Raw genomic sequence first — 60,948 nt, 5'->3', positions numbered from 1 at the left:
GTGACAATGAAACAACACTCCATCCAAGTCACAATGTGTAAAAAGTAAACCATTATAGGTCAAAATACAGCCTTCAATTCAACACAGAGCCTTGATTCACACGTAACATCAAGCTAAAAAGGGCCCAAATTGACTAGGAGCATCTGGTTAAAATAAGCGGTAATGGTAACATTTTTTCCTGTAGCTCAGTCCATATCGTAAACTTGGATAGCTCGTTAGTAAACTGTGACATTTTCACAAATGTGGTTAAATTTTCGGGGTACAAAGTGAGATTACTTTTTCCATAAATTAGCATACCCCGAACATTTTTTTGTGATGCGGCTCCTTGTGGTAAAATATCCACTTTTTAACACTATAAGTTCTTTGAAAATTTAATACTTTGAACACATTTAATAGCTCCATTATAGTTTTTACACATTTATTCTATGTTCCTCTACTTTCCTAATCACCACAAATGGTTAAGTTCAGTCATTTGTAAAAAATAGAAACATGTCCAATATCACTACACAGAGATTTTTTCTTTACACATGACTTTTGAGTTCCTCATTTCGAGGCGCATTAGGGATGTTGTCCCAGTTAATGTCCAGGGTTTGGTATTACGAAGCATTCCTAAGACCTGTCATAAGATATATCTTAGGACATGTCTTATGATCCTCTTATGACTATCTATGGACATATCTTCATTTGATGAATTATAATTGTGAGTGTCCACTTTGAAGTTAATAGTAAAATACTTTCATTCTAGTTGACACTAAAAGACATAAGAGGATAGCCAGGATAGATGTGTTTACAAATAAAATTGGGAATTGAAATGGGGTATGTGTCTAAAAAAAACCAACCTGCTCATGGAGCAGACAACATCTAAAGGCCACAAATACATGCTTTCAAAGTAGAGGATATATATTTAAAACATATCAAAATGACATTCGCCTCATGCAATGATCTTATAGTTTATAAACAAAAATTGAGTTATAAATTTACATACATGTAAGTCATGTTGTAGGCCAAAAATGTTGAAGAGTAGATCCAAAGATATTGATAATGAAGCGTGGTCCAATGAAAACTATTTCAGCTCTCTCTTACTTTTACAGAGTAAGCATATAAAACATTGTTTTAGTCTTTGCATGCTATAAAATCGAGAGGGAGAAGTATAATAATTTCCCAAAATTATTAGGAATCGTTCTTAAATTTTTTGGAAGAATTTAGTTACTAGTATCTAATGTAATTGTCATTGAGGAATGCAAGCTTTTAGTAAATAGTTTCACACTTATTTAAGCCATGATGGACTGCATAAAACATACAATTACATGAAAACACATTTTGCCAACATAAGTCATGAAAAATATTTCTTAAACTTGTGATCATTGTCCTCTACAGAAAAAGACACGTTCTGGCCAATTTATTGTTGTTCTTTATGCATTGGTGAATTTAAATGTATATTTTACTTTATTTTAAATTTTGTACAAGTTAAAACCATTTTTAAGCAATATTTTGTACAGGTTATAACATGTATGAGGTACTTTTGTACATGTTATAACTTGTATTTTTGCATTATACAAGTTATAACATGTACAATATTTTTGTACATGTTATAACCTGTACAAAATCGCAACTTGTACACGACATATATATGTGGAAAATGTATAGCCAGTTCCTGGGTAAATGTTCCAGTTCATCCCAAAAGGACAAGTCAGGATAAAGATTTCTAATTTGTTACTTTTTAACCAGGTTTTTGTAACAAAAATGTCGGTTATTGATTTGGGAATGTACGGCGGTCGGCAACCAAATGTTGTTGGTGCATTTACACATGAACTGTTCAACCAAAGCTTCCCAAATTTTAATATGTTGTTACTGATGACAATATGGAGGTCAAGTTCAATAATGATTATTTTGACTTTTACCGTTCAGAAGTTATGGTTCTTGAAAGATTGAAAAATGGCTTTTCGCTTTTTCAGTCGTGTCCGTGCATTTACACATGAACTGTTCAACCAAAGCTTCCCAAATTTTAATATGTTGTTACTGATGACAAAATGGAGGTCAAGTTCAATAATGACGATTTTGACTTTTACCGTTCAGGAGTTATGGTTCTTGAAAGATTGAAAAAGGCTTTTCCAGTCGTGTCCGTGCATTTACTCATGAACCATTCAACCTAAGCTTTTAAAATTTTAATATGTTGATACTGATGACAAAATGGAGGTCAAATTTGATATTGACGATTTTCAATTTCACCGTTCATCAGTTATGGTTCTTGTGATATTGGCAGGATACAAATAAATGTTAATAAATCCGGTTTGCTGTCATTGTGACAGCCTCTTGTTTATATGTTTATTTGGTTTTTTGTTGGTGTTAAATGACACTTTCAGCGACCTTGGCTATAATGATATTATAATGGGCATCTGTTTTTATTGTTGATGAATCTGTAGTTCCTAGCGAGAACCATAACCTTGGTCAGGAAACCTATATCCTTGTCAATAGAGATCAGCCTACATGACAAACTCATAGTTGACAGGCAAGTGAACCCTCTAGATAATCTCTTTAGGCCACTCTGACCTCTGTACTTTTTTGTTAAAACAGGCAATGAAAACAAACAAATTATCAAAACAACAATTTTATTAAAAAAATAAATACACAGTACAATTTGAAATATGTTACATATTCGACATAATTTTTATACTCTTTTTTACATTGAATAATGTATTAACGTGTATACAAAAATTTGTACTCACTATAAAAGACAGTTTTCAAGTAAAGAACTGTTAAGACTCAGGCATACCTTTGATCGTTTTTTAAATCCAAAACATGTCTTGGTTTTGATATTGCTTGCCGATGTTACTTTTTTAATAGAAAAAAAAAATCCATCCCACTTTTGATTATTTATGGAAAATTTTGGCCTTCACCATATATAAGTTACAACTGACAATTAAGTAACATGGGTGCAGTCATTGAAATGAAGATAAATCGTTATATTCAAAATTAAGTGTTTGAATAATCCCAATTGGTAGTTATATGTACCCAATTATTTATTATTATATAACACCTTGTGGACTAATCCATATACCAAAGGCAGAAAAATATAATTTATTTTTCCTCAAATGGACTGAGAAGTCTTTCTGAACTCTGGAAAGACATGTAAATTGTGTATTTTTAAGCGCGGATTGATAGGCAAGGGAAATAAGTAATACAAATGTAAGAAAGTAACAGAAACCTATACTTTTGGGTCTAAAAAATACAGGCCAAATAATTTTTTCTTGAATTCAAACAAGAATTTGTTTAAGAATGTTCTTTGAAAAATATAACAATTTTTGCCTACAGGGTAATAATTGTATTTTGCAATCTACAATACTCTAGTAAAATCATGAATTATCTCCCTTAAATCATTGTATATATTTTATGAAAAGTTATTACAGAGTCTAATGGTAAAACAAAAATTGTGGTTTTTACTACAAAGTTAATACTCCATTATCTGAAACAAATGTTATACTAGATTAAAAAAACTGATTTGATGAGTATGATTATCATGGAACATGATGTGGAGTGAAGATTTGAAGTTGTATGTATGAATATAATGTGCTCTCTAAAACATATAATATAAAGCTTTCAAAGTATTGAATCCTTTCACATTATCACTTATTGCTGTAGCCAACATTTAAATGTTATAAATATTTTATTTTCTTACATGTATTCAAATTACTCTCTGAAATTGTGTTAGATCAGTTATTGCAGTTATTGTTAATCTGTCTGACAACTTGACAAGCAAATATTCTGACAGAATAAAAAGAACATTCAATACATTATTTATGTATAAAGCTGTTTCATCCTAATTTTAACAACTGTTCTTAATAGTAAGGCACCCAGTTACTGCCATCATTAGGTAATAGAATTCCGTTAACTAATAATACAATGTCCACTATCCACCATACACCTAATCCTCCAAGTGTTAACAGTTTACCTACAGCTGTACCTGAAATCATGGAAATATTGCATTTTATTATTTTATTATCAAAAATGTTTACAGTGTATTTTTTAATGCATTTGATAATTTTGTGTGTTCAATTAAGCCAAAATGAAATAATATCTGTATCTAGGTAGTTACTGCATCTTAGTACCAAAAAAAAGAATGACAATACTAGTACTACTAATGGAATCTATATAAGACATTCCCAAAGTTCACTTCAAAAGTATAATCAAAGATCAGATTGCTCTGAGGGATACGATTGCCATTGTTTTCATTGACACATGTATATGTTCTGGACCATATGAGTATTTGGACCATACGTGTATGTTTATGACCATATGGGTATATACTCATATGGTCGGGGTAGTTCACACTCTGTTACAGTTAACTTTTAATACTTCGAAACTCTTCATTTGATATGGCCGTTCATTCAAAACACGCCATCATATATATAAGTAATTTTATTATTATATTACAATAAAAAGATAAGTTATATTATAATAAAAAGATAAGCTTTATTAAAATAAGAAGTTTCAGATAGTTAATTTTACTTAATTGTCAAATTTATAGTAAACACATTTTATACCGATGATTATTACCAATGGTCATTACCGATTTGTTATACGAGTGAATGGCAGGCAATATGTCGACTAAAAAAATTCCAAAAAATTCTTAATGAACGGTTACACATGAAGTGACTAGAAAGTAACATAGTTTATTTAAGTTGTCTGGTGAATATGGTGTATTGCAGTCATTTTGCGATATTTGAGATTTTCTTAAAAACATTGTCATCGTAGACATCAGAATGGCCAAAGACCTTGGTATCACTGTACGCAGCTGCAAAAAGGGCTAGCTTTCCACTCGCAAACAAAAGGGTTGCTAAAAAGGATTGTGCACAAATTTCTTGCAAATGCAAAAAAGCTATGATACCGTTTGGAAGTGAATGTCACACCAACCCTACATGCATCATTTATAACCATCACTGTTTTTTTAAGATAACATGTTTGTATTATTGAAACGTTAATAATGTAATTTGAAAAAAAAAAAAAAAACCTATATGGTCCAAATACTCATATGGTCAGGACGGTTAATAACCAAACGAGTATTATACTCATATGGTCCGACCATACGCGGACGGTCATGACTATATGCGTATGGTCTAAATACTCATATGGTCGGGAACATATACATGTAGCTGGATAATATTATTTTCAAAACTAATTCAACTGCACATGTAAAATGTAAATTACGTAATCTGAATAGTTACAAAATAGCCAATCCCGAATACAAGTGTATGAATAATGTACTTATTGTGTTTTATTTTTGTACTATCAATTCCAAGTTAACTTTCCACAGCAGTCACTGAGACTCAGAGTGAGAGAAGGTATTTCACTTCGTATCTTATCACCTATTTTCCTACGTTAATTCTAGGAGGAACCCCATTCCTAACTCTTTAAATATATAATTTCCTTTGGATCAGTGGTCATGACTCCTTTTCGTCCACATTCCTCGGTTTAAATTGCGATTGTTTTTAATATAATACGGCGTTTATCGACAAAACTAGTTAATTTTTCTCGAAGTGTTGTATTGTATTTTGATTCAGAATTGATGGAAGTTACTTCCGGAAGGAAGACAACTTGAATCGATAATATGGAAGACTCCATTTCGCCTGAAGGGGTGTTGTAGTTATGCATGGGCATAATTACCTAAACAAACCCTGGAGCAAGAACATATATTAAATGTTATTTAAACGACCTAGATGGTTCTCTATTTCTTTATGGAAGTACAATATCAAATATCAGTTTCATAATGGTGACATATAAGAAAAACTCCACTTCAGTTCTTATATGACAGAAATAGATAAATCGGAATTCAGAGAACTCTCGCATTTTTATCAAAACTGGGGAATTCCCTCCGACGTGTTTCTTAACTTTGTTTGTTTTTACCTTTTAAAGCAAGACAATCATAAGAATCTGAGATGTTCCTTAATGTTCAGAATAAAACGGTTGACGTGAGGGCATGGCCCTGAGCCAATGGTATAAGTCTACAGTTTGCATTAAAGCAATCGTATCCCAAAACCCTTATTCTGTTGATATCAGTTTCTTTTGTATTAGAAATAATAATGTGTTAGGGGCAATAACCACTATGAAAAGCAACTTCAACAATGTTGTCAAGTAAACTTCTGTGTCATTTGGTCTCTTGTTGTCTTATTAGCAATCATTCCCCATCTTCTTATTATACCCCCGCTTTAAAAAAGGGGGGGTATACTGTTTTACCTCTGTCTGTCCGTCCATCAGTCCGTCAGTCAGTCCGTCCCATGAAACTTTCATCACATTTTTCTCAGGAACTACACATCCACCCTTTCTGTAATTTGGTATCAACATTTATATATGTCAGCCATACCGTGTGATGCGCTTTCAGATTCATCACTTGACAACTTTCTGTTTACCAAACACTTGTCTGATTTTACACATGATAGCCAAGTTGAAAATTTTCGTCACATTTTTCTCAGGAACTACAATACAAGGATTTCTGAAATTTGGTTTCAGGATTTATATAAGTCAGCTATACCGTGTGATGCGTTTTCAGATTCATCACTCGACAACTTCCTGTTTACCGAACACTTGTATGATTTTACACATGATAACCAAGTTGAAAATTTTCGTCACATTTTTCTCAGGAACTACAATACAAGGATTTCTGAAATTTGGTTTCAGGATTTATATAAGTCAGCTATACTGTGTGATGCGTTTTCAGATTCATCACTCGACAACTTCCTGTTTACCGAACACTTGTATGATTTTACACATGATAACCAAGTTAAAAATTTTCGTCACATCTTTCTCAGGAACTACAATACAAGGATTTCTGAAATTTGGTTTCAGGATTTATATAAGTCAGCTATACCGTGTGATGCGTTTTCAGATTCATCACTCGACAACTTCCTGTTTACCGAACACTTGCATATTTTTACACTATTAATATTATCCACTTGCGGCGGGGGTATCATCAGTGAGCAGTAGCTCGCAGTTTCACTTGTTTTTATATTATTACTAGTTTTTCTCTGAAGTCAGTACCTCATGCATGTATTTCATATCAAAATTATATCATGTACTTTTTTCTAGACAATAGTAATGTTATCCCACCTGAAAAAGCCTAACAAAAATCATAAGAAGTTTTGCACATTTTGCAGCTTAAAACCTACACTTTTTATCATAATTTTAGAAAAATGTGGTAATACCTTAGTCATAAAGTATATATTGTAAAGAATAAAGAAACAATCCTTACATACTTGTGTCTAATCAATCATTATATACGGGTACTGTAATCTTTTGTATAGTTTTATATGTCATGATTTAATTCTTATGTACCTGTTTGTCCTAAACAAAATCTGTCCATTCCCAAAAAACCAAGAAGTACAGAATATATTAAAGTTGTTAGGAAATAATGACCTGTGTATCTGTAAAAAAAGAAAAACAATAAACTAATATTATAATAAAAATTAAGCTGAAAAAAGTAGAAAATATTCATGCTCTGAGTATTGCATGTATTGTCAATACTTTCAATAGTGAAATCTCAAATACCTTTTTAAGTGACTAAAAAAACAAATTAGAAAGTTTTGCAGACATTAATAATTTGTTTGCATCAACTGCAAGTATATATACAAATATAACTATGGAATTGAGATGCACTTTATCTATAATAAACTAGGTAAAACTAGAAGTTTAAAGTAAACTTGTTTTCTAATGGAAAAACATACAGATAATAATATCTAGTGTCATAAGTATCCCAGGCCATGGGTAGCAAATGATTAATCAAAAAACAAATGTTTGTTCATTTTGTAAATGTATAACTTTCTCAAAACAATTGAAGTATTTTACATCTGATGTAAAGCCCTGTAGTTTAAAATTCTGCTATTGCATTCTACTACTTTAATTCATATATAAAACATTCCCTTAATTCAAAGAACACCATTTAAAGACAAGCTAAAATTGTCAGATACAATTAACAAGGTTAAAAATCTTACTTGATACATGGAAAACCATCTTTGAGGAAATATCTGTCACCAAAACATTCTATCCCTGGTAAAACAGAACAGTTCACTTTGGTCTTCTGGACATCTTCATATCTTCTCCCACCATACTATAATTTAAAATGGACTTTGGCCATATAAACTTAAATTTTTTTAATTCATCTTTATACTATTCTTTCTGTACATCATTTACATGTATTTTTGATTAAAAATTCTTTAACAAGAATTGTCAAATTAAATATAAACTTTAAGTAAAGTAAAGCAAGAATAATCAGAATTTTTCAGACCAACAATTCTTATGAATTGTACAAGCAGGTAAAAAAATCAATAAAAGTCAAAAGTTCCTGCCAGTACTAAATATAACATGAGAAAATGAGAAAGATACAATGTGACATCTTTTCAGACCTAGCAATTTTGTAATCATACTGACCTTTGTACAACCATATCCTAATTCTTGACGTCTTGTTGCATTACCATTTAAATCTAATGGATCACTACAGTTCAGAAACTCTAATGGTCTGTAAAAAATATAAGTCATGAAAATAACCATTGTTAAATAGTAGGAAAAAAACCCAATAAAAATAGTAAACAAGAGAGAACATGGTGAAATGTGTCACCTTATTTGCTAATCATTGATATATTATGTTCATAGTCTCAAATTGACCTAATTGCTTATAGTATTAGAAAAACTAGAACACACCCGCGAAATCGCGGGCATTTAGAGCGTATTTGAAAGGATGTAAAGTGTTGTAGGAAGAATTTTGTAAAAGATTTAATAACTTGAAAATTTCAGGAAAAGTATCAAAAGTCATAGGTACTTGGGGACAGGAAAATGTTTTTTTTTTAACCCTCCTCCTTTATTTCCAAAATTCACATTTTTTGTTTTCTATTAATTTCATTATGAACATACATTTAGTGTACATGTATTATGAACATTCCAGTCAGGAGCCTGTAATTCAGTGGTTCTGTGATATTTGTTTTTCGTTCATTTTTTGTACATAAATAAGGCTGTTAGTTTTCTCATTTGAATTGTTTTACATTGTCATTTCGGGGCCTTTTATATCAGACTATGCAGTATCGGCTTTTGCTTATTGTTGAAGGCCGTTAGGTGACCTTTAAATGTTAATTTCGGTGTCATTTTGGTCTCTTGTGGAGAACTGTCTCATTGGCATTCATACCACATCTTCTTTTTTTTGTAAAACATTTAGTGACTTGAGTATTTCAGAAAAGGTATCAAAAGTCATAGGTAATTTGGGACAGGATAATTGTTTTTCTAGCCCGGCTCCTCCTTTTTCCACAAAAAAAAATCCTTTTTTTTGTTTGTTCTCTATTAATTTTAATGACACATGAATAATTTTAGCGCTTATCTGTATATTATGAACATTCATTAAAGGGGGGTCGGGGCAGAGGCGGATTTAGGGGCGCCCCCCCCCCCCCTTTTCTGGAAAATAATTGGTTGCTTATATAGGGAATCACTGAAGCATGACCGGAGCGGGCCCCTCTTAGGCAGTCAACGGGCCTCTGCGTATGAAAATTTCTGGATCCGCCACTGCGTAGGGGCCCTGATCCCAATATCCCGGGCTTGAAAACATGAAATCCCGGGGTTATGAATTTATTATACAAATTAAATATCTCGACATCCCGAAATTCGAAAAAAGAAATCCCGGATCCCGAAATGGTCAATCCTGAAATTTCGATCTTAAAAACACCCGTTCCAGACGTCCCGAAAGTATATTTTCTTTTTACAGTCAATTCTCATTGTAATAATTGATCCACAGCGGTCATTGATATATTATTCAGACCCTCTCTATTAAATAAACCCTGTGATTGCCGTGGATAGTAAACTTGAAAATGATATCAGACAGAAAATACACTTTATTCGTAGTATATGTATTTGTTTCAAAGTAAAAAGAAAAATGCAAACCGGAGGTCTAATCTGACTTAAATTTCGTCCAATGACGGATATAAGACAGAAAATACACTGTATTCGTAGTATTAATGTATGTTCAAAGTATACAGAAAAACGCAAACCGGAAGTCTAATCTGACTTAAAATTACGCCCAATGACGGAAACATATCCGGACGTCTTTTTTCTTGTTTTTCACCCAAAATAACTCAATCTGAATAATCATATGAATGGATGACAAATACGATTATGCACTGTACTCATAGGACACAGAGGCATGATGATTAATTTATTGTGGAAAGAAGAGAAGCGACACCCAAAATGAGGTCTTCTCGTTTAATAGTATAGAAGACCAAAACTCAAAAACTTAACTTAAACCACTAAAACCATGAAAATGAGGTCAAGGTGAGATGACACCTGGCAGTTGGACATGTACACCTTACAGTCCTTCCATACACAGAATATACTAGACCAGTAACCTATTGCATTTAGTATCTGAGATATGCACTCAACCACCAAAACATAACATTGTTCACTTATCCATGAAATGAGGTTGAGGTCAACTGAAAACTATCTGACAGGCATAAGGACCTTGCAAGGTACGCACATACATGTACCAAATATAGTTATTCTATTACTCATAATACATGTAAGAGAACTTAACATTACAAAAAATCTTAACTTTTTTTTTCAAGTATTCACAGAACCATGAAAATGAGGTCAAGGACAATGGACATGTGACAGAAGGAAACTTCTTACCATGAGGCATCTATATACAAAGTACAAAGCATCTACAATGTAGGACTTCCACCTTCTAAAATATAAAGCTTTTAAGAATTTGGCTAAGGGTGCCGTTGCCAGGTCACAATCCCAATGTGGAGCTTCATGCGACAAAATTTGCAGGCTCAACAAAAAAAAAGATATGTATATATTTTAAAGTTAGTGCAGCATTTGAAAACAAAAGGATGCCAAAAGAAAAATTTCCATCAAAATACTATAAGGACACAAATAATTTAGTTTATTTTCTGACAATACAATTATATACAAAACATGCTTATACATGTTATACAACATTGTAAAAGTAAACAAGTAGAGGGTTAAGTTTATAAGTAATAAAATTGAGAATGGAATTCTTAATATAGTTTGTCCTTATCCAATTTTCTGTCATGAATCCATTCAAGGTCTAGGTACAAATTATATTGTTTAGATATGGATACATGTACCTCTTCTTGCTTACATTTTTTTTTTTAGACATTTGAGATGACAGATTTGCAAGTATATATAACATGTATAATAATGCAAAGCAATCACAAACAATAATCAAGAACATGCAAGGAAATCATTGATTGATTGCCTTTATTGTACACTTGTTGGCTTTCAATCCTGGTGGAAGTTCATGCTATTCATTAAAAATATCCATATATAAATATAGTTGAGTTTCTGAAAGACATTATCAAATGTCTTTTGTCTGAATGATGTCCACACTAATGAAAAGTAACCTTCAAGACATTAAAGCTACTGAGCACACTTGGCCTTACATTGACAGAACTGGCATATTTGATACTTTAGTCCCAATGTTAACCAGCGCATACCCTTTTAAAGCACAGAAAAGATAAAACATTGAGCAAAACACACGGTTGAGAAAACCTGCACATTGAGATAATTTTTCCCAACAGGCCTTAAGATTGAGGATTGACCTCCCAAGTATGTTGTACGTCAACCACAATACACATGTTGGACCAATCATTTGGATCATATTTCAGGAAAAGAATATCTCAAAATCTCTAGGGATAATATACACCTTATGCATGTTATGGCTATTACTGGCTGACCTGAGGATCGGTGCCACTTGAACTATTGACGTCATACATGTACAACAATCACTTTTCAATTGTGGTGTAACGGTAGTCACTTTGTTTTCTTGTTTATTCTATTTACTTGGGGAATTGGTTAATATTAGTATTACTTATAGTTCCGTAACTCTTTCTCCCGAGACTGGCAATGTAATTATTCTTGTCAGGACTTCCTGCTTCTTGCACGTGCCTGACATTGGGCCCTGCCGGGCTTGTTGTCCCTAGGAACTATAAGTATGACGTCACTCACCAGGTTTGTGGCAGTCTACACTTAGGATTTGAAATGAGCAGAAGCTCATACCGTTTGGCTTTCAAATATGAAACTTTAAACATGTTTTAACATGGTTAATAGGACAAGTAGACTAGCCACCACCGTATATTTTAGTATTTCTTGTATGTAACTTATAATTCAATCATAATGTATGTCTTTAAATAAACATCTTGTTTATATTAACGTGTTTTACATACTTTGTCCAATGTCCCTGGAGCAATTTGCGTCCGTCTTCACAAAAGGAACAACTCAAACACTACCCAAAACAAACATCAGGGTAAAAGACTCCATACATCAAATTACCATTGGATCAGAAGGAGTAAAAAAGCTGCTACAGAAAGTCAACCCATCCAAAGCATCAGGGCCTGACAACATACCAAACAGAGTACTAAAACAATGCGCCGAACATCTGGCACCAATAATAACACTCATATTCCAGCTCTCACTATACAGTGGTACACTACCAGAGGATTGGAGAAATGCAAACATCTTTAGCATATTCAAGAAAGGAGACCGACATGCGGCCGAAAACTACAGGCCAGTCTCATTGACATCAGTACCATGTAAACTACTCGAGCACATCATATGCCGTCATATACTTAAACATCTGGAAAAGCATAATGTATTAACATCACTAAACCACGGCTTTAGATCTGGATACTCCTGTGAGACCCAACTTGCCATTACAATCCATGATATGCTACAATCCTACGATAAAGGAAACCAAGTAGATATTGCGATTCTGGATTTTTCAAAAGCGATTGACACAGTACCTCATGATAGACTCTTGCACAAAATAAACCAATATGGAATTAGAGGAAATATCCACAAATGGCTAACTTCATTCCTAACCGAAAGAAAAATGTGAGTCCAACTTGATGGAGAAAACTCAAGAAATGCTTCAGTTGAATCCGGAGTCCCCCAAGGAACGGTACTAGGACCCATCCTCTTCCTGTGTCACATAAATGATCTCCCAGAGGCAGTAAACTCATCAGTCCGACTATTTGCAGACGACTGTCTGCTGTACCGGGAAATCAAAAACCAAAATGACCATAACAAACTACAAGAGGATCTGAAATCACTAGAAAAATGGGCCGACGACTGGGGTATGCGCTTCAACGCCAAAAAATGTTATATACATTGTATGCTTAGTCTGAAAAGTAAAAGTCAGCGATTTTACAACCTTAACAACCACACGCTTGAACAAGTGTCATCCAACCCATACCTAGGACTCCAAATACAAGAAGATCTTAAATGGAAAGAACAAATAACAAATACATGTAACAAAGCCAGTTCTACCCTAGGCTTCCTTAGAAGGAACCTACAACACTGTCCTATGGAATGCTGTAAAACAGCATATATAGCTCTCATACGATCAATTATGGAGTATGGATCAATTATTTGGGACCCATATACCCAAAAAGACATTGACAAACTAGAATCCATACAAAAGAGAGGTGCTAGATTCATTACCAAAGACTACAAATCAAGAGAGGAAGGATGTATGACAAAAATGCTAAAAGAACTTCAGCTCCCGTCATTACAATCAAGACGCCAACAACAACGACTGATCTTCTTTTTCAAAGTGGTTGAGGGGAAGATACCAGCCCTTCCTCCCGACGATTTAATCAAATTTTACAGACCAAAGAGACAAATCAAAGCAACAACGTACAATAACTTTGTAACAAAAAACATTATAGACCACCAAGTCCGTAACAACAAACGTGCGGTAATAGTTCCAACCAGTAAGACAGAACAATTCAAGAACTCTATTTTTGTGCGCACTGCAATAAACTGGAACCATCTGGAAGACTCAGTAGTGTGCGCCACTACTACCGAGGAGTTTAAATCAGCACTCCTCAGCAAGCGCGACTAATTGTGCGCAGACCAACCCGTCACATAATAGCCAAAAGGAATCTGTGACGTACCCATCCTAATTTTGTAAGTGGGAAATACAGATACAGATCCCAGCAGAACTTGGGTAGACAACAGGAAGACAGCGAAGCCAGTGGAAACTCCACCCCCGTTTCAGTGGCGTCAGATAATTTGTATTATGACGTCGAAATTTTACAGGAACCTGTGTGATTTCCAGTAATAGAAGTAGCAATAAGGTATATTTAATTAAGGGATGTTCCGATTATTAATTTTAAAACCACTTACAAATTTGTACAAAAAACAAGTGGTGCATGAGGGACGTAAAGCTCGTCACATTTGTCTTCATAACATTCTTCTATGTCAATACTTGAAACAGCACAGAGTAAAACTATAAAATGAAGGCAAATGTCCGTCTTAATCATTTTGGTTGCTAAACTTCTACATTTTCATTTTTTGTTTTTCTTCATAAATATTATTTCAAAGTCATTTATGTTCTTTTTAATCAAATTCAAATCGGTACTTATTTCAAACGCAAAATCGACATAGATGCACAAAATCTGAAGACCAAAATGTTGCTATAAGTTGCCAATATATTTTTATTTTATTTTCAATCATTGTAATAAGTATCTTGCATAAATAAGATAGTTAATGAGATATTTTTTGCTGTAAGTGGCCACACAATTCACGTCATACTACCCAGTAATAATCAAGTAAAAATAAAAATAAAAATAAGTTCGTCGTTGTTGACAGATGAATCTGTGAACCGAAAAGTGCCAAGTTGGAAGCATATGTAACCTGTCACACATATTGTTTACCTTTTTCTCATTTCAACACAATGTCAGATGTTACTAATTTATTTAAAGCGACAGTCAAAACTATAAAAAGTAGAAATAAGATTTCAAAGGAAAATGGAAAGAAAGAATTTACTAATATTTTCCCTGCCACAAAACAGAGGAGTGATTTTGAAAACACAGCAAAAGGACTGGTAAGTATAAGGGGTTTCACTACTTATTGGTGACAAGAAGGCTAATTAAGTGTAGAAATGACAAAACAGATTTAATGTAAAACAAATAAAATTTTAATTATTTCAAATAAATAAATATAAACAGACAGTGCATTATAATTACAGCTCTCCAACATCTTCAATAGGTGCTATATAGCTATCTCTCGTCAAGTTAAAGCGAGAATTGGTAACTTTGTCGTAACCATACAGATATCACTGCAAGATGTTTAAAAAGACAATATACTGCTGATTTTTTAACGTTATTTATAAAAGCTTGTTTTGTTAAGGTTCATCATAACAAATCTATAGACAAATTTGACTGTTTTTTCACATCAAAAACTACTCTGTGTACAGACTTACCTGTGCTGTTTGGAAAGTTTTAAGGCCTAGCATTCACATGTATATAAAAGTTAAATGCATTTAGTGTTTAAGAGAGATAAAATCTTTCTTGGTTTTTGATGGGCATTTTTTTTCCTTTCTGTGAAAAAGTTAAATTTTTCAATATCTTGATTTTTGATGTCAATTTTCACTGAACTAGTACACCAGTTGAGAACCACCTCTGGTTGCAGAATTTTCTTGTTGCGTTGAAGACCCATTGGTGGCTTGTCTGCTCTTTGGTCAAGTTGTTGTCTCTTTGACATATTCCTCATCATGCCCATTTCCATTCTCAATTTTATTTTGACTCTTATTGTTTAAAAAAAAGCAAATCTTTATCAATTTGTACTTTTAACATTTTAATGGTATTTCAAGATTGTGTAAAATAATTCTGATATTACCTGAAATGTTTTGATTTATAACCCACATTGAACAGTTATTTTATAGTTTCAATATTCTTCTTAGGTATCAACCATTACACAGTTGAAAGATTTTCTACTAAAGCACAGAAAGGATTATGTAAATGCAGGCAGGTAATTAGATATGGCAAAATTATTTACCGCTACACATATACATTTGTAGAATTATGGAGATGTGGTCGGATTGCCAATGAGACGACTTTGCACCAAAGGTAAAAAAAAAATGGATGTGAGCAATTATAGGCAACCATACTTATTTTAACAATGATGTCAAAAGGGATTGAAAAGTTTGCCAAGAGTGATCTATGAATTATCTTAAAAACATAGGCACACATACATAGAGATACACCATGTACACATACAATAGTTAAAATAAACAGAATACAATAATTTTTAGAATTAAGTAACACCAGTCTAAATTTGAACATAAATCTTTCCCATGGCTTTGAGAAATCATTGCACATTTGTTCCAGTAAACCATTTGTCTTAACTGGACCAGACTCTTTTTTTTTATAAGTCTTTTACACACATGAATCAAAACTACGGTAAACATTGGAAATTGTGTTGTTGTATGAACATTTCTTCAAATGAAATAGACAAAATGCCGACTGACCAATTATATATATTTGAATTAATTAATGTGGATGATCATTAATGACCCATTCGATAAACAGATCTGTAACTACAGATTATGACACCTGTTGTAACTGTTGATTAACATGGGGTTGTAAACAAAGTCATAAACTTGTCGCCAGGTAAAATTTTGTAGAATTTTTTTTTTTTTTTTTTTTAACTTTTACCAATTAAAATGAAGATCAATATTGTCAAAAGAAATGAAAATTTTTACATGTTTTAAATGTTGGGGCCAGAAATATCGCCAGCAGCTGTTTTTGTCGCCCGATGAAATAAAACATCACAAATTGCGACATTGACGACGCACAGCGCAGTCCCTGCATGATTAGGTCAAAACTTAAATTTTACTTGCTATTTGGTTCAGTAATGCATATCTCTTTACTGGATCAGACTCATTTTTACTAAACTCTGCAATCTTGGGAATGACTGCTATGTGTTAGTTAGATTGTGGTTCATATTCATATCACATTTACATGTTATGATCTTGAATGTAATCAACAGATTACTAACAGAACATTAAACATCAGTCAATTCAAAAATAAGCATCTTGCTATATTTTAAACATTAAATACAGTTTGACATTCATAATCTCAATGTTGAGCAGACTGATAAAATATTTTGAGATAACCGTGAAAACATAATGTAAATCTGGCAAGTGTGTAAGACATTTTCTTTGAAATAACAGAAAGGAGTATGTTCAGTAAGACCCCTTTTTGGCCCCAAAATATAGCAGTTTTAGAAAATTGTGAAAATGTAATCCATAAGCTTTATTTTGGAAAGTAAAATGCTTCTGCTACATAAATATGAGCTGTTTTTGACAATACAATGCACAAATATTGCGTACTGGTATCATTAAGTCATGCTAAATTACTGGAATCTTCCAAATTTTAGAATTTTGGTTAATTCATTGTAATTTTTAGACGGTTTCCGTCTAAAATGAAAGTGGCCGCATTCGTGTTCATTCATAATATTGAAATGTAAGTTGTATTTGATGATAATACAAATCATATATAAAGGTTGAGGATGAACACGGATGCAGCCACTTTCATTTTTGACAAAAAACATCTGAAAAGTGACGTTTTTTTGGCATATTTTATAGATTTTTCATATATATAAGCTTGAATCAGAGCGTTTTTAATGATTAAATCAGTTAAAATCTTTCACACAAACTAATTGAATCAATTGAAATAGACACTTACCTGTTTAAAAAGTGTCCAAAAGCTTTCGTTAGTTGAACCTGAAATTTAAGTCAAAATCGGCCCTTACCGGACCTACTCCTTTTGAGTTGAGGGAAGTTAACTTTAACTGTGTAAAAAACATAGTCATGGTTGTATACCCAAATATATATCCATTTATTTGCATTCTCTCAAATATGATGAATGTAACAAAACTTTTTGCTTTTAAATATATGAAACAAATAATTGTTTACTTTTCAGTTTCTTGTCGTCAGATGTATCATCACTTACAGACACAGAAAGAGATCAGATTGATACAGAAGCTCAAACTGTCATCAAGAAATGTCAACAGACCATTGTTATGTTTAAAAAAGATGGTAATAGAAGGAAATTATTGTCATAAATAATACATTTGTAATTGAAATGTACATGTACAACGTTATAAAGATATAACTGAAACATACTTTTTTTTGGCAAATTTGAAAAGGTCAAAATAGATTCAATTCCATTTTTTTTTTAAATTTCTGAATAACTCTTTCTTCTGTTACCTATTCCAACATTGGACTCTGACTTCCTTTTAACTGAGTTTTACTGTGCTTATTGATGTGTGTTTGTCTACATTGGTTAGAGGTATTGGGTAGTGTTGAGATCTCACAAAACATGTTCAACCCTTATTTCTGTTCGTTGGTCAGGTTAATGTCTCTTTGACACATTCCCCGTTTCCATTCTCAATTTTATTAATTGTTATTAGTCCCCTACTGACAAAATCAAAGGGGACTCTAGGTTTGGCATCCATCCATCTGTCTGTCTGTTCATCTGTCAGTCTGGCAAATCATTTTTTTTTCATGCTTGAAGATATTAATTTAATATATTGTTTTATCATAACAAGTTCCAGATCGAGTTTGACTTTTGTTCCAGTCTGATAATTTTTTGCGGAGTTGTGGTCTTTTGACTTAGGAAATTCACTCAAATAATCAGTTTTCAGCACTTTTTTTGTTATTCTTGAAGATATTGATTTGATAATTTGTATATAGTTTTATCATGAGAAGTTACAGATCAAGTTCAAATTTTGTTCCAGTCTAATGATTTTGTGCAGAGTCATGGTCCTTGGACTTCAAACATTCACTTAAATGATCAATTTCAACACTTGTTTGCGTCATGATTGAAGATATTGATTTGACATTTGTAAAGTTTACACAAGTTATATATCAAGTTAGAATTTTGTTCCAATACAATGAATTTTTAACAAGTAAGGGACTATGTATTGCCATGCAATATTCACAGAATGCTTGTTTATTTACATGTACAAACAGCCCATCATCAGATTGTTCATCCTCAAGTGAAGGAACACAGAGATCATGTCATTAGAATTATAGAAGATTATCTTAAAGGTAAGCATTATTTATTTAATAAAAAAATGAGTGTTTAAATTGTTATTCCGCTACTTCTATCAGCATATAGAGAGTGTCTTGCCTTGTACATGTTTTAAGAATAAGGATATGTGGTATCGATGCTAATGAGAAAACTATCTACAAGAGGCAGATATCAAGTAATGTGGATGTAAACAACAAGAAGTCACTGTATAATTGCATATTTTTTTTTATTTATGCCCACTTAGGGACATTATATTTTTTGGTCTGTGTGTTTGTTTGTTTGTCCGTTCATTCATCTGTTTGTTCGTCTGTCCATTTGTTTTTTTCATCTGTCCCTCCCACTTCAGGTTAGAGCTTTTGGTCAAGGTAGTTTTTGATGAAATTGAAGTACAATCAACTTGAAACTTAGTACACATAGAGTTTTTACATGTGGGGCATCCATGTTCTATGGACACATTCTTGTTTATTTCTATTTAAACATAGTAAATTGAAAGGTTGTAGTAGAATATCACAGTAAACATTACAACATCACTTTGTTTGCATCAGATTTATTGCTAAACCAGTAAAGAATATGACATTTGAATTCATTATGCTAACAAAAACCAGGGTGAAAGAATAATTTCTTTGCTTAATACTGGTTTCTGATAACTCAAAAGATATGGTCAATTAAAAAAATTGGAAAGCACCAAGAAAATGCATTATATTTTAATACGGATAATAAAAATAATAGATTTCATGTACATGTACCTTTTCAATGTATGACATAATAGTAAACTTTTTCAGTTGTATGCAAGGTATACAGTGAGCAAAGAGCTGTGAGAGTGAAAAGAGTTGTTGATAAAAAACGAATGTAAGTATATTTTTTTCAACACTAATTTTTTAAGTCATACCTGTCCATTTGAAATAGTGAAAAAAATCAGGTAATGATGACTTACCAAAATTATTTAAATTTTTTTTTTACAAATAAAGGTAATGTATCTTAGATTTAATTTGTTATAAAAATGTTTATACAGCTACTTCAGCATGAACATAAAACAAAATGAAATTAAGTACATCGTCTAAAAACAGTAACATCCATAGAACCAATTATTTAAAGGTTTGAAAAACGGATGTTACTATTAATAGAAAGAATGATATATTAATTTTATTCCTCTTGTAATTTTCACTTCATTACAAATTTAATAGATGTTGTTTATTTTATTTTATTTATTTTTGCAGATCTAAATTAGCACCAGAAAGAAAAGCAAAACAAAGAAAAATTAATACAAAAGCTGATTTAGAAGAGGGTGACAAATCTAATTCTTCTATAGGTGAACACATATGTTTTTCATCAAAAAATGAAATAAAGCTGTTAAATTCAACAAGTTCATAAGTTAATAAAAAGCTATTTAAAAAGGACATTATACTCAAGGTTATGAATATTATGATGTTTGCTTTTTTGTTTATGTTTGAGAAAACACAGTTTTGATAAAGATTGTCTGTATTCATGGTATTATTTCAAGTTTGAACCACAACCACGTGCTTTAAACATGCTGAAGATGATAGTCTATAGTTTCTTCCTTTGTTGTCCAAGTGGCTTTTTGTTGTTATTGGCACGTACTTCAATGAATATATTGATGCAAACAACACATAGTATATGTATGTAAAATTGAGAATGGAAGTGGGGAATGTGTCAAAGAGACAACAACCCGACCATAGAACAGACAACAGCAGAAGGTCACCAACAGGTCTTCAATGCAGCGAGAAATTCCTCACCCGTAGGAGTCCTTCAGCTGGCCCCAAAACAAATATATAAACTATTTCATTGCATATAAGAAAATAACTATCACTGGAAAGTTAACCAATCAATGTTACCAATACTTTTAGCATCAAATTCAATAGTTTACAGCAGAAGATGATGTTAAGGTATAATACCACCAAATCATGGTACGTCACATCCGGTTGTATACGAAAATAGGTCCAAAAAATATATTCCCTTGAATTTGATAGTTGTAGGTAATTAATCCTACATTTTATTGCAGTAAAACATTTCTGTGTCATAAACATATGTCTTGGGTATTTCAAAGCACCATTAATTTTCTATTTGGGATTTCTATAGAATATTTTGTAATCTTGAGGTTACATGGTGACTAAACCTTGTACACAGATAAAATAAGGGGGGGGGGGATTTGATTGGTTAACTTCCAGTGATGGTTATTATCTTATATGCAATGAAATGTTATGTGAAATTTTTTCTTTAGTACTGGACAGGATAAAACTTTACTCATGCCAAGTATTTCTTTATTTGAAACAAAGATGAATTCTTCACATTTTTTTGAAAAGTGCAAATTTAACAAAGACTGATAAGGGAAAATCAATGGTGGTATAACACCTTAAGCTTTCTCTGAAAAGCAGAATTTGTCATGTTTGTACTAATGTATTGAATAAAGTGACTCAAAATTTGATACTTGATTTTTACAGATGCTGTTACGGCCCGACCATCTAATATTGATATAGATCACACACCACCAGTCAAAGATGACAGCTTTTCACCTGAGGAAGCTCAAATGGTAGCATTTACTATTTTATTTATTTTTATGTGCAGCCTAGATATAGAAGGCATTATTTTTATGCCCCACCTACGATAGTAGAGGGGCATTATGTTTTCTGGTATGTGCCTCCGTTCGTCTGTGCGTCCGTCCATTCGTCCCACCCACTTCAGGTTAAAGTTTTTGGTCAAGGTAGTTTTTGATGAAGCTGAAGTCCAATCAACTTGAAACTTAGTACACATGTTTCTTATGATATGATCTTTCATATTTTTAAACTAAATTAGACTTTTGACCCCATTTTCATGGTCCACTGAACATAGAAATTAAAAGTGTGCGTTTCAGGTTAAAGTTTTAGGTCAAGGTAGTTTTTGATGAAGTTAAACTCCAATCAACTTGAAACTTAGTACACATGTTCCTTATTAGTTGATCTTTTTAATTTTAAGGCCAAATTAGATTTTTTGCCCAATTTCACGGTCCATTGAACATGGAAAATGATAATGCCAGTGGGGCATCCGTGTACTTTGGACACATTCTTGTTTTTTTTTGTGTGCCCTTTATCAATCTAAAGTTTTGGTTGAAGGTAGTTTATCATGAAATTGTAGTCACATAAACCTGAAAGTATGCACATTCATAAGTGGATTTGCTGGATTTATTTGAAATTTAGTATTAGAAGTAGGATTGGTATTGCAATCTCCATCAGTTCATCCATCAATCTTTTCTTCTGACAGTCTTACTTTTATTTTAACAAAATGACTTCATATTTGGGCAGCAGCTTGCCTGTCATGAGTTGTGAGGGCTGTCAGATGCCTGCTGCCTGTTTTATTATACCTTGATTTTTTAAAATATTTTTAATGAACCACAAAATTTCATCACAGGCAATACTAATGATTTGAATTTCTTAATATTTCAGTTGGTCAGCATGTCAATAGTGATTAGTTGTCATATGTGTGTACTTTTCTGATCAGACAAACACCTGCTTTCTGTTTTCCAATTTTTTGAATTATGAGTGTGATATCCTTAGCATAACAGCACATTCGTTCTTGTTGTCACTGCAACATCATCAACATTTCATTATTTGTTTTACTGAAAATGGGTTAGTTTTTGGTGAAATAAGAACAAGTTACAGCCTCACACAAAAAAGGTTTTTTTTGTATCAAAGGCTGAGCTTTTGTCATTTGATTAGGGATTTTCTGTTTTCAATTTGCATCAGGGTTTTGTATTAGTGTTATTTTACTTTTTAGTTGCATCAAAATATTTTGAAATTCTGTCTATATAACTTTTTGAGGCTGTTGCTCATATCTAAATGCCTTTTTTTTTATTGCGAATTTTTAAAATGAAGAAATAAAATGTATTCAGATAAATAAACAGCATAAAACAAGTATACAATCAAGTATGCATGAAGTTCTTACATTTCTGTTTTTCAGTTTGAGCAAGAAAATGCAGAGTTATTTAATGAATTGAACAGCTTGGTTAGTGAAGTAAGGTGAGTTGAAGCCAAGAGAACTACACTGTCTACACAATAGCAAGAAAAACTCTTTTGTTTTACTGGTTCTAGTTATGTCATATGTAAACACCTATGATCCAAAATGTGTATATCTTATGTTTATGGTACTTTCCTTAAAACAGTAGATCTAGCTTTATCAGGGACATAATTCTTAAAAATCCTTGATACATCTCTGATATATGATCTGTGACAACTATATTCAGTGTTCTCCCCAGGCCGTTTTAGCGTCCCGGTACCGCTACGCTTTATTTTTTCACCGTGATGCTATAATAATTCCCGCGACGCTATAATTATTTTGAAGATGCTATTTTACTTGTCCTCAATTTTAAACTTTCATCTATTATCGATTATGATCATAAAAATTATATCACCTTTAATTGTAACCCCTTTAAGTCGGACACTAAATGCAATTAAGAGATTAAAAAGCCAGGTTTTAATTGCCCTCAGGGTGATAACTGTTTGGATGCGAATATCCCAAGCTGACACTTGTGACATGACTTATACCACGTGTCTGCAATCACCAATTTCGACATGGAAAAATGCAATCACAAAAACAATTCGAAATCTATGTTTTGTATTACGAAATTTCGAAGATTAAAATGATTTTTTTTTTAAAAGGTCGTTTATTTGTACAACTCTCCATAAAATACTTTCTTTCTCTTCCTGTAATCCGAGAGTGAGAATTTTGGTTTTGAGCTAAAATAAATTTTATACTTCTTTAAAAAGTGATCATAATTGGCGTAAGTTTATGTTTAATTCATTTAATGCATTAAAAGCGTCTTATTCATTCACAATTTCTTGTCAAACAATGTTTAATCTCGGACTCATTTTCGTAAATTTTTCTACGGCCGCCATTGCACATTTTTGTGTAAACTACGGATCGGAACCGGACCAGATATGACAAAAATCCGCATTTTCACTATAATGACAACAGACAGACGGTAGACAGAAAAAATATACCAATAGAGAAAACTACGCATTAATAGACTATTTGTTAGATAACTTTGTTGAAAAAACGTATCATTTTGATGTAAAGATAAGAAACAACAGGGACTAATTCATTCAGTGCCATGAAACAATGAATTTCTTAAACATGATAATAAAAAGTTTTTAAATTGATATTTTTTTTTGCTACTTTTGCTACCATATCTTTACTTAATATAATATAAAAAAATAGTTAATTTTGTGAACTAGATATTTAGTTTTGTATACAGGTTGCACTATAATGAACCATTCATTCATTTGACTTATTGTTGGGTAACTGAAAGCACATATTTATTTTTATTTGGTACAAGAGGAAAAAAATAATTCTGTAACTATAAATGAATAAAGAAAACATAAACTGAAACAACTGTTTTTGTTGTTATAGTTTAACTGTATTCTCAGTTAAGAATTGAACAATATAAACTAAAACATATAAAGGAAATAGAGCAGCAACGCGTCGCGACAAATGACATTAAAAAAAAATACATTTTTTTTTTTACGCAAAATGTGATGCTATCCAAAATTTCTGGGAAGAACACTGTATATCTATTTTATCTCTGTACCAAACAAAAAAGATTATTTTACCTCTGTACCATACAAATGCTTAAAACGCATTGAGAAATCTGACTACTGTGTAATCTGAAAAATTTCCATGCAGGGGATATTTTTGCTTACAACACAATCTCATAAATGAAACAAAGTATACAGTTGAATAGTGTCAAAAGTTCTGTTATCTTGACCTGATTTTCAAATTGTTTTATAATTTTGTTAAACCAATATTTGAAAAATAATATTACTCCGGAATATTTATCAACCTTAGTTCCAAAATCCCATGCAACTATACATAATCATAATATGAGAAACTCGTCCCTAATCCCCCCTGTTCGAAACAAGAACAGCCCTGTATTCAAATTATTTTTTACCGGCAACTGTACGTTCATGGAATCTCCTCCCTGAGAATGCCAAGACCAGTACTTTGGTGGGGGCATTCAGGAATTGTGTCCAGTCTTGGGTGATTAAACCTCCAAATTATTTTTACATTGGTAAGTGATTAGGTCAAATTTATCACTCAAGACTTCGTATGCAATGCAGTTCTCTAAATCATCATCTTTTTGTTAAAAATATACCACTTTGTTTATGTGGTGCTATAGAAACGACAGTGGACTACTTGTTGCACTGCCCTGTTTTCACATTATGCGTGAACAGCATTTTTATAATATCAATATAATACATTTATTGTCGGAAGAAATCTTGCTACACGGTTCATAGGATTTCAGCTACGAACAAAACATTGAAATATTCTTGGCAGTTCAAACATTTATACTCAGTAGCAAACCATTTGTTATATGATAGCACACATCTTGTTCAACAAGTAATACTTATATCTTAAATAATTGTGTCCGTTCAGAAACATACACTTTATTATTGAATTTCCGATGTGTATTTTTTTTCTTCTTCCTTGTGTGTCACAACCTTATATGTTTTTTTTTCTTCTTTCCTTCTAGTGTAACATTGTTAATTTTTTAACATTCTTCTCCTTGAGTATTACAATATGAAATGTTCTTATAGGAAACGAATTAATATAAGCTAATAGCTTGTTTCTGGATCCTATTAATTATTTCACTTGTATTATTATGTAAATGCCTATTTGTGTACATTACTTTACCTGAATTTAATTAATAAAATATGTTTACACTAATATTTGTGAAACTGTCAAAATGACTGTGGTGTTTGCCATTAAAAGCATACAATTTTAAAGTAACCATAAGGCAGTGGGTTGAAGGAGTATATGGTTAACTAGGAAACAGATCTATTGTTTATACTTACAAATGACTTAAACTACCAAGGAAAAGATCCAATGACAAACAAAAATAACTTTGTTGGCCAAAGTAAACGTAGCCTAGGTAAGAAAATAAAAAGTATAACAGCTACTGGGCTGAGCATATAATGCTGTCCACATAACAACACTGTCAATTTACATGATACTAACACATAGTAACATGTTCTGTACTAAGTTCATTACTCCAAATCATGTTGACTACCATTAAATTGTTACTAGCAGCCACTTCACCATACATCATTTCTTATATTTTGTATTATGCCTATCTTTTTCAGCCAAATAGAAGGGAAAGTTTTAGAAATAGCTAAATTACAAGAAATATTTGCTGAAAAAGTATTAGAGCAGGTAAATAAATTGTAGTGATTTGAATATTCTTTAAAATGAACAAGTGGTTTGAATATTTTTTGAAAATAAACAAGTGGTTTGAATATTTTTTGAAAATGAACAATTTGTTTGAATATTTTTTGAAAATAAACAAGTGGTTTGAATATTTTTTGAAAATGAACAAGTGGTTTGAGTATTTTTTTGAAAATGAACGAGTGGTTTGAATATTTTTTGAAATGAACAAGTGGTTTGAATATTTTTTTGAAAATGAACAAGTGGTTTGAATATTTTTTTGAAATGAACAAGTGGTTTGAATATTTTTTAAAATGAACAAGTGGTTTGAATATTTTTTGAAAATGAACAAGTGGTGTGAATATTTTTTGAAATGAACAAGTGGTTTGAATATTTTTTGAAATGAACAAGTGGTTTGAATATTTTTTGAAAATAAACAAGTGGTTTGAATATTTTTTGAAAATGAACAAGTGGTTTGAATATTGTTTTGAAAATGAACAAGTGGTTTGAATATTTTTTGAAATGAACAAGTGGTTTGAATATTTTTTTGAAAATGAACAAGTGGTTTGAATATTTTTTTGAAATGAACAAGTGGTTTGAATATTTTTTGAAATGAACAAGTGGTTTGAATATTTTTTTGAAAATGAACGAGTGGTGTGAATATTTTTTGAAATGAACAAGTGGTTTGAATATTTTTTGAAATGAACAAGTGGTTTGAATATTTTTTTGAAAATGAACAAGTGGTTTGAATATTTTTTGAAATGAACAAGTGGTTTGAATATTTTTTTGAAAATGAACAAGTGGTTTGAATATTTTTCGAAAATGAACAAGTGGTTTGAATATTTTTTGAAAATGAACAAGTGGTTTGAATATTATTATGAAAATGAACAAAACGAGATGTTCAATAAATGTCATTGAAAAACATTATTACACCAAACACTCAAAATAAAAACTTTTTGAAGTCGATCTTTAGTCTCAAACAAAATATGTTTGAAAAAATAATTGGTATGTGGTAAATGTAAATAAGACAGTTTCTTTGACCTAAAACATGTTATATTTTATGTCATTATACATACATATAAATATCATTTGAAAGTAACACATTAGCTATAAAACTAATGTTAAACCATCTTAAATATTCTGTCTTGGTTGCAGTCTATGTGACTAATCACCAAAACATGGTGTCTGTCCTCTGTCATTCGGTAATTCAGGACATAAGTTTTTTTCTTTTTTTCATGGAAGGAAATTTTAATCTTCAAAATGAAGTTGCATATTGTATTAATTTGTTTTGGATTCTTGAACATTCTTTAAGACCAGAGCCCTGCTTGACATCGTCTAATACTATTTTATTTTAACGCAGATACTCCTCATCAAAAAATATCTATCCAAAATTGAAACTTAAAACTAATTGTAACACTGTACAATAAGTCAGCAGGAGGCTTTTCTACAGAAATACTTGATACTTTTAATATTTATTGATTGTTCTTCTGAATTGACAAACAACAGGTTTGAAAACTGCAACAAAGCTTGTAACAACGTATATATTCATATGATCATCAAGGTTTTATTATTTGTCAAGCAAAATCCTGTTCAACCATGTATTTTTGTCAGAAAAGTTATATGAGTAATATCATTTATATGGCAAGATATTTATGGAAAAACACTGGATTTATTTACCAAACTATACTGATATTGGTGAGTGTATGTATATAGACTTTATTGTAATATATTTATTCCTTGCCTCAAATATCCTAGTAAGGGAGAAAGGTGTTTCCAGTCTGTTTTTTTGTCCCCTTGTCTGTCACTTTTCAAGGGCTTCAGGAATTTTACAATCAAGCTGTCACTTCAACTTGAAAATTAATCATGTTAATACAGCAATTCATTTTGATGTGAAATATACTGTTGATTCATTTTTATATGTAAGATACCAATATTGGGAGATTACTTGCATATATGTGAACCAGGTATTTAAATGTTCAGCAAAATACACCAAATTTTATAGGTTTTAAAAATGTGGCAAAAGGACAAAAATCCTTAAAAATATTTATGAAAATGAAAATTTATATCTACAAAAGTAAACAAATCCACATTACAAAAGATTAGGACTTTGATCAAGATTGTGCAAGTCACTGGAACTGGAAATGTGATAGTGCTACTAAGGCAGGGTTTTTCTATGGAAGGATTTTTTAGTTTTAAAGTACTAGTGTGAATATGTGTTCTTACAGGAAACCGACATAGAAAGTATTGAACAGACTACAGTGGGTACAACAGAGAATATAACGAAAGGAAATGAAGAAATACGAGAGGTAAGATAAGACATAATATTATTATCAAATTGAGATGGAAATGGGGAATGCATCAAAGAGATAACAATCCGACCAAAAAGCAGATAATAGCTGAAGGCCACCAATGGGTCCTCAATGCAGTAAGAAAATTCCGCACCCTGAGGTGGGCCTCAGCGAAATAAAAATGTGTACTAGTTCAGTGAAAATAGACGTCATACTAAACTCCAAACAAGTAAATGAACTAAAATTAAAAGTTATACAAGACTACCAAAGGCCAGAGTCTCCTTATTTGGGATAGGTGCAAATATTTGGACGGGGTAAACATGTTTTGTGAGAACTCAACCCTTCCCCCATACCTCTAGCAAATGTCGAATAAAGAAACACACAGCAATACGCACATGATATTTTCTGAATTTGAATAGTCTTCTTACACTGAAAACTAAACTCTAACTAGTATAATAGAGTAAATGAATTCCATTGAATTTTTGATTTTGTAATCCAACTCCATATCCTATTTGAGCAAAATGTTTACTCATGAAGGAGTAATGTTGAAACAGTTTTAACAACAGATCTCAGTATTACAACTAAAATTATCAGTTATAAAAAGACTATACTTGAAAACATCAAATATACTAAGATATGCAACATGCCTTGAAATAAATATCTGAACTCTCAGTACAATATAATGCTATCAAAGTATGTTTTAATTGATTTGATTTCAGGTATAATCTCTTGTTTCCTTCTAAGTTCTATTCTAAATTAAATTTAATATATTTTTCAGGCAATAAAAAACAGTGCTGGCTTTAGAGTGTGGATTTTATTTTTCCTGATAACATGCACTTTGTCATTACTATTTTTAGACTGGTATAATACATGAGCTACATAGAGTATTTATATTAACATTGTTTTTTGTGCAATATTATTAATATTGGCTTTTAGTATGATTGATATAAAAGTTATTTGTTTGTTTGTTGAATGAAAGATATATTAAATGTTATGCCTATTATTTTTGATTTCTTAATATTGTTACGGCCAGAAATCGCCTTTAAATTGTAGCCAACAAAAGACACAAATCAATAGTAAAATTTAACAACATTTAATATACAAAAGTTTACAAAAAGTATTACACAAATATTACTGTTAACTTAACTGTCAAAATATGAGTCCAATCTGTTATCTTTATCTGTATCCGGAAATCTTTCGGAATCCAATTTGAATATTACGTTCACTACTAATTTCACAATCCAGTATGATGTTGTTTGTAGAATAAAAGTGTCAATCCAAATGCTGTGAATACTAATGTCTATCAATGTCTATGTCCAAGTTTAATTATGAGAGTTTAACTTTAGTGTCTGTATATATAGTGTTGTCATGGAAAATTCTGGAACACTCTATAATGGAACATTGTGGAAAATCCTGGAAAGTTACAATGGAAGTTTCTGGAATAACGTAGAAGTTTAAATTACGCATCTTTTATAAGGATCATTCTAGAAAGTTCCAATCATTCTGTGATTGTTCCAGTGATTCCTAAACTGCACAGTTATAAGATTATTTGGTAAACAACTATCAGGCCATACAACACAAATTAGGCCAACATAAATAAACATAATAATTACAATATCATAACACCTCCCCCCTTAAAAGAAGTTTTAGTGTAACAAAAACTTATCATGAATAATATGAACAAAAACACATAATATATACAAAGTGATTTAATAAGCTCTAGATAAAGCATCAGCTATTACATTATCTTTACCCTTAATATGTTTTACAATTACATCATATTCCTGTAACAATAAACTCCACCTAGTCAACCTCTGATTCTTGTTTCTCATTTTATGCATGAAGGTGAGAGGATTATGATCAGTATAAACAAGAATAGGATATACAGTGGGATTCAAATATACATCAAAATGTTGAAGTGCTGACAACATTGCAAAACACTCTTTTTCAATAGTTGAATAATTTTTCTGATGTTTATCCAATTTCTTAGAAAAATATGATATAGGTTTTTCAACATTATCATCTGTCTCTTGATATAAAACAGCTCCTATTCCTACATCGCTTGCATCAACGGCAAGTTTAAATTGTTTTTCAAAGTCCGGAGTAATCAGAACTGGACTATTAATTAAAAGTGATTTGCTATTTTCAAAAGCTTTTTGACAATTTTCACTCCAGATAAATTTAGAATCTTTTCGTAAAAGATGAGTCAATGGTTGAACAACAGTAGCAAAATTTGAACAGAATTTCCTGTAAAATCCTATCATGCCTAAATATCTCATCAGTTGTTTTCTATTTGTAGGAGGTGGAAATTTGGAAATAGCTTCCACTTTAGCCATAATAGGTTTTACTTGACCTTGGCCAACTGTATGCCCTAAATAATCAACAGTGGCCTGACAAAATTCACTTTTACCAAGATTAACAGTCAAATTTGAATGTGACAATCTATCAAAAGTATCATACAAATGTATTAAATGCTGTTCCCAGCTATCACTACATACAATAAGATCATCAATATAAGCATAACAACAGTCTAAATCTTTTATAACATTATTGATCATTCTTTGAAATGTAGCTGGAGCACTTTTCATGCCAAATGGCATTACAGTATATTGAAATAAGCCATCTGGTGTAACAAAAGCTGATATTTCACGAGCTCTCTGTGTCAATGGAACTTGCCAATAACCTTTCAATAAATCAAATTTGCTCACAAATTTTGCTTGACCAATATTGTCAATACAATCGTCTATCCTTGGAATCGGATAGGAATCAGATTTTGAGACTGAATTTACTTTTCTGAAATCAGTCACGAAACGAAAAGTTTTATCTGGTTTTGGCACAAGGAGACAAGGAGAGCTCCATTCACTGTTACTCGGCTCAATAATATCATTGTCAAGCATATATTTAATTTCTTTTCTCATAACTTCAAGTTTGAGTGGATTGAGCCTGTAAGGATGTTGCTTAATTGGAGAAGCATCTCCTACATCAACATCATGACAAACAGCAGTGGTTTTGTTTGGCACATCTGGAAAAAGATTTTTAAAAGAAAATACCAAAGTTTTTATTTCTTCTCTACGATCAAAAGACAGATGTGCAAGTTTTGAATCTAAATTTGACAAAATTTCTGAATTTTTCAATCTAACTGTCTCTTCCAAAGTTTTAGAACTAAAAGGTGGTTCAATTACATCTGGTTTGTCATGATTGTTCTCAAATTTAACAATGCCTAAAGTGGCAACTGGTTTACTATCACATAGAACATTAGTACGCTCAAAATATGGTTTTAACATATTAATATGACACACTCTATTTTGTTTGCGCCGACCTGGAGTTTTTACAATATAATTCAAATCATTAATTTTACTCTCTATTGTATAAGGACCACAATATTTAGCCTGTAAAGGATGTCCAGGGACAGGCAGAAATACAAGTACGCTATCACCAGGCTCAAAAACTCTGTCCCTGGCATCTTTATCATACCATATTTTCATCTTGTTCTGTACATTTTTTAAGTTTTTCTGAGCAATTTGACAAGCAGTATACAATTTTTCTTTAAATCTAGATACATAGTCTAAAAGATTCAAGTCAGTATGTTCAGTAAGCCACTTTTCCTTAATCAATTTTAACGGTCCCCTTACAGTATGACCAAATACCAACTCAAAGGGACTAAATCCAAGGGATTCTTGAACAGCCTCTCGAACGGCAAAAAGTAGAAAGTGAACTCCATCATCCCAGTCTCTGTCAAATTGAAGACAAAAAGTTCTAATCATGTTCTTCAATGTTTGATGAAAACGTTCCAAGGCACCTTGAGATTCTGGATGATAAGCACTTGATCTGTACTGAGCAATCCCTAACTGGTATACGACTTGCTGAAATAAACCTGACATAAAATTTGATCCCTGGTCGGACTGTATAGACTTAGGAAGTCCTACTAATGTGAAAAATTTGATCAAAGCTTTGACGATAGTAGGTGTCTTGATATTTCTGAGCGGAATAGCTTCAGGAAAGCGGGTAGATGTACACATGATTGTCAATAAATATGCATTTCCAGTTTTGGTCTTTGGTAAAGGTCCAACGCAGTCAATTAAAACTCTGCTGAAAGGTTCGTCAAAGGCTGGAATAGGCAGAAGTGGTGCTGGTGGTATTTTCTGGTTAGGCTTACCAACAACCTGGCATATATGGCATGATTTGCAGTATTCTGTGACATCATTTCGAAGTCTGGGCCAGTAGAAATGCTGCAAGATCTTAAGGCAAGTCTTCCTTATACCTAAGTGTCCAGCCAAGGGGGTGTCATGGGCAAGACCAATAATTTCTTGCCTATAAACTTTAGGCACCACCACTTGGTACACCACTCTCCATTCCTCCTCTGGGGTAGCATCAGGAGGCCTCCACTTCCTCATTAAAATGCCGTCCTGATGGTAAAAGCATTCGGCCACTTTGTCTGCTTCCTCCTGTGGTTGAGCCCGCTGGTTGAGCTGAAGAACCTCAGGGTCTTTATGTTGTTCTTCGAGTAAATTATTTCGGTCTAATGAATGGCTGTTTACATCTGGCCATGGCATAATAACATTTTTGTTAACACTAGGTGGTTTCATAATAGCCTTTTCTGAGTTACCAGGATCTTCAATATCAGCTATAAAAGTGTCAGAAAGGTCCATGTAATCAAACTTGTCTTCTTGCAAATTCTCATTTTGTTGTTTTCTAGCCATCGCCCTAGTAACAACACAAGCTGGATACAATTCAGCATCATCTTCAGGTGATTTAACATCCACCACCGGTTCACTGGTAACAATTGGTTCAGCAACCACTTTGTTCCTAGCTAGATCATTTCCTAGCAATAAGGTAACACCCTCAACAGGGAGATTAGGACGAACACCTACAACAACTGGTCCAGTTATTAAATCTGACTTCAGATAAATACGATGGAGAGGAACATCTATACAACCCAACTCTACACCTTGTAACAAAACGGAGGCACCAACAGAAGTCTTCTCGGACAAAGGCAACACACCTTCTAACAATAAAGACTGAGAAGCTCCAGTGTCCCGTAAAATTTTAATAGGCTGAAGAGTGGTATCATCAACAATAGCAACAAACCCATCAGACATAAAGGGTTTATATTCCTCCATATAATCACAAAAACTGGACTTAAAAGCCTGACTCGCAGGACATTCCAATGTACTGGTAACATAAGGTGTCGTACAAGCACTGGTCTTCGGCTTATTATCTCGTTCATTCTTCTTCTGGAGTCTAAAACAATCAGCCATCAGGTGACCAATCTTCTTACAATAAGCACAAGTCAGTGACTTCTTCTCAAAAGTATCAAATTTTGGACTAGACATATTATAACTGGACTGACTCTTATTCTGTGGAACAGGCTTACTATCAGTACGCTCAGTGCTTTGGTTTTTGTAATTTCCACTTGGAGTATTAACATTTTGACCCTTGAAACTTCTTTTATGTGAAAGGGTATAATTATCTGAAATTACAGCTGCATCATGTATTGTCCCAACAGTTTTGTCGTCTAAATGTGTTTTTAAGTCTAAATGAACACATTGTTTGAACTCTTCTAATAAAATCAATTGTCTTAGGTTATCAAAATTGTTATCTGTTTTCTTTGAAGTAAGCCATTTATCAAATAGATCTTCTTTTTCCCGAGCAAATTCCACATATGTTTGTGAATCAAACTTTTTATAAGATCTAAATTTCTGTCTATATGCTTCTGGTACTAGTTCATAAGCTTTCAAAACCTCCTGTTTTACCATATCATAATCAGAACTTTTTTCTGATGGAAGTGCGGAATAAATTTCAGCGGCCTTACCCTCAAAAACACTTTGCAGCATCGTAGTCCAATATGGTTTCGGCCATTTCAAATTATTTGCAATTTTCTCAAACTGTGGAAAATATTTATCAACTGTTTTTTCACAAAATTTCGGAACCAAACGTATATTTTTTGCTGCATCAAAATAATCTGATTTCGACTGGACTTTAGTGTTGCTTTCTTCCTTGACCATTTCAATTTTCATTTTCTCCATCTCTAGCCTTTCCTTCATTTCAAGTTCTTTTAACTTCATTTCAAGTTCTTTTAATTTAAATTCATCTTCTTTTTCCTTTTTATCCATTTCCAATCTTTCCTTCATTTCAAGTTCTTTTACTTTTATTTTCTCCATCTCCTTCATTTCCAGTTCTTTTAATTTAAGTTCATGTTCTAATTCAAGCTGTTTTAATTTAAAGGCATCTACATTTTCGACCTTAAGTTCAAGAGCCTCTTCACCTAAAATTTCTGCGTCAACTAATTTGTCTATAACCAAATTTTTTATAATTTGTTTTCTCATAGATACTTTAAAATTTAATTTCAGATGTTTAGCAAGCAACACTAATTCCTCTTTCTTTAAATTATCAAACCCCTCCAGGTCTGGCGTTTTCAAAAATTTACCGGCATCAAATGCCATTTTGTAGAATTTTGTTGGCTAATTATAATAAAAATTACTAAACAAATTTTGAATAAGACAATTCAGTCTCCCGGACGAGCCCCCAATTTCTGTTACGGCCAGAAATCGCCTTTAAATTGTAGCCAACAAAAGACACAAATCAATAGTAAAATTTAACAACATTTAATATACAAAAGTTTACAAAAAGTATTACACAAATATTACTGTTAACTTAACTGTCAAAATATGAGTCCAATCTGTTATCTTTATCTGTATCCGGAAATCTTTCGGAATCCAATTTGAATATTACGTTCACTACTAATTTCACAATCCAGTATGATGTTGTTTGTAGAATAAAAGTGTCAATCCAAATGCTGTGAATACTAATGTCTATCAATGTCTATGTCCAAGTTTAATTATGAGAGTTTAACTTTAGTGTCTGTATATATAGTGTTGTCATGGAAAATTCTGGAACACTCTATAATGGAACATTGTGGAAAATCCTGGAAAGTTACAATGGAAGTTTCTGGAATAACGTAGAAGTTTAAATTACGCATCTTTTATAAGGATCATTCTAGAAAGTTCCAATCATTCTGTGATTGTTCCAGTGATTCCTAAACTGCACAGTTATAAGATTATTTGGTAAACAACTATCAGGCCATACAACACAAATTAGGCCAACATAAATAAACATAATAATTACAATATCATAACAATATATTATTAGTAACATGGTGTGTTAGTGACCTAATACTAGATATATCTTGTATTAGGTCACTAGCACACTGTGTAACGAATTTATCTTACCGACTTTCTACACATGTGGTATTTTTACTAGCGACCTATCAAAGTGATTAAGTCAAGATCCTATACTTCCATCAGTCTATACGAAACTATAACAACTTTTTAGCTTTAGATTTATTATATGAATTTATTTCAATCGTGTATTACATGTATTTCTTTGTCTGTTGAATCCTTTCAGATTTCTTTTTTTGTTTTGTTTTGAAAGGGAAGTAACTCAATTATGCCAACAGTAACAACTTGTTAGCTTTAATTAAGTTTCATGAACTTATTTCAACCTTTGTTCATCGTCATTTTGTCGTCTGTTGAATCCTTTCAGATTTTTCCTCAACACGGTGTTGTTTTTATAAAGGGTTGTGGCATCTTTTTTTTTTTGAAAGGGAATTAACTCCTTACTTTCCCCATATGGTTGCTAACCCCATATGGTAACTAACCATGTGACACCCTTTATTAAATATACATAGTCACCAGGTGTAGTCCATTAACCAATTATATCCCTATAAATCTATTGGAGGTAAGATAAATATATATATATGCCAATAACGGAGAACTTATTGAGATACTTTCAGTAAAGTTTCTTCTTTTAAATATTTTTATACGACCGCAAAAAATATTGCTATCACGTTGGCGTCGTCGTCTGCGTCGTCTTCGTCTTCGTCGTCGTCCGAATACTTTTAGTTTTCGCACTCTAACTTTAGTAAAAGTGAATAGAAATCAATGAAATTTTAACACAAGGTTTATGACCACAAAAGGAAGGTTGGGATTGATTTTGGGAGTTTTGGTCCCAACATTTTAGGAATTAGGGGCCAAAAAGGGCCCAAATAAGCATTTTCTTGGTTTTCGCACTATAACTTTAGTTTAGGTGAATAGAAATCTATGAAATATTGACATAAGGTTTATGACCACAAAAGGACGGTTGGGATTGATTTTGGGAGTTTTGGTTCCAACAGTTTAGGAATTAAGGGCCAAAAAAGGGCCCAAATAAGCATTATTCTTGGTTTTCGCACAATAACTTTAGTATAAGTAAATAGAAATCAATGAAATTTAAACACAAGGTTTATGACCACAAAAGGAAGGTTGGGATTGATTTTTGGAGTTTTGGTCCTAACAGTTTATGAATTAGGGGCCAAAAAGGGGCCCAAATAAGCATTATTCTTGGTTTTTGCACCATAACTTTAGTATAAGTATATAGAAATCTATGAAATTTAAACACAAGGTTTATGACCATAAAAGGAAGGTTGGGTTTGATTTTGGGAGTTTTGGTCCCAACAGTTTAGGAAAAAGGGCCCCAAAGGGTCCAAAATTGAACTTTGTGTGATTTCATCAAAAATTGAATAATTGGGGTTCTTTGATATGAAGAATCTAACTATGTATGTAGATTCTTAAATTTTGGTCCCATTTTCAAATTGGTCTACATTAAGGTCCAAAGGGTCCAAAATTAAACTTAGTTTGATTTTAACAAAAATTGAATCCTTGGGGTAATATGCTGAATTTAAAAATGTACTTAGATTTTTAATTATTGGCCTAGTTTTCAAGTTGGTCCAAATGGGGGTCCAAAATTAAACTTTGTTTGATTTCATCAAAAATTGAATAAATGGGTTCTTTGATATGCCAAATCTAACTGTGTATGTAGATTCTTAATTTTTGGTCCAGTTTTCAAATTGGTCTACATTAAGGTCCAAAGGGTCCAAAATTAAACTAAGTTTGATTTTAACAAAAATTAAATTCTTGGGCTTATTTGATATGCTTTATCTAAACATGTACTTTGATTTTTGATTATGGGCCCAGTTTTCAAGTTGGTCCAAATCAGGATTCCATATCAAGTATTGTGCAATAGCAAGAAATTTTCAATTGCACAGTATTGCACAATAGCAAGAAATATCTAATTGCACAATATTGTGAAATAGCAATTAATTTTCAATTGGAGTTATCTTTCTTTGTATAGAATAGTAGTTGATAATATATGTTGGAAATTTGCCAGACATGACTATGATGTCATTTTCTATTTTTATTTCTATTTTTATTTGCCAATAACTTTATGTAAATAACTTCATTTGAAATTTGCCAATATAGAATGTTGCTGATGAAGTTTTTTTTATTGTTTTATACAATAAACAATGTATATTCACTTTTACTACCAACCAATCTTTACCATTCAGTGATAACAAGCACTTTACTTTACATTTTAATATTTTATGATGTATTTAAAAGAGTAGTTATTGTTGCAAACCATTAGAAATTTGAATTGATATTAGTTTTGGAAAAAGGGAAACGGGGATGTGGAAAAAAAAATGGGGGGGGTTAAATTTTTCTCATTTCAGATTTCATAAATAAAAAGAAATTTTTTCAAACATTTTTTTGAGAGGATTAATATTCAACAGCATAGTGAATTGCTTAAAGGCAAAAAAAAAATTTTAAGTTCATTAGACCACATTCATTCTGTGTCAGAAACCTATGCTGTGTCAACTATTTAATTTTAGATTTAAATAAGTTTGAAGAAGAAATCTTTAATTGATTTGTAAAATCTTGACATTTGTTTTGTGTAAAAAAAACATGTAATGTCAAAAATTTGATCACAATCCAAATTCAGAGCTGTATCACGCTTGAATGTTTTGTCCATACTTGCCCCAACTGTTCAGGGTTCGACCTCTGCCGTCATATAAAGCTGCACCCTGCGGAGCACCTGGTTTCCTTATGGTTATGCTCTATATGTATAGCAAATATCTTCATTTTACTTTGTGATGCATGGTTTAAATAAGGCCCAGTAAGGAGTAATCTACAAATTAAAAATATTTTAAAGCTGATTTTAATACAGTGTTTGTGGATGAGGCAAGTGATATATGTAATTTTTCTGGCTTGTGGTCAACACTTAAGGCCAATTGCAGGGGAGGTAATGACGTTGCTAACGTAAAATGTTATTTTCGCGACGTCAAATGTTGACAAATTGGGAAAAGATGCATTTTTGGACTGTTTTGTATGCTTTAAACTGATTTAACTTGAAAACAAGTACATGGACCCCTTTTTTTTTTAAATGGCATTATGTTTGATTATGTATGAAGATTATTTGTACCAATTTTAATTAAAAAGTTGAATATGGATTTTTTTTTAATTTGTTAAATATACCTAAAAAAATGCCGTTTATTTCCTAAAATCTGAAACTTTGTTAAAAATTAATTACTTCCATAGAATTATTGTACATATTAAGAGCAAATTCATGTCAAGATGATTTTCATATAAATGTTTTTACAAACATCCGCTTACTTTTATCTGTTGAAATAAAAAAGTAAGGTGTGTCTATCCAAGGATACATTACATTTTCTTATTGATTTAAGCCCCTTTCATACAGAATAATAAGTACAACTAATCAACAGTAAGGTTACGACTTTGAGGGAGCACGGTGAACAAGTGGTCTAAGTAGTTCATTTACTTTACACTAGCCTAGTAACACTTTAGGTTGTGAGTTGGAACCCTGCACAGTTTTTCCTCCCGAATTTTGTGGTGTTATCTAAATTTTAATCAATGAATGAAATTTCGAGAAGTTTCATTATATTTTTATTTTGTACATTTTTTTCTAGCTCTAATGCGTTATTTTTTTTGTGTTATTCATCAGAATATGAATAAAGGTTTTATAGTTTTTTTTTTCAATTGCAATTTTTAACACTGCCAAATTGTCATGATAAGATTCATGTGGATTTACGTGGGATGTATATGGTAACAGCCATTATATCTTTCGTCCCTCTTTTGTAACGTCCATTATAAGGTACATCTCTGAGTCTGCACTAGGTATTTGATTTATTGAGAATTTTATCAAGCTGTTATTTACAAAGCGATAGAAGCATGTCATATTAAAATTCAAACATGTTCCCACCGAATTAATCTGTTTCCATAACAGTACATCATCTACTTTCTTCTTTAACCATGACAATATTTACAATTTGTATGTGTTGATCAATGGTAATAGCTGAAACTACTTAACAGTCTTGCTGTGGAATATTCTCTTGATTTTAATTGATGTCGACGGCACGCCAGTACAAGGATAGGTAATGGACTTCCACTCACCTACAATTTTATAAGTCTCTATGTATCATATGCTATTGACATGCTGTTAACATCAGGACGTTGATAGACAAGATTTAATCCTATAACACTGACCCAGACTGTATCTCCTTTCTGCAAATTCAGATTAGCACTAACCGTCACAGACCTCTGCATGTGTTCTGAAAGAACTTCAGGGATACATTGGTTTTCAGTCCTGTCTCTGCTATTCAAAATACACACAGATACAGTGACTGGATCTTTATGGCGTCTGGTGTCCAAATTCAACATTACATCGATTGAAAAGAATCCAGGTAGCAGCACACAAGTCATTGTGCCATTCCCTCCTAAGGCAACGATTTTTGAGTCAATGGGTCGCCATGGAATTTTTCCGGATGTAATTTCAACACTATAGTTCAAAATAGAAAACCAACCCAATCTGTTCTGCAACAGTTTTTCGCTGTTTCCATAGCCTAATTGAATGTTCTGACAGCATTCTCTGTCGCCTCTCTGTTCGAAGCTGTTCACAGCGCGGATAGAATGTGTTTTCACTCAAAAAAGTTCAAGAATGTCTAAAATGCACTTGTTTGTCCGACACAATTTTAGTTAGTATTCCATGTGAAGAGAATAAACAGTGTAACGAGTTAAATGTCTTTTTTAATGTTGTACTCGACACGTCCATCTCGACATTTGGATACCGTCAATCCAGTTTGAGTTTGCGTATACTACTTTTAAATTTTTTTAGTCATAACTGGTCTTCAAAAGTCTATATGATTACGTTTACAAGGTTTTGACGGCTTACGTGTTCTTGCATGCAGTTATTTCACTGTCAGTATATACATTCGGCCACCACAGATGCATTATGGCTTACTCTTTCATGCTATCCGGAAATTTCTTCTGATCCTGATTCTTAATTGTCTCAATCTGGTTTCTACCGTTTCGCTTTAAATTTAGTGTTTTATATTTCTTGTTGACTTTGTGTTGATTTTTGCTTTTCGGAAACGGTTTCTGTATTTTCTACAAATATGCACAATTCTATGCAGGTGCATCATCTTAATTTTTCATAGAAACATTTCTGCAGCGGAATGGTGAAATAGATGCTTGTTTCGAATAGATATTATATAATACTTTAACCATGACATGATAAAATTTTGAAAAGGGTTTAAATTGCAAAAAAAAAAAAAAAATATTTACTGGCTGGAAATGAAATCACATAATACTTTTTTTACAATCGGAATAGATATTACATAATAATGTTCCATGCCATAATAACACTGGAAAAAGGATTTAATATTGCAAAAATAAATGATGAATAACATGATTCAAGAGAATACATTTGATTAAGGCATTGAAGATTAATTGTTTATACCATCACCCTCACCCACAAAGGATAAGGATACCGATGATGAACACATTAAAACTGACGAAGTGAATGAATACGGCCGTGTATGCAGACCAAAGAGAAAACTAAAGGATAGGAGAAATAGTATTTACGAATATTTTCCTGTTCTCAGTAAAACATCTTAATAAATAATCGGCATCAATTTCAGACTGAATTGTATTTATGTTAGTAAAGCAATTTCCCGTAATTTCTGATTACTTTCATTTTAATGAATAATACAATGTATATGTAAAATTTTCAAAATGTTACAAGTCAAAATGTTATACCAGTCATAAGATAAAATTTCCACCATAATATTTATTCCAAAAATCATTTATTATGTAATAAAACTTCCTATTGGAATTTAGTTTATGTGATATTAAATCCGAGGCATCGGTCTTTTTATTATGCTTATGGAATAAATATGGAATTTTTGTTAAATAATAAATTATCTTTGGAATAAAAAGTATGGCGGAACTTGTATTCTGTGACAACCTATGGGGAGGACGGAACCTGTTTTTTTTCAGGATTAATCGTGAATTAGGGAAAACTTGGATGTTAGTAGATATTATAAAGTGCATGTGTGCCACTATATGATTTTTTCATAAGTTATTTTTAATTTTTTGTTTTTATAGTACTGTAGATTTATCTTTTTTCCATTTATTTTCGTGGGTACCTATTTTCGTGAATTAGAGAAAACTTGGATATTTAATTTCGAGGTTTTGCCAGAGACTGCATCCACGCGTAAACACATTTTTTTTGTATGAACAGTTCCCACGAATTCACGAAAATTGATATTCAGCAAATAATAATGTTTCCCTTTTTTTTTTTTAGACATTTTGACCTATCATGTCTGTTTGTTTTGTTTATACATTGTTGTCAATATAATGGAATTTTATGCGATTAGCATACAAGTGAAAGACTAAAAAAGGGTTTAATTTACCATTTTTAACATACGAAAATGCCTGTACCAAGTCAGAAAAATGACAATCGTTTAGTGTGTATGAAATTTTGATTTTGCCATTTGACAAGGGAGTTTTCGTATTTAATCTTTCAATTTCAAAACTTGTTTGAACATATCATAATATTTACAACCTTTTGTGCAAAAATGCTATAATTTTTCGTCAATTCGCGCGTCTGGCGTACTAAAATATAATCCTGGTACCTTTGATAACTATATACTCAAATACTTCCTTAATCATTAGCCTGACTGATATGCTTTATTGTTGCCAATATTTCAGTTGTATGCAAGTAGCCTATAAATGTTCTTTACCGATGAAGTCTTGCAAATCTATTTACAACATTTGCGTTTGCACATCTTAAACATGTTATGTTTGGTTTCCCAGAACTGACTGATCCTTAGAGAATATGTCTATTGCTGAGGGAGCTAGTCTTATTAATTAAGAAATAATTCATGGGGGCTTGAATATATCGTGATTTTACCACGGGTTGACCTTTGATGCAAAATTTTACCACGGGTTGGCCCTTTATGCAAAATATTTTACCCCTGAGCGATAGCGAGGGGTAAAATATCGGCATAAAGGGACAACCCGTGGTAAAATCACGAAATATTCAAGCCCCCATGAATTATTTCGATTCTAATAGGACAAATACGTCAATTCTTTTGGATCGAAGCGCTCTAGGTGAAGGCATTATTTGCCGTTCCCATAAATAAATGCACTATTAAATTGACGTAAAAGAAGGAATAAAACTGAATAAGTGACATGCTTAAACTATTTACAATAACGTATTTAGATCAGTCAGGATCCTACTTCGTCAAAATTATCTCCCCATTACGCCAGTTCATTTTCACAATCGTAGAAACGGAAGCCATTGTAGGGATGACGCGCTACCATTTTTGCTCTTGGAAACCGATAAATTTATCCATATTGCACCATTACGATCCTTATATGTCAGTTGTATTTTTAAAGACAAATGTATCAACTAGCTAATGAGCATCAGTTAATAATCTTGTCTGCGTTGATTCAACTTAAAACTATTGTCTGATCGGTTGTCAGGTGGAATTTTCGAAAATTCATAAACATTTAAAAAAATTCTAAATAAATATTTCGTGGAAGGGCAGACTAGATTTTTTTAGTGTATGAAGACTATAAACTCTAGTTATCACACACAAAAAATTGGAATTTTTCGAAGATATGCATTTTCATCATCCAACTTGAAAGACTGTCGTCAAGTACTTTCAGTAAAAAAATAGCTATTCGAACACACCTTCTCTGTTTTTGTGACTCATTAGATAGGTATTTCACTTGACCTATATAATTCATCTTTTAGTACTGTGATTTTTTGTGTTATAACGTCAACCTGTAGCTTTAATGTATAAAAATTATAGAATTTGAAGCGAGACGATGTATGAAATATTCTTGCTTTGTACGATATCAAGACAAAATACTCAACTCAAACACGCCCTAACATAAAACGGTGCACTCGATTTTCTCTTTTCGATACAATTGTTACCCATTTTTGGAATTTTTTCTTCAGTCACATAATGGAAGGGCAGACACGAAAATTACTGAAGTAATAGATTTATATGGTTTCCGTCTGTGGTAATTTTTTCAAAAAAATCGGAGGTTATGCATTTTTGTCATCCAACTTAAAAGATACCCATGTCGTCGACTTGATATCTAATTGTTCTGCTTAACTATGAACTAAATAAATTGAAAACTTATGCAAATGGTGTTTTTAAAATAAAACACCTCGTAATTGAGAAGAAAATTGCAATTTTGTTTGTTTCTATTAACTTTTAAAAAATTTGTCACTATAGTAAACAATACAGTAAACATTTATCGCCTTCTCTAACAAAGAGCTTCGATTCTTTTGTTCTATTTCAACCTGGTTTCCGACTGAGATAGGTTTGGATGATTGTAAATGATAACTTGACTTATTTGTTTTATATGTTTACAAACAATGGCTTATATTAGTTTACCTTTCCTTGTTGTGATGATTTTCGGTTTCTTAAGCGTGTATTTTCCAGTAAAATGCTTATTTTCTGACGTCATCGTTTTATGACGTCGGTAAGCATATGAGGGAGTACGATCGGAACAGCCCAAGCAATATATTCATATTTTATCTCGGGTGTGTACTCAAAGCGTTTGACGAACGTCATGTTAGAATGATCAATTCACAACTACAATTATATCGTTCTACATTTTTCTGTTTTTAAAATATATTAATATAACCCTTCTCTCCACTAGTCTTATTTTCTAATAGTCATAAGAACGTTAATAGACAACATTTCCAACCATGACCCACATACTGTCGCCTTTTTTAAATGTTCAGATCAACTCTTCAATCACAGACCTTTGTATGCCTTTGTATAACTACAAGGGTGCACCATTTGTAAGCTCGGTTTAAACTCTTTTACAAATATATATCCACATGAATACAGAAATTGGGTCTTATTTCGTCTGTTAACAAAATTCAACGATACATCGATTGAATAGGATCCAGAAGAGAGCACAATGATATATACTAGTCAACAAAAGAAATGATACAAAGCAATGTATGTTCCATATATATAATGAAATTGGTTACACTGTAGAAAGGTAAATAATTGCCAATTGGTCAATTTTTACAGAGATTTGTTTTCTTATCGAAACCATTGTCTTAAGGCAAAAAAGCGATTTAGTTTTTAGGAATTTTTGTTTCACCCCAAAAAAATCAAAATCGATATTAGAACTTAAAATTCAAATCCTAAACATTGTCTGCTTAAAATTTTGAATGCATTTGCAGATATTTGAAAACCTAATTCTTATCTTCGAAATTAAGTGCCGGTTTTTGTCTTGATTTTCCGCAAAATATGTCTTAAATGGGAAATAATGTGGGGAGGAATGACAATGAAATATTACTGGACGTATTTTGGACACCGTTTATTACCAGATCACCGTAATAGAATAAAATGTATGAACTATTAGCAATTCTTATATGACGTGCTTCTTTCGCTTTGTGAATAAACCCATGTTCTAAATCCGATAAAATTTTATTGCACATGCGTATATTGACTACTGTATAAAAATAAATTTTATCAAATTGGCATGCATTTAATATATTTCATAAACTTAGTAGTTTTTAAGGTACAAGGATTATAATTTAATACGCCAGACGCGCGTTTCGTCGATCTACATAAGACTCATCAGTGACGCTCAGATCAAAATAGTTGTAAAGCCAAATAAGTACAAAGTTGAAGAGCATTGATACCCAAAATTCCAAAAAGGTGTTCAAAATACGGCCATTTCCATTCTCAATTTTAATTTTAAGATAATCAAATCCTGGGATAAGAAAATCATAAGTTTAGATAAATTCAAAGTTTTGTGACACATCCTAACTCTGAAATGTTGCACATGTTCGTGTATCATGACTTTAATGTGTTGTCATGCCAAATTGACATATTTGACCTAGATACGACAACCGTTCATGCTCGCTGTTCAAAACTCCTCCCTCTGAAAAATCACATTGCCAGTCGTTTGCATGTTTACACAAAAAATGGAGGTCAAGGAAGAGGCTTCACAAACGCTTTGCACTTATGCACATCGGACATAGAAATTACCTTAGTTGTCATAATCAGAATCGAAATAATTGTTAATTGTTAAAACTACTACAATCAAATATAGCTTGCATCAATTATTCCTTAATTCGATTGCATATGAATATACTTCGGTTTTTTTTTAAATTCAATCTTGAAATATATTGAGTTGGTTAACATGGACGGATTTCCTCAGTTATGGAGAGGGAGTACGCCCAACTGACTCCTGAACCTATTGTTAAACAGATCTAAAACCCCTTGGATATTTTTCTCTTCCCCGTGCAAAATCTCGGAACTGGTGATATTGTGCAACTTCTAACCATGGAATTATTATAATGACAATATAATACTTACTTAATTATACACTCTATATGGATATGTCTCTTTTAAAAACCAACCGCCTGAACATTACATCTAGAAATTGACAATGAGGGTCGGTTGAAAACAAAACTTTACGACAAAAGAGATGATTCCAGCTTTCCAATTGTGAACTTTCTATTTCTAAGTAGCAACATTCCAGCAGCACCTGCATACGGGGTATATATCTCCCAATTGATACGATATTCCCGTGCTTGCATTTCCTATCATGATTTTCTTGATAGAGGGTTGCTGCTTACAAGGAAGCTATTAAACCAAGAGTTCCAAATGGTGAAGTTGAAATCATCCCTTCGTAAATTTTACGGACGCCATCACGAGTTGGTTGACCGTTAAGGAATAACCGTTTCACAGATGATATCGGATGTGTTCCTTATGTCGTAACTACAATACCCTTCCCTTTTCATGAATGTGACATAACAAATGATATCGGATATGTTTCTTACGTCGTAACTACAATCCCCTTCCCTTTCATGAATGTGACCTACCGAATTGGACTATTTACTGGATTTGTTATCACATAAGCAACACGACGGGTGCCACATGTGGAGCAGGATCTGCTTACCCTTCCGGAGCACCTGAGATCACCCCTAGTTGTTGGTGGGGTTCGTGTTGTTTATTCTGTTTTGTCATGTGTACTATTTGTTGTCTGTTTGTCTTTTTCATTTTTGTGGCGTGGTCAGTTTATTTTAGATTTATGAGTTTGACTGTCCCTTTGGTATCTTTGGTATCTTTCGTCCCTCTTTTATAGAACATTTCATTTTTTGTCTTATTTTGTTCTATAATGTTCATGCTTCTATTAGAATAGCCATCTGGTGTGATAAAACCGGTGGAACATATTCCGTGCTATGACAAATTGACTGATGTGGCATGTAATGAAATGCAATTAAATAAATCCCAACACTTTAGATATACGCACTTTCCGAATGTATGAGGACCGTTTCAGTTTATATATATTTGAACGAATATAATAATAAAAGATGGGTAATGTCATTGTCATGAGCACGTAAATGAATGTAGAATAGTTGATCAGTAAAACGAAATAATATTGAGACTTGAATGACGTGATTTCCGCATTAGCGCTTAACACATAGACACATTACATTTTAGTTCGGACGCACATGATATAATTATATAGTGCATGACATTTACTATTTAAATGAAATTTTAAAAGTTAAAAGAACATAATTGTACTTAAAATAGTGATAAAACAAATAAAAGATATACAACTTACCAATTATACGAACGCCACATCAATAGGCCTAGTACATCCATGTCTGGCTAAAGTGTTGTTTCCAACAATGGTCTGAGATGAATTTATCATTCCTATCTGCAGGAAATAATCGCTGCCCAATGCATCAATTTATATTGAACGTAAGTATATACATGTGAAGTTCAAGACAGTGTAAAAACAAGGTGTTTCTCATCCAATGTTACTAATTCTTAACCGACTAATTTCCTCATGTATGTCAAAACTGTGGTGAGTCACTTCATGACCTCAGAGTAAGATAAGTTATCAGAACCTTATTAGTGGCAAGTGATTGATAAAAGCGACGAAGACATCAACTAATTTGGTATCATTCCACAGGGAGCAGAGAGGCAAACTGAAAAAGTCCAATTGATTGCCGAGATTTGCTTCAATGCATTGAAGGCAGCTGAAGAAATTATCAACACGCTTTTGAAGAGACGATTTTAATACAAAAAGTGTGTCAATAGATTAAAAGATTGAAACATACTCGAAAAAGGGTGTTCTTTCTTAAAAAAAAATAGTGAATTGCAAGAAGATAAAAAAGAGGATGTTGATATCCAAGATAGATTGAAGATTAAAGCAATGGAAAATCTGTATTACAAGCAAAGATTTACTAAGTAAATGAAGATGACTGTAAAAAGTATTCTTGATGACAATTTTAAACACAGCTGTACTCGTTTCTTATTTCAGTCATTGGATCATCGTTTACCTGTAAGAAACCATTATGTGATATAGATACAATGGATAAGCGTTGATTCTTGAAAAAGAAACCAGGAGCCCGCATTAGTGAACAGAAATCAGGATATTAGTCAATTCAAACTTAATGATATTAGGAACACAAAGGAAACAATAGAATATAATCTAGTGAGTCCATTTCAGCGACGGATTTAGGAAGCGTTGATTCTAAAAAAAGAATCCACGGAAAATGAATAGGCTGACGTCACCACAATGGTTTAAGTGACATTAAATTTCATTTTTATAAAGAATGTTCCCCTCCTTTTATAAAAATAAGCCACAGTCGAAGTCACAGAATTGATTCAACAATGAGCAAAGCACATACCGCATAGCCAGCTATAAAAGGCCCCGAAATGACAATGTAAAACAAACGAGAAAACTAACGACCTTATTTATATAAAAAAAATGAACGAAAAACAAAAATGTAACCCATAAACAAACGACAACCACTGAACTACAGGCTCCTGTAAGTCTTATTCTCAATCGGTTGATGACCTTTGGACACTGGTATACACTCATACTGCTTTGTTTTGAAAGAACATAAGAAAGCGTAATTAGCCAAAGGAAAAAGAGGGACAAAAAACATTTCGGTCACAGGGAGAAAAAAAAACCAAGGGACGGAGCAATTCTTGTTTTTAGCCCTACATTTTTTATTGTAAAATATAAAAAAAAAAAAGACGGGTATGATTGCTAATAAGACTACTCTTCACGAGAGACCAAGTGGCAATAAATAACTATAGATCACCGAACGGCCTTCAACAATTAGCAAAACCCTTCCGTATAGCTAGATATAAAAGTTCCCAAAATGACAAATGCAAAACAGTTCAAATGAGGAAACTAACGGCATAAAGTACAAAAGATTGAACGAAACATTTACACTTGGGACAGGCACATACACACAAAATGTGGCGAGATTAGACATGATAGCGGGATCCTTAACCTACCCTAACTTGGGACAGTGGCGTAATAGTACATCATAAGAACGAACTATAAAATCAGTTGAAAAAGGCTTAACTCATCAGATGGATACAAACAGATATACATCTAACAAAAACACATAGTGGATGTGGCTTTGTTCTTGTACATCCCAACAACAAAAATACACTATAAAGTAGTATAGATCTGAAGGAACTAAGTTACTGACTGCTAGTTCAAAGCCAGTAACAACTCATGGAAACAAATCAAACATCTAAGACTAAATTATCAATCATTTAACGTCAAACCCGTTAATTTGTTTATTTTCTTTGAATTTCAATTATTTTTGCGTTTTCTGTGATACGTTAGATTCATCAAAATGAATTGAAAAATATGGCCGTGTTAATTACACAAAATGTACTCCGAGTAAAGAAAAACTTGTGCACCTAGAAGAGTTTTAAGACAAGGAGGAACAATTGGCCCGTATGCATAAAACATCTTAACTTAAGTATTCCTTAGACTTAGATTTCTTTCTCTAAGAATTTCCTTACTTAAGTAAGAATCTTAAGTCGTATGCATGAACTTACTTAAGTCTTTACTTAACTAAGGAATACCTAAATCGGATCCTTTCTCTAATTACCGTATGATATATAGACAATAATAGTACATTAACTTGACATATCAACGATATAAGGATGCGGCTTAGAAACGGGGAAATGCGAGTCAATGCACTGTTATTGTCTTTATACTGCAATCTAAAAAAAAACCATTTTCAATTGTTGTTTAATGTGTTAATGTTATTATTTTATTTAATTATTGAGAAACTTCCCCCTTTTATAAAAAGGCCTCATATTATACAGGCGATGAAATATACAACACAATGAAATGTACATTACCTGTTTGAAACCTGCAATCGACTGTGGACGAATTTGTTTGAGAATGAACTAAAATATCAACAATACGCATAAAACATAATGATTTATAGTGTGCGAACCAAAAATACTTACAAGTGAAATATGTTTTTTCCTAAAAATCGCAAAATAAATAAATTTGAGTCATTGTATACATTGGAAACAAGAACAGGTCGTATGCATAGTTAATTATGAAAATTAATAATTCTATTTGAATATTCATGAAGAAAAGTGATATCAGGTCAGTGACTGTATATGACATAGAAATATACGGTCAACGTATTTTGACTGCTCAAATAGAACGAGTGCAGTATAAAATTGATTATACTAGCTCATCGCATGTACTGATCATCCATGTAAAAGTTTGTCATGATTATTTACATTGATTGATCAATAGATACTTTTAATAAGAGCTGGGTTAAATTGATGTCGGTACATGTTAAACAATTCCATTACTAAAAACGGATGAAAAATTAATGCATAAGAGAAAAGGTTGACGTTTTAATGTTTCCAAAATCTAACACTACTTAATCTTTAATGCATCCTTCATTGATGTTATATTTTCTAGAGACAACAATACTATTTAAACAAAACATGATAAAGGTTCCAATGGCTGCTTACAAATAAATAAATAAAACATTTTTTTTTTCAATAAATTGTTTACTATAATTGTTCAGCTGCTTTTGGGCTGCCGTCAACCCATTTCAAACCCCGTGCTTACGTTTTCTTTTTGGGTTTTAAAAAATCTATTTCGATTTGATATACACATTTTTATCATTTCTCTTTTACAACAAAAAAGGGGGAAGGATCAATTTTCCACAAATCCATATAAAAACAAGGGCATTTTCAAATAAACTTCAAATTGCATGGCAGTGGCAGATCCAAGGGGGAGGCTGGTGTGGTCCTTTGGTTGGAACCCCCCATTTTTAGACGATCAATTCATTTGAATGACTGCCATAACAGCTCCAATGATTTCCTAAATAATCAAACAAATTGTTTCCCCAAAAGGGATGTTCTTACCCCCTCCCTTAAATCCACCACTAGGTCTTAAAACGTTACGATTTTGTAAGTGAAACAAATTCAGAGGAAATTTGCCTTATATCTTTAGATAAAACTAAATAATCGAAAATTCAACCGATCACGCACACAGAAAACAAAGTTTTGAATGCATGCAGTCTTCATCGCTCTCTTTCTTTTCACCCTGTGTCTTTTTTTTTTTACTAACGGTTACAATTGATACCAAGAGGTTCATGTCTGTAACATTTGTTTTTTTCGATAATTGTGGTGTTATAAGTAAGGCCGTTATTTTTTTCAATTGAATAGTTTCATATTTTTCAAGTCGGTGTCTTTTATAGCCGACTATACGGTATGGGTTTTTCTCATTTCATTATTTTATAATTTTGTAATTGGACATAAACGAAGCAGTGAAAAACATGACAATTAATGACATTAAAAAAACTAGAGGACGATATGGATAAATAATGTGGCTCAAACGTGCAAATCTTGACAATAATTAAGGGTAAACAGTTCACCAGGACCAAATACATGGGATGGTTTTAAGACTTGGTTAATTGCAAGTCATGACGACAATTAATTCTCTAATGCTGAATTGCACTGAAAAACTCTTTAGGCGCTCCAGTATACAAAAAATATTTGAAAAAGAAAAAGAAAAAGAGTATTGTGAGAAAGTATCAAACTTTTACATTAATCATTTCACATAAAATGAACTATATAATGAATTTGTTAGATTTCATTCTGAGGATACACTTTGTGACATTTGTAATGGAGGATGGTTCGTCAAACATATTTCGAATGTATTTAGTGTCATTGCCCAGACCTTTCTAGGCAATGACACTCAATACAAAAAGTATGAGGAGACACCAATAATGACCAATCGAGAAAAACGGGAACCAGGCTACTTTCAACCAAGGTGTTAACTTAGATTTTTCATGCAAATTAAAGTCTGATGTACCTAATGCAATCAAAGCATTTGCGGACAAGTATTCAGTAGAGGATTTCGCAAAAGATGAAAGATGACCTACAACATTGTGAACTGATATGAATGCAAACGAAAAAAAGTCAAAAATGCACCGATGTAATCTCAGTCTGAAAAAAAGTAAGTCTATCGACTCGTCAGAATTGCATTCAAAAGGGGAAATAAAAGATTTCAATGTGATTTTGCTGTCAGTGTACATTTATGCCTGAAACTGTGTAATGCTTCAAGACAGGATGAACAATCTGATATACATAATGATGTTACAGGAAATGTGTCTTAGGAAGAAGTGGCAATGAGATGAAAGAAGTGAACAGGGAATAGATGATGGACCACCTGGTGCAGGCGTAAGTAGATTTGGCATAAGAACATCTATAAAGTGGAAACAAAGAAAATTTTCAAAATGTTTATAATAATATAATATAAACCAAACTCCCACATTTAATATGCAGGATTCGCAAATTTTGTATTTTTAATCTATTATGTTAATATAAACCAAAACGCCCACATTTAATATTCAGGATTAGCAAATTTTGTATGTTTAACCTATTATGAATAATTGTATGAAATTGTTTAATATTCAATATAATCAAAAATTTGGTTATGAACAAAGTGCGATACATTGCGTAAACAAGTCATATTTGGATTTTTCATTATTTAAGAAATGCATTCAGTTAGAACTGTGCAGTTTATATTTGTTTTATAGATGTTAACATTGTAAAGAAGCTACAGCAACTATATAATGTAACGACTGTGGATTGCTTTACTATGACAACTGTATAACTTCATTTAATAGCAAGGTGAAAATTCTTAAAAGCAACTCCTTTTTGGATGTATAGGGTGTAATTTAGAATTACAATACTAGTACAACACGTCTTACTATTCAAAATGCTAAGGGTTTCCTTTTCTACAGCATATATAACCTGAGCCGAATTTGGCACAACTTTTGATAATTTCGGGTCATCAATGCTCTTTAAATTTGTACTTGTATGGCCTTGTAGCTTTTCTAATCTGAGTGTCACGGATGAGTCTTGTGTAGACGAAACGCGGAGTCTGACGTATTAGATTATTATCCAGGGGCCGTATGCATAAAACATCTTAACTTAAGTATTCCTTAAACTTAGATTTCACTAAGAATTTCATTAGTAAAGTAAAATTCTAAGTAGTATGCATAAACTTACTTAAGTCTTCACTTAACTAAGGAATACTAAATCGGAACCCTTCTCTAGTTAACGTATGCTATATTCGCTCATCACATGTACTCATCCGTGTAAAGTTTCTTATAATTATTTAAATTTAATGATTAATGCATGCTTTTATTTTAAAGAGCTGGGGTTAAATTGATATTGGTATGTAAAACAATTCAATAGAACGTAACATAGTATAATGCTGAACAATTGGGGCATATAAGGCTAACAAAACGCTTTTTTAAGGTTGATGTTTTGACGGATGAACATTGGAAGAAAATATTTCGATAATCCAAAACTTTTCTCTACTTAATCTTGAATAATCTTTCATTGGTGTTATATTTTCTGGAGACAACACTATGTTTTAAACTCTAACAAAACATGATCAAGGTTTCAGTGACATAACACAAGACTTAGTGTAGCATTGTAAGCATGTGCTAACAAATAATTTTACAAAACACTTTTTTCAATAAAATGTTTACTAATCGTTCAGCTTATTATGCGCTGCCATCTCCCTTTCCAGACCCCTTGCTTACATTTGCTTATGGTTTAAAAAAATCTTATCACTTCCCTTGTACAACAAAAAGGGGGAGAGTAGATTTTTCTTCTTCTAGAAAACCGTTTACAAACTAGAGAAAAGTCCTGAAATCTATACGAAAACAAATTATTACAGTAAGTACATTCTCCACACCATAACGTACTTAGCAATAGTTTCGAAACCGCAATATATATCACTGAATTAAAGGAAATATGACAAAATAATTTAATACGAGTAAGGTATCATAATACCTTATATAAACGTCGAATTCCATGGGGTGTAGCAGTGTGGACTTCTGACTGCATAACAGTGATTCCATAAACAATCAAACTAATTGTTTCAATAAAATAGAGGTCCATGCTCCCCACTCTTATTAAAGAAATCCACCTCTGGATATAGGTCTTAACACTTTTCGATTTTGTCCCTGTAAGTGAAACAAATTTAGTGTATGCCTTACATCTTTAAAATAAAACTAAATTGACCCCCTCCCCCCACCCCCCCCAAAAAAAACGAAAGAAAAACCCCACACACATATAGAAGATGTGGTTTTGCATGCTCTCTCTTGATTCCTTAATTAGGTTTTAACTAACGGTTACAATTGATACCGCGCGGTGTATTTTAACAAGAAAAATAGATTTTTAACTATTTTTGAAAATTTAAGGTAGCTCTATAGGTACCTTAGACTTATGTGTTATCTTAGGCGTTTCCTTAGTATAAGGAGTTTTATACATACCACTTAAGTTTTATGGGCGTGACTTAAAACAACTAAGATTTTACTTAGGAAATACTTAGTATAAGATTTTTTATGCATACCACTTAGATAAAAAGGGCGGAGTTTCCTTAACTTAAGTGTTTACAAAGGAAAATATTAACTTAAGTAGCTTTATGCATACGGGCCCGGGTTCCTTTGATAACTATTACTACAATAAAATAGATTTATTGTTATTATATTTTCAAGATACAACATGATTTTAACTTTTCATTCTATCATGTCTAGTATGCGAAATTCTTTTTCAATCGGATTTGATTACCTGCATTTCTATCTGTTAAAGTTAAGATTAAAATACCAAAATTTCCGTTTTATTGAGGGTGTTATAGCGTGACCCCAACATGGTATCCTTTGTACACATACTCTTGATTGTTTTATTTTATTATTTGGTCAATAATATACGAAATCCTATTCGGGTCACACACAAAAAGTTATCTCGTAATTACGAGATAAATATCTCGTAATTACGGGAAAACTATCACGTAATTACGAGATAATTATCGCGTATTTACGAGATAATATGTGTTTTATCTCGTAATTACGAGATAATTATCGCGTAATTGCGAGATAATATTTTGATCTCGTAATTACGAGATGATTATCGCGTAATTACGAGATAACTATCGCGTAATTACGAGATAAAGATACATATATCTATATCAGCCAGTCCATGCGAAAAGGTACAAAAAGTCCCTTTGAATAACTTTACAGGACACGTTATTAAAGTTTGTTATAATAATTTTGAAAAACGATTTTATCCGGAAAAAAATACATTAAAGTGGTACCCAACACTTTCACTAAAATTAATTTGGCTCGTTTAATTTTCATAAAATTTTGTCAAAGTATTTACTTTTTTATTTAAATTTGAACCAACCGTTTTGTCAGAAAAATTACACTGGTTATTTAGCAATTTGACAAATCCCAATTTTGACCATTGAGAAGCTTAATATTTACAACACAACGTTTTAAAACGTTTAGCTGACTTTACAGAGTTATCTCCCTGTAGTGTTAGGTACCACCTTAATGTAAACATTCATAAAATTGTCAATTCTATACCGAATTTGTCAATAAAGCCTCGGTCACACCTTACCGGATAGCACGAACGGACGCCTAACGAATGAAAATAAAAGTTGTCCGTTGACAAAATTGTTATCCGTTTGGAGTCCGTTGATGTACTGACCGAATAAAACGGACGTGTAACGGATTCGTAACGGACACACACCGGATATGCAACGTACGAGAAACGGACACGTACCGGACAGAACGGATGTCGAACGTACATCCAACGGACGAGTACCGCATAAAACGGACACCTAACGGAAGCGTTCCGGATAAAACGGATGAACAAGATATACGGAAAAATCAAAAGCGACAATAATAATACATGTAAATCGCATAAATATTCAAAATGTTTCTGTGTAACTGGTTTTGGTTTGTACTTCAAAATTCCGCCAAAGGGCAGTATCTGGCCTGAAAAAGAACTGGTTGATTGTGAAGACGTGCCTATACTCTAAGATCGATTATGAATAATAAGAATTCATGAACCTTAAGAAATCTGACATACCAATAATTGGCATTTCTGACGCGAAATTTTCAATTGGCATTTATCCGTTTCAGATACGTTCATCATCCGTTTTATCCGTTATACGTCCGGTTGAGGTCCGTTTCTCATTAGACTGGTTCCCGATCGCAATATTAAGTATGTTACACATATACCAATATCGTGAAAGAGTATGGCTAATAGGTAATACCGGGAACGTAGTACCGGGAACCAGGATAGTTTCTCATACGTTCAACATCCGTTTTATCCGTTGAACGTCCGGTAGAGGTCCGTTGGTGAATTTATCTTCCAGACCTCCAACGGATGTATCACGGACACGTAACGGATACAAAACGGAAACGAAACGGACGAGTACCGTACAAAACGGACGCCTAACGGACGTTCAACGGACATTTTATCCGTTGGAAGTCCGTTCAAAGTTTTGAACATGCTCACAATTTTGCACCTGACAGAACGGACGTCGACGGAAAAACGTACGCTCAACGGACTTGCAACGGATATGGACGGACGTCTAACGGATAAGAACGGACGTCTAACGGACATGAACGGATTGAAAAAAAGTTATCCGTTATGCGTCCGTTCGAGCTATCCGGTAAGGTGTGACCGAGGCTTTAAAACAGAAAAAGAAGTAGAAAACAAAAAAAGAAGTAGAAATATCTGATATTTTTGTATTTGAGCAAGTGTAAAATCATTTGTTCCCGGGAAGTTGAAACTTAAAAATTTACGACACTATAGAGACAAAAAGTCAATAATTTTCATCAGTTCTACAGTTATAAAGAAAGTAAAACAACATTTAAACATGAGGCAAAATACAAAAATTTAAAAAATATACATGTATGTTAAGTTAAGTTAAGTTACTTTATGTTATATGGATCAACCGTTCTTGCACGGGATTCGAACCGTTGCCCGGTGTGAATGCATTGATATCAGCACGGAAGCGATAGTTTTAGCATTGACAATTGGCAAATTAAGACCTTTAAACTGTGCTTTAAAAATGTTTGAAATATATGAAATAATTTATTAAAACTCTTAATAAAACAAACAAAAGGGGGTGGGGGCTCAGCACTTGATGGTGTATATAGCTTACAGCTTAAAGATATGAGGAAAAGTAAATGTGTTTTAGAAATCACAAGTCTGCTACCAATAATTATGCACACTTTTTAGAATTTCGTAAATTTATCGTTTATATACCTTTTTCGCATGGACTGCTTTATATATAGATATACAGACTGAGACCATGATTACACTACCGGGGCCGGGCACCTGATGTATTTTTTATTAGCTCCACTGACCCAAAGGGTCAAGTGATCTTTTCCAATCGTCCATGGCGTCCGTCGTCCGTCTAACTTATACAAAAATCTTCTCCTCTGAAACCACTTAGCCAAATTGAACCAAACTGCCTTAATCATCCTTAGGGTTTCTAAAAATGTATTCAAAAACCCCGCCCACCAACCAATATAGCCACCATGGATAGAAATAGAACAGGGGGTGGGTAAATGAAGTTTATGGTTTAAATTTCTAAAACTAAAGCATTTAGAGCGAATATGACAGGGTAAATATTTTCAGAGGAATCAGACTTCCCGTTGTAAGAATGCAGCCCCTGAATTGGTAGTTTTAATGATTATTTTTCAGTTTTTGGTTATTATCTTGAATATTGTAATAGATAGATATAAACTGTAGCAACAAAAATGTTAAGCCAAGTAAGATCTACAAATAAGTCAAATGACAAAAATTGTCAATTAAACCCTTAAGGAGTTATTGCCTTTTAACGTTATTTCTGCAATTAAATAATTTTGTAATCTTTTACAAAGATCTTCTCCTCTTAATCTACTTGGCTAAATGAACTTTTGTCTCGTAATAACGACATAAAGAAACTTCTTATCTCGTAATTACGCGATAGTTATCTCGATAATTATCTTGTTATTACGAGATAAAAGACTTCTTATTTCGTAATTACGCGATAGTTTTCTCGTAACTACGAGATAGTTTTACGTGATAATTATCGCGTTATTACGTGATAATTATCGCGTTATTACGTGATAATTATCTTGTAATTACGCGATAGTTTTCTCGTACTTACGAGATAAATACGAGATAAATGAAACAAATTGTGATCCTAAAATATAGGCTTTCGTACTAATATATAGAAAAAGTCTAAATTAAAAAGAAAGTTTCCCTAGCAATTCCCCAAAAAAGAGATATCTCCAATTTTTTGACATACTTTTTAAATTATTGATATTAAACATGACTTCGGTTTGTGCAAAATGTGTCTGTTGAAGGCCATGTTATGATCTATAGTTGTTCACTTTTTACACATTGTAACTTGGTTGGAGAGTTGTCTCAATGTCACTCGTACAACATCTTCTTATTTCTATGACGAAACCAGTAAGGTCACTTTTTAATATCAATTAGGAGGGTCCAATTTGCATTTTAGGTCATCATTACAAACTTTAATGCCTATTAAGTTAGTGAAAATGTATACCTCTACGGGTGCGGGAATTCTCGCTACATTGAAGACCCATTGGTGGCCTTCGGCTGTTGTCTGCTCTATGGTCGGTTGTTGTCGCGTTGACACATTCCCCATTTCCTTTCTCAATTTTATTCAATACAATATTCTACAAAACAACTCTTTCGGCTTGCTTGATTATTTGGAATATTATTTATCGCCGTCTTCAGCAGTGGGGTCTATAGTTACCTGTTTCAGTACGCCCAACAATTTTATTTTTAACAAAATGACTTAAGGCCAGGGTTTAGGTATAGGTATATATTAACAAAACGCATTGGACTAACAGGTCGAACAACTGATGTTCTTAAAACCTGCTGACTGCCATTGGCGATTGCCAAATAAATTGACCACAAGATGTAATAAAATGGATCTTAATATTAATTTAATGCTAAACAGAAAACAAAACACATGCGGCAAAGATGTTTAGCACAAACATGAGGTTGAATTTTTTTTATTATTGACTTTATTTCAGACGTTTTATATATATACATTATTTACATATATGAGACAGGTTTTGTTTCATACAAAATATAAACAGTGTATATGGTATTTACATTTTCCCTCTGAAGTAATATTTTTACATAACAGTTAATCCTACTTTCCGTTATTTCATGTTGACCAATGGCTATAGAACTGCTGAAATAGAAGAATCTATTAAACATTCTAGTTGTTTGATAATTTCTTTCGTGCCTTCATACACTTTGTTCTGCTATACAAGGATAGCAGATGGACTTCACTTTGCCTTATTTTTTAATGACTCTACCTATGTGTCATATTTTCTTATCGACATGCTGTTTACATCAGAACGTTGATAGACAAGATTTAATCCTATAACACTGACCCAGATTGTATCGCCTTTCTGCAAGTTAAGATTAACACTAGCCGTCATAGTCCTCTGCATGTGTGCTGGAAGAACTTCAGGGATACAACGGTTCCCATTCATGTCTCTGCTGTTCAAAATACACACAGATACAGTGACATCATCTTTATTCTGTCTGTTATTCAAATTCAACATTACCCCGATTGAATAGGATCCAGGTTGAAGAACGCATATCATTGTACCATTTCCTTCTAATACAACGAAATTTGTGTCCAAATGTATCCATGGAATTTTCCCAGATGTTGTTTCAATACTAAGTAAATCAAAGTTAACATTCAGATTGACAAACTTGCTTGAGCCATTTTTGCTTAATAAGATGTAGCATATTGGTCCAAAAATTACTGTTACTACTAGAAAAGTACATATATTTGGTAGCAATGTCTTTAATTGAATTGCTATTTTCGAAGGTTGATATGTCTTATCTGTTTCCTTTTTGTTATCGTCGATCAGTATTCTGCTTTCGGACGGTACAGCAAGCGCCTTGTTTTCGGGTATATCAACAATACCGTGTTCATCTATGGTTTTTGAGCTTTGAAGTAGGGCAGTGTGTTCGCTGTCTGAAAAATAAATAAATGTATACAATGTGTAATACTAGTGCTGCACAGATGTAATTATAGTAAACCTCCAAAATTAAGTCACTGGTAAATATTTTTAGTAGATATTGTTGGCATTTTTAACAATATAATGGGTTGAAATAAACAAATGTGTTGCCATCCTCGTTGTATTAAGTTATGACAGTCACGTTTACTACTACTTTTCCAATGATAATGATTATACTCTTGCAATTGTAAGTGTATAATCAATATACAAAAATCTGTCAAAGATGAATAAACGTGTTTTAGCTTTTGTTTATCTCCAGGGATACACAATTTTATAGAAAATACTTTGCTACAATCATTATTGTTATAACCATTAAAGATGTAAACAAAATAGTGTTTTCATTTGTTATGATTTGTTTCAAACATACCGCATAACAAGCTATTTAAAGCCCTAAAATGACAAACGTAAAGATGTAAAACGAGAAAACTAGCTGCCTAATCCTCCCTCAAATATTGGACAATAGTTTAACAGCATAACATTTAATAAGAACAAATACAGCTATTTTAAAAGGTGTAATATGATAGGGCGCCAAGATTTAAATTATATATCTAAAACGTAATGTTACATATACCTAAGCCAAATAGTCAGCACTTTTGTACTGACATGAATTATCATTGATATGGTTATATTTATAAATTAACTGTTTACAAAATTTTGAATTTTTGAAATACTAAGGCTGTTCTGCCTCAGGCATAGATAACCTTAGCTGTATTTGACAAAACTTTTAGGAATTTTGGTCCTCAATGCTCTTCAACTTCGTTCTTTATTTGGCATTTTTAATTTTTTGGGATTTGAGCGTCACTGATGAGTCTTTTGTAGACGAAACGCGCGTCTTGCGTATATACAAATTTTAGTTTTTTATTTATATACATAATTTTATTAAAAAGTCGATAAAGTAAATCGAATCATCACCCTTGAACTTGCCCTCATAGCACATATTAAGATTCCAATAACCCATCCGTATAAGCCTCCGGTTTCTTTGTGATTTAAAGAATATACGAAAATTTCCTGGTTATTAAGGACACATTTCTATAAACACTAAATTAACTACAGGGAAAAGAAAGAGTTGACATCAATACAACTACACTCGTAACAATTGAACGAATCAAAATCAAATGTATAAAACAGGAAGAAAATACAACAGGGTCAAATACGGAAGTTTTCTTTGTCCATTCTTTACATTTATGATAATTTGTGTC

General features: G+C 32.4%; 2 protein-coding genes across 2 annotated transcripts; one reads left to right on the top strand and one right to left on the bottom strand.

The window, feature by feature from the left end:
• Positions 1 to 3,662: 3,662 nt before the first annotated feature.
• Positions 3,663 to 8,538, bottom strand: LOC143073191 (TM2 domain-containing protein amaretto-like). The gene is made up of 4 exons (XM_076248547.1): positions 8,419 to 8,538; positions 7,983 to 8,098; positions 7,327 to 7,415; positions 3,663 to 3,961 (listed from the first exon to the last, which is right to left on the bottom strand). The coding sequence occupies exons 1-4, from the start codon at positions 8,536 to 8,538 to the stop codon at positions 3,837 to 3,839; spliced, it is 450 nt and encodes a 149-aa protein (XP_076104662.1). The 3' UTR covers positions 3,663 to 3,836.
• Positions 8,539 to 14,613: 6,075 nt separating this feature from the next.
• On the top strand, positions 14,614 to 29,352 carry LOC143073190 (syntaxin-18-like). Its single transcript, XM_076248546.1, has 11 exons — positions 14,614 to 14,878; positions 15,737 to 15,804; positions 17,760 to 17,875; positions 18,812 to 18,889; positions 19,655 to 19,721; positions 20,090 to 20,181; positions 21,332 to 21,420; positions 22,824 to 22,882; positions 26,003 to 26,072; positions 28,289 to 28,369; positions 29,130 to 29,352. The coding sequence occupies exons 1-11, from the start codon at positions 14,729 to 14,731 to the stop codon at positions 29,223 to 29,225; spliced, it is 966 nt and encodes a 321-aa protein (XP_076104661.1). The 5' UTR covers positions 14,614 to 14,728; the 3' UTR covers positions 29,226 to 29,352.
• Positions 29,353 to 60,948: the final 31,596 nt, after the last annotated feature.

This window comes from Mytilus galloprovincialis, chromosome 4 (genome assembly GCF_965363235.1).
Source record: "Mytilus galloprovincialis chromosome 4, xbMytGall1.hap1.1, whole genome shotgun sequence".
NCBI classification, from domain to species: Eukaryota; Metazoa; Mollusca; class Bivalvia; order Mytilida; family Mytilidae; genus Mytilus; species Mytilus galloprovincialis.
This window is presented reverse-complemented; position numbering and strand designations above follow the sequence as displayed.

Coding starts and splice junctions, on each gene's coding strand:
- LOC143073191 (XM_076248547.1), bottom strand. CDS start 8,538: ATGGTTATTTTCATGACTTATATTTTTTACAGACCATTAGAGTTTCTG. Junction 8,099..8,418: donor TAGGATATGGTTGTACAAAG/GTCAGTATGATT, acceptor TTTAAATTATAG/TATGGTGGGAGAAGATATGA. Junction 7,416..7,982: donor GATGGTTTTCCATGTATCAA/GTAAGATTTTTA, acceptor CTTTTTTTACAG/ATACACAGGTCATTATTTCC.
- LOC143073190 (XM_076248546.1), top strand. CDS start 14,729: ATGTCAGATGTTACTAATTTATTTAAAGCGACAGTCAAAACTATAAAA. Junction 17,876..18,811: donor TGTTATGTTTAAAAAAGATG/GTAATAGAAGGA, acceptor ATGTACAAACAG/CCCATCATCAGATTGTTCAT. Junction 20,182..21,331: donor CAAATCTAATTCTTCTATAG/GTGAACACATAT, acceptor TGATTTTTACAG/ATGCTGTTACGGCCCGACCA.